The following is a 70,730-nucleotide window of genomic DNA, read 5'->3' as shown; positions in this document are numbered from 1 at the left end:
TTGATGGTCTCATGGCATCAGCCAGGATGAAGAGACACAGAAACATGAGCAAACTTTAAATAATTCCTGTAATTGAATACAGTAAATGAAATGAATTCATTTCAGTTGTTCCTGCTTATGCAGCAACAGTATTTTTTTTTCTTCTCCTTTGCTTTCCCTTTTCTTTCTTTATTTTTTGTTTTGTTGGCTTTTTTTTTGTTTTGTTTTGTTTTTTTTTGTTGCTGTTTGTTTGTTTTTTGGAGTTTTTTTGCTTTGTTGTTTTGTTTTGTTATTTTCTTGTTGTTTTTTTTTGGGGGGGGTTGTTTTTAGGGCATATTTTTAAGGGGTCTAGTAAAGGATTTTAATGAATCTCTGGGAAATATTCCTGACTTGGTTTGTAATTCTGAATCCTGAAAGCTGCTTGGCTGGGAAACTCCATAAACCCTTACATTTATTTGAAATCTCTGTCCTGGAGCCTTGCCTTGGTATGGATGATGCATTTAAGCTGAGGGGAGGCAGAACAAGAAGAGCTGACCTCGTGTTTTGCACAATGGATTTTGCAGGCAGAGATTTAATAAGGGGAATTCAATATTTTTTATTCAAGGTACTGTTATCCATATGCTACTTTTCAAAACCTGCATCTCCCTGCAAATATCTCACTGTGCTTGTAGGTTTGTCTTGAGGTTTGATTTTTGCCTGGAAAGGGAAAGCAGAGTTAAGGTTGTTTATGATGTTTAACTCTGACTGCAACATCTCATTTGTTGCCTGGACTTGTTCAGGGGGTTTTCAGCACCACCTCATTACTGAATCTTCTGCTTTGCCACATGTACTGCTCTTCCAAGGGTCTCTTTTAGGCAGGTAAAGGCATTTCTGGTGCATTTATCTGGGCACTGATGGGCTGGGAGAGCTGGGGGGGGCTCAGCCTGGAGGGGATAAGGCTCCAAGGACAACTGAGAGACTGTTCCAGTGTCCAAAGGGGCTCCAGGAGAGCTGGAGAGGGACTTGGGACAAGGGGTGGAGTGACAGGATAAGGGGGGAATGGCTTCCAGAGAGTAGATTTAGATGGGATATGGGGAAGGAATTGTTCCCTGTGAGGGGGCTGAGGCCCTGGCACAGGTTGCCCAGAGAAGCTGTGGCTGCCTCTGGATCCCTGGAAGTGTCCAAGGCCAGGTTGGATGGGGCTTGGAGTGACCTGGGACAGTGGAAGGGGTCTCTGCCCATGGCAGGGGCTGGATGGGATGAGTGTAAGGTTCCTTCAGCCCAAGCCATTCTGGGATTCTATGTGTATGTGAACCAAAACTCTGCTCCTTTTCACCCCAAAGCACATTAAAGCTCTCACAAGTGCAGCCATCTGTGGCTAAAACAAGCTGAAATAGAAAGTTGTGGATGTGATTAGAAACATTTCATCATACACTGCACCATCCTAGTCCTGACCTCCAGAACTGGAGAGGAGAGCCTTGGTCTGGTGCTGCCCATGATGGGCTGAGCAATGGGATTCAGCCAGCACCAGCATCCAGCATCTGGAATGGCCTGCTTAGTCCTCAGGGATGCCATTTGTTCCTCTGTGCTTCCCTCCATTGTTTGAAGGTGGATAATCTCCCTGGTACAGTGGGTATTTGTTGTTGGACTTAGCCAAAGCTGCAGCAAAGCTCGGGGTGAAGGCAGGAGCAGCTGCTGAGTTGTTCCTCTGATGGATTCACTCAGCCCCCCCTGCTTTGTGCCCACTCACCTCTTTATTTTCCTCCCTCTCCCTTCCCTGCCATTTCTTTGCTGTCTTTATTCCCTTTCCTTTCACCTTCCCTGGCACCTGCCACCCCAATTGAGGAGCCACAATGGGAAGTTCCCCTTGCCCAAACACTGGGGACATTTGGTACTAGGTAGGAGAGAAGCAGCCAACAAAATGCAAGTTAGTTTTTATTCCAGGCTTTGATAGCCAGCCTGGATGACTGTCAGCTGGGACTTTTTGCTCCTGCTTCCCTTCCTTTAGGTGAAGGGGACAAATGAGGCTCTGGAGACAGACTCTTGGCCTGTCTGGATGTTGTAAGGAGTTCCTTGGAGCAATCCTGTAAAAGCACATGGCTTGTGTGAATCCTGAGCCCCTCTCTGTGCAGGGCCTGAGCAACACAGGCAGCGAGGGAAGAGCAGCAGCAGGAGCCTTCTGGGATGGGGAGCTGCATATTCACACTGAGATTCACACCCCCTGCTCTCAGCTCTGCTCAGGTGAGCACAGTAAATACAAACACAGGGGCCTGTCTGAGAGGTTTGAGCTCCTCAGGCTTTTGCAGGTGAGTGAAAGCTCCCCTCCCTCCCTGGCTCTCCATGGGAGCAGCTCCCTGCCAGGGCTGCAGCCAGCCCCACACTAACTGGGGCTGTCATCAACAGGGGCTCAGGCAGGGCTGGGGCTGCAGCCCACGCTGCCCCTTCCCTTTTGTCCCCCTTCCCCTCCTACCCTTCTTTTTGCTTCTTTCCCCTCTGCTTCTTTTCCTTTTGGAAAGAAATACTTTGTTTTGAGGCTATGAATGCAATCCTGCTCCCCTGAGCAGGAGAGGTGTCTCCCAGACTCCAAGTGACTCTGGAGAGGCCATGGGCAGGGCTCTGCTGCTGGAGGGGACAGTGTGACACTGGAGCTGGGTACAGGGTGTAAGGGGAATGATCCTCAGCCTGGAGCATCTCCTCTCCTCAGCCAGCCCTCCAGGAAAGGCTGGAAACCTGGTGCAATTCCCAAATCCTCCAGTCTCTGTCTCAGCATCCCTTCACATAATCTTTGATTCCTCATTTGAATCTTTGATTCCTCACTTGAAGATGGTCTCTGGTGCTGTGCCCAAAACAGGGTGGGTTGCTTTTGATTGGCCACTCCTGTTGGTCCCCAGAGGCACCAAACCTGTGCATTGATCATTTGTGTCATTTTGGGAAGTTTTTGGCACCAGGCTGGGCTTTGCTGGTGCCTTGGAGTGGCCAGGACTGGTTATTCCTCTTTCAGACTCCCTTATCAACAGTGACCAAATGGAAATAAGTCCTCAGAGCATCCCCAGTTTTAGTAGCACTCCTGACATTCCCTGTTTCTCCTTATTCCAGGGCTGTAGTGATTGTTGAGGTGATGGGATTCTGTGTCCTGCCACAGAGCAGCCCCTTTCCAGACACCTCTGTCTCCAGGGTTTGTCTGGGACACAGGAAATATCCACTCCCTGATGGCCCTGAGGGGTTCAACTGGATAAAAACTCACTACAGATTCCAGATTTTGGGCTCCAACTCTCGTATCTCTACTGAGATACCCTCCACACCTTTTAGCTACCAAAGTCATTGGATTTATCCAGATTTTTGGAATGTACCACCCAGCCACATCAGTCAGCACTAGCTCAGCTCTCCAGATCACACAGCTCCAGCCCTGCCCAGAGAGAAGTTGTTCCCTGTTCCTAATGTCACCTGCCAGTTTATGCCCAGAGCTCCTGGGGACCAAGTGTGGCTCCCTGTGCATCCAGCCCAGCACAAAAGGTGGAAGAAGGAAGAGGAAAGAGGGATGACATATGGAGAGATGGCTCTGAGCTGTGAGGAAGCCAGCAATTCCTTATTGATCAGCTCCAAAGGTGTTTGGAAGCAGCTCTTGGCCGGGGGGCTCTGCTCCAGGGCAGGTGCTGAGTGAGCACTTATGCCAGGAAAATGGGATTTTCTTAGGAAGGAGGACAGGGGCAGATCCTGGCCCAGCTTTGCTGTCTCTCAGGAAAAGGGGAGGATTTCACTCAGCCTGCTGCTGACAGCAGTGTTACTGACAGTGAGAGGGGGTGAGGGAAGCCTGAGCAGCAGCTTGGAGCTGTAAGGCTGAGCTTATTCTGGGCACTTAACCCCTCACTGCATCAAATTTACCGAGGGCTGGGCTGGGGCAAACTGGGACAGTGCTGCCCACTATTGGAAACCACCTCCCAGTCCCACAGGAATGCACAGAAAGGCTTTTCCCAGCCCAGGGCTGTTCCTTCCAGCCAGCAAAATTCATGGCTGGGGGGGTCAGGGAGCCAAATGCCACCAATGGGCTGCATAAAGGGCTGGCTGATTTTATGGCCAATAATAACATTTGTAGTTATACAAGCCATGCTAAGATAGGGCTAATCAATTCTCATGCTGCAGGTCAGCAGCTGATTGCTGCAGGGGTCAGCAAGGAATTATTTCCTTGCCATTTACAGCTTTATTTAATTGGCCAGATGCATTAAGGACCTTTTAATTATCTTTTTTCTCTTCTATCCTCTGAAGCATATGGAATTAAACAGTTCCAGGGACAAGGCTCTGCACTGGTAGGGCACCACTGCCTTGTCTGGGAGGGCAAATCCTGATCCCTTTTAAGGCTGGGATTTTGCTGGAAGTTACCAGGGTGGGTTTTGTTCCAGGAGGGGATATTTCAGCAGTGCTTCCTGGTAACTCAGAGGAAAATTCATTTGGCTCTTCAAAGCCAGTCCTGTGAGCAGGATCTGCTCTGAGTTTGAGTCCAGAGCAGGATGGGAATTTTCCACTGCTGTACTCGTTACACAGGCAAAGCAATTTCTGTAATTGTTGATTTTAGCTTCACTTTCAAAACCACAACAAAACCACTGGGAAAAATCCAAATTGAAGAGCTTTGTTTTGAGTTGAGTGGAATTCTTTGCTTTAAATGAAACCTGCAGTTAGGAGCCAATGCAGCACTGGAGGGTTTCTGCCAGGGCTGGTTTTGGGGAAAAGCCTGGAGATGCTCTGTGCCCTGGCACAGACTGTCCTCTTTGCAGGGATTTGTCCAGAGGCATCATTCCCTTTCATCAGCAAAGAGAACAGATTCCCTCCAGTGAAAAATGCCTTTTCCTCTTCACAGAGGACCTGCAAAAGAATTTTTCATTTTAGCTGCTTTCCACTGAAAAACTGTTTTTTTCCAGGGAGGATTTTTAAAAATTAATTTTCTCATTTGATTAAAAAAAAAAAAAGGCAGCAAATCTGTGCTGTTTAAAATATTCTCTTTAAATTAGAAGCCCCAGTTGCTGTGTGGGACTTTCAGTTGCCCTGGTTTGGATTGGAGCATCATAATTTTTGGATCAAATTTATTCCCCTTTTTTCTTGTTTGTTTGGGATATTTTTTACTGTGTTTTACAAATTGTAGGAATTGCTAACCTTTTGTCTTACTTTTGAGAGGGAAAGACATAAATGCTCTCCCTGACTCCTGCAGGACAGCAATTCTATTTTAATTGTAGTCCCTGTTTTAACTGGACACATTTATTAGGAAGGAAAGCTCTGATAGGGAAGAGGCTGGCACTGCCATGTGTGTCCAATCCTGCATTATTTACTGCAGCATCCCTGATTTTTAGCCACTTCTCTCTTTCTGCCTTCTGCAGGCTCTCGGCATATCCAGAAGAATTGTCCCTCTCAAGATGACTTGATGGTGGGAAAGGCAACCTCAAGCCAGCTGATGTGGAGTAGCCATGAGGTGCCTAATGAGGTGATTAGAATGATTAGGATAATGAGGCACTGATGTGAGATCCTGTGTTATCCCACTGGGACTTCCACCAAGGCACAGGAGACTGGAGGATGCAGCCAGGTAGGAAAGAGGAGCCCAGGCCGTGGTGCTGGGGAAGGAAGGTCCAGGGTTTGGGATCCTCTCAAGGCAGTGCTACCGTGTGCAGGCCATTGCTTTTGTTCTGGCTGCAGGGAAGGCAACTCAGTTTATTCCTGCTCCTTCCAATCCTGCCCTGAGAGTGAGGACAGGGGTCTTGTGGGGAGTCAGACCCTTCCTGCAAGCTGGATTAGGTGAGGAGTCTCCATCTCAAATCTGCAAGGTGGAAAAATCCATACCTAGGGCTGCAGAGTCCACACTGAGGGCAAACCCCACGTTTATTGCACTGTGTGTATCTCTGCCCAGGGTTTGACTTTGCCCAGGAAGGAGAGGGCTGCAGGCAGCTCGAGGGAGATGAGCTTGGCAAGCAGGAGAGCATTCCAAGGGCACCGTCCTGGCTGAAGGCAAGGCCCCGCTGCGCTGCTCCGCTCGGGCGCTCGCAGGGACACGTGTCCTTCTGTCCTGGCTGCTGTCCCCACCTGATGTCCCAGCACATCAGCACTCTCAGGCCCTTGTCACCTCTTATCTCCGAGGGTGGGGGCTGTTCCTTCCCCCCGTGCTCACAGCAGGGGTTGGATGTGGACGCAGAATTCCCAGGGAGTGGTGACACTCGCAAGGTCGAGCTGTCACCCTGAGGCTGGCAGAGCTGCTGGGCTGTGTCTCCATCCACAGCAGTCACACCTCTCCTTTTTACCTCTTCAGAGACAGCAATACATTAATTGAAGATTATTAATTAGATTAATTGTAAAACTTCCATGAATCGCCGCCTTCTAGTCTATAATCATTTGCCTTCCATGGCCAATTAGATGGGGCCACTTAAGGTTTTATCCTTTTTCAATATCAAGAAATCATTATTTTCATTGCTCAAAAACACAGACTGGGCAGAGTTGGGTTCACCTGCTGCAACCTGGACTTACAAAAATGCCCCAGAAAAATGGTTAATGAATTCCTCCAGTTGTTCTCTGCTGAGCACAAGGGGCTTTAGGGCTGCATTCATTTGCTCTCAGGCCAAAATCTCCTGCAAAAAGCTTTGCTGAACCTGTGGGTGGAGGGACCTTGGCTGGGTTTCATCAGTACCCTCAACTCTGCCCTGATTTTGAATTGAATATTCAAGTCATAGCTGAGTTCAGTAGTGCTGGTTGAATGGAGGAAGGGAGAGAGAGAGGGAGATTCAAACTGTTCTCCCAAGTGGGGAAAAAAATATGAAACTTAAAAATGCAAGTCAGTTCTTCATTTTGATGCTGCATAACTGTCTGTGTGGCTGGGAGAAGCAAGAGGACTGTTATTGCAGACAAAATCTCTATTTCCTCTAATTGTTCCTGTAACTTGATTTACTTTGGAAATACTTGGTGGATGCTTTCCTTATTTACTGTCTCTCCTCACTGCTATCACTTTCCCTGCCTTGACTGATGAAGCACATTCATAATTTCTCTCCATTTGGTGTGGACTCAGGAGCAGTTTGTGCAGATAAGGAGCTTCTGGCAAAATGGTTAATATCAATCTAGAACTGAATGAGTGATTTATGGGGGAGAGGCCGTGTGAAAGCAAAGACACACCAGATGGATCTGGGATTTCAAGAGCATGGAGGAAAATCTGAGCATGGTGAAGTTCTTCTGTAGATAGGAAAAGGAAGATGTTGGGAGGTGGGAGAAGCCAGTGGGAACGTTTCTTTTCTTGGTCTTTAGACCCTCAAGGCTCTGGTGAAATACCTCCAGGAGAATTTCCAAGTGGCTTAAGGGCCTCACTTGGCCATCCAGGCTTAACTAAGGTGGCATGTGGGGTACAGCATTACCCCCAGCACCCCAACAGACTCACATGCACGTGTTTGATCCATATCTGTTGGGATGGCAGGGAATGCAGACTGATTTCCATGACATCCTGAGAGGATGCTGCACCTGGCTCTCCTCAGCCTCCCTTTTCCTGCCTTCCACACTTCTGTGGGTTTTCTGCACACCTCAGGATCTTTAAGACTGGATTTCTCCTCCCACCTCCTGCTTCTGGAGGCAGGCACAAAGCCTTGCTGTCTTTCCACTCAGGTGTGTTCCTTGCTCAGCTGGTTCTTCTCTTCTTTCCCATCTATTTTCTTAGGACTTCCCGTGGAGCTTGGACACCTGGGCTCAGCTACAGCTCAGAGCTCCTGTCTTCCCTGGCCCATGTGTGCAGAGGAAGAAAGGAGGCTGTAGCAGCTGCTTTAATTTCCTTAGGTCTCCCCTCAGCTGCTGCCTCACAGCTCCAAGGGCTCCCACCTCAATCCAAACTAACCAATTTTTGGCCACGACGCCAAATCCATTCCGGATCTTATTTCCCATGTGTTCTGTGCAATGTTTTGTCTCTGGACAATTTTTCCTTTTAATTTTGCAGTGAAAATTACCTAAGCTGGCTGAAAGAAGTGTTTCAGAGCTGACTTGTTGATTGCAAGCCAGAGCTGAGGCCTGCCTTATAGAGATGTTTTCTTTGGGAATAATCAGCCCGAAGCCGGTCTCGGAGGAGGGTCGCAGATGAGAGCTATCAGCAGAGGGGTTTATGGAACACAAGGCTTGCACTTCAATTTCAATGCAGATAAAATCTTCCATGTGAAGAGGATCCTTCCCTTGTCACTTCTGCAGAGAGAGATTTTATTAACACCAATTGCGTGGAAACAGGGGGCGGCCGCGGTGCCCCCACGGAGATAAAAAGACATTAATGCACTTAGGCTGTGACAGCAGAGAGCAGCTGGGTTTGGTTTATGTTCCTCTGGACCCCAGGGGCACTTCTGCATGAGCAGGGCGGGACTTTGGGGCCGAGTTCAGTGGCTGATCCCTCCAGCAGAAATATCAGGTGGAAAGGCTGGGAAGGAGCAGGAGCAGTCCGGGATGCAGAGGGTGAGTGGCAAGGTCTCGAGTGGCCCCAGCTCTGTGGCAGTGTGGGTAAGGTGTAAGACCTCAGGATTGCTGGAAATGGGATGTTGAGTCTCAGGAGGGGCAGGTGATTGTGGGAAAATCCTGCCTGGATGCTGTGGTGGTTGGATGCTGGCATCCCAAACCCTTGTGGGGTTGTTCCTACTGCTCCAGTCACGGTCATGGGTTGTGTATCCTGGTTTTCTCTTTCCAACAGAGTCATTTTCACTGTCTCATGTTACTGTTGGACCTGGAGCTGAGCTTTAGCCTGACCCACACAATGGATATGGGAAGCTTTGGGAAAGGATTGTCCTTGATGTGGGACACACATGAGAGTCCTGCACCCATCGTAGTTTCTCTTACAGGATCCCTGAGCAGGAGAAGGGCTGTGGCCCCATTTCCAAGCCCCATGCCCTGGTCCTCCACAGGGTGTGGTTTTGCTGAGGCTTCCCTTTGCCAGCTCAATCCCAAACTCCCCTCATTCCATGGGGCTGGGTTTTAAAGTCCCACTGCATGTGCTGCTCCTGCCTGGCACAGCCAACTCTGGGGATGGATGGATGGATCTCCCAGTCCTGGGCAGGAAATGGACAACACCCACTGGCTGCCTGATGGATCAGCACATCTCCTTCAATCAAACAGACTATTCTGATGAGCCTGCAGCCAGTTCCCTGCGTTTTGGAGCTCCTGGATCCTGCTGATGGGGGTGGGAGTTGCTGCTGGAAAAGCTTTCTCCTTCTTGGTCATCTAATTTGGAGCTTTCCAATAAATAGGCTGCTCGACATTTTTTGATATAAAGGTCAACATCGTCTGGTAGACTCGAGGACTTTAAGATAAGTGGAGGAAATGGCATAGGGAGGCTGATTTGATAATGATCCTAATCCTGTGTCTGATCTCTGATAATGATGGTAACCCCATCAATGTATGCTCATGTCACTGCAAATGGGGCTCAGATCATTTTTGGCAGAACTGATTCCTCTTAGCACAGAGTGGCTTTGCTGGAGGCTTTAACTTGTGCAAGAGCTGCCACACAGAATGCAGAAAAGGAAGCTTAAATTGTTTTTAGGAAAAAAATCAATCAGAGCAAGTGTTTTTGGCTAAATAAGGTCTCAGTCTCCTGAGTCAGCTTTCCCAAAGCTGTTGGTGTTTGCTGATGAATTATTGTGGTCATGAGCACGCAGCTGGCACACCAGCCAAAGTACAGCTATGGGTGGAGACTCATTTCAGAAAACACCTTAAAATTCCACAAATCCTTTTATTCAGGGCAGACCAGGACAAGGACTGCCCCCTTTTTGGTGCTACTGAGGAAGCTCTGTGCTTTGGGAAAGGTGAGAAGTGGTTTAGCACAGGGATTCCCTCCATCCTCCCAGGCTGTGGGGAACAGATATTGAAGCATCTTTCATGCTGTGTGTGTTGGAGATGTTTTGTGGCCATTGTGTGGTTTTTAGGAGTGCTGAAGGCAGAGCAGAAGGAAGTTTAGGAGGAAGTTCTGCCCCTGTAGACCCTGGCAGTGCTATGTCAGTGAGCTGTTGCACAGCACACACAGGGAATGATGTCCAGAGAGAAATACAGATCCACAGTGCACTTGGAATTCCTTTGAGGACTCTCACAGCAGAGCTCTGCAGCATCCAGGGATGTCTGGGGAGATCAGAGCTGCCAGGGCCTGGTTTCCACTGTGCCCTTTTGCTTTGCTCTTGTGAATGCTACTTAAAGTTTTCCCAAGTTAGGGATAAGTTAATTCCATGGTCCTCTTTTCCTGAAGGACCCCAATGCCTGGATTATGTTTTGCTCCCAGATTTCTGGTTTCTAATCTGATATATGGCACCAGTTCTCAGGGAACTTGCATTTCTCTTGTCCCCTTGAAATGCCTGGTTGTTTTTTGACTCCAGAGCTCTCTGTGTGACATTCTCCTAACAAGGCTCTCCTGGGGCTGCTTTCCCCTCAATACAATTTGTCTCTGGGGGTTGTGACATGCATCCCACGGTCCCACAGCCTTTTTCTCTTTGGCCTCTGATCTCTGGCAGGTCTGTGCTGAGAGCTGATTGCCATCTCTCCTCAGGTGGATCACTCACTGCTTTGTAACTGGCTCGAGCCAAGGGGCTAGAGATATTGGATTCCTTTGATAAGGCACCAGAGTGACACACTGATATCTGAGCCAAAGCACTGAGTAAATGCTTTTCCCATCTCCCTCCATGGTAGACTCCCAAATCCCAGCAGAAGCAACTTCTTTCTATTACTCAGCTGTTTGCTAGCAGGAATTATCTGCCCTAGCAGGAGATAGTTTGTGCTCTCTGTGTTTGTTAGGCTCCTGCTATCGCTCACTCCTGGTAGAGAGAGGCATAAAACTCCTTCCAGGTGACTTTTGCAGAAAAAAATCAATTGTTTATCAACATCCTGGCAATCAATGGATGCAGTGATAGGTGCAGCTGTCTCTATTGGAGCTGAATCTTGATTGCTGAGAGGCCAGACCTGCTCCTAAATCCACCCAGGCCTGGAGCTGGGCTGGAGCTGTGGGCCCAAAGCCTGGAGCCAGATCCTTGGAGAGTTTCCTGGTGCTGTGCTGAGCCCTTCCCCTGCTCAGGATGTTGGTGCTGATTGCTCTTGTGCTCATTCTCTGTGGGCTGTGCTGCTGGAGAGAGCTCTGGATGCTCTCTCAGAGCCAGGGGGGCTCTGCTCCCTGGGTGCTTCTGCACCAAAGTTTCACTGAAGAGGTGACCCACAGCACAAAGCGCTCACCCCAGAGGAATTCATCACTATTTTACCTGCCTGTCCATCTTCACTAAGCCTTTTGCTGAAGAATCCTGTCTTGTATTTTGTTCCCAGATTCTCTTGGCATCTGGCCTTAGTGGCCAGAAGGTGGGCCTGGGGGAAGATCTCTCACAGGGCTTAGGTGGTCCTGCTGTGACTGGTGATAAATTTGCTTTCAGCTGCTTTGGTGAAAAGGCCAGCTTGGAGCAACCTGGTCGAGTGGAAGGTGTTCCTGCCTTTGGGAATTGGATGTTTTTTTAAGGAACTTTCCAACCCAAGCCTTTCTATGATTTTGTATGAACATCTCTACACATCCATCTCCTTCCTTCTGAGCTACCCCTGCCCAGCTGGTCCCATTCCCTGGGACACCTGCAGCCTTTCCCTCTTGCTTGAAGCTGTTACTTGATGTCTCATTAAACAAGACAACTTAAAGATGTCCCTATCTGCAGAGCATTCCAGAGCCAGAGTCATTCCTGAGCCAGAGCTCCAGGAGCGTTTGGACAGCGCTCTCAGGGACAGGATGGGATTGTTGGGGTGTCACTGCAGGCCAGGGCTGAGGGCACAGTTGAGGGCTGGATAATGCTTGTGGGTCCCTTACAACTCAGGAGATTGATTCTATCATCCAGTTTTGAGGTGTCCATGTGGCCAAGGTACCCCTTGACAGAGAAATATGGATAGGAGTGGAAGAGTTAACATCAGCAGCTCCCAGGCACGCTGGAGAGTTACATCATGTTGCTGTGGAAACTAACTTTGTGAAAGCATAGTGATGTATGGGAAAGCTTTGGGTCAGCGGGTAATAAATTCTGTTTAAAAAGTGATTTTTTCCCCATCTGCTGATGTAAACATCATTAAGAGAAATGACGGCTGAGAGATGGATTTCTTTTTATATCAATTTTCAGACAAAGAAAATAATTTTTTTTTATAATAAAAAAGTTGCTGGAAATCAGAGAGTGCTATAAATAATGAAATAAAGAAAAAGCACCGGTGATGGAACAGAAATTTTCCCTGGTGATTGGTTTACAGCTCTCTGTGATTTAATGGGAACTTGCAGTTGCCTGTGGGAAGCTGCAGCAAAGCCCTGGATGGGCTCTGTAAAATGATACTTGACAAATTGTACCATGAATCCCAAACTTTGAGGGCTTTGGGAGCACCCTTGTCCTGGAAGTCCCCTCTCATCTGCATTTCCCTGCTGCCATTGAAGGGTAAGTTTCCAACCTGCCATGTTGTCATTCAGATTCTCATGAAGGTGTGGGGTTTTTGGGTTTGTTTTTCACCCTTTGGGATCCAGGAGGGTTTGAGGTGAGGCAGGAGAAGCGTCTCAGTTTACCCAAAGCCGTGTGACAGTCCCAGCAATGGCAAGGGTGCCACTGGGAATGCAGACAAGGGTGTCACTATGATGAATGGGGTAATTAATACGCAATTAATGTTCTTCAGAGCATGGCTCCAGCTTTTCTCCCAGCCAGGCACTCAGCACAGATCTGCTTTCTCTGGTGATCCAGGCTCAGAGCAGCTTGGAATGATGGAGATGATGTTTCCAGATCTCCCCTTGATGCCACCAGGATGCAGCTCTGCACTGGCACTAAAGCAGGGAGTCTGCTTCAGAGGGAAGGAAATTCCAGGGTGAGTTTTTCACTAATTGCTGGGATTTGAAAGGATTCTGTGGATTGTCCTTGAAATGTGTGCTCTGAAATGGCCTCCTTTGGCAGCTTCTCCATTCCCATCCCAAACTCCCTGAAAGCTGGCCCAGGTGCAAATACTCTACCTGGCACCACAAATTGACGTTTCCCTGGCCTGCAGCATTGTTCCCAGCTCATCCTTCTGCCTCTTTCCTCTCCTGGCTCAGCCTGGAGTTTTCCATGCCCACCTGCACTCCCTCTTATCCCCATTGTCCATCTCTCCTGGGTGGGCTCTCTCAGTTACATCAGAGTCCACCAAGATGCTGTACTGATGTCTAGACCTGAGCAAGAAGCGCATTTCCCATTTCAGGGAAAAATTATGGAGTTTAATTTAAATGTATTTTTTGTCCTGACATGTCCCTGTGAAACCATTAAAATTTGTTTACATATTTTGACTTGATTTTGGCATTTAAAGCAATTGGATTAGAAGAGAAACTTCTAAGTGAAAAGTGTTTTAGAATTAATATCAAAGTGTTCCATGCCCTCAAAATAATGAAACATGATGTTTTGATGTTGTCAAAACACTCGGGTAATTTTTTGTTTAGAAACAAGAACGTGTTGGCATTGACATGCCCAGGTGAGTTGTTCCTTTTGCAGAAAATCAACGTTCTGATGGAAAATCCCGAGGGAGCTCAGGTAAGAGCAGCCAAACCTTGCTCACTTGTGTAATAACATCCCTTTCACTCCTCAGCCTCAGGGCTTGTGCTCTAAGAGCAGTCCCAGGGGCTGGTAATTAATTGGCGTAGCTAATTCAGGGATGGAGAGGGAATATGACAGCAAAACAGGAATAATCTGCAATGTTTGTGAGGGAGGGAGTAGTCATGGGTTGCTGAAGAACCCAAGTACCTTAGAGGACATCATTGTTCTAATGAAGTGTAATAAAAATAAATGAATGTGGTAAAAATGCTGAACCGTTCAAGAGGAGGCAGAAGGTTCCACAGCTCGGACACGGTGGAGGTAATTTTGCATTTTGTCATAGACTGATGGAAACAGGAGAGAAATGAAACCTTTAAAGAGCAAAGGAGAGGAAAAGGGATGTGTGAGATTGCAAGGAACCTCACCCCTGACAGCACAGACACACGTGTGTCACCTGAGCTCGGAGATTTGGGATCAGGACTGGTTTGGTCTGTCTCTGTTTATGAAGGTGCATCTCTGGGGAGCTCCCATGGCTGATCCTTGGCATTCCTACCCCTCCATGGAGAGATTCTGCCTCAGGAAAATGCTCCTCTGGGTGCTGGGCTGAACTGGCTGCAGGCTGGGCACAGCCATGTGTGGAGGTGACTCAGGACAGTGTTGGAGGTCCAGCCATGTCACCATGACACACTCCTCCAATATTTGTGCCAGCTGTGCTCTTTTCTGACAGCAAACTTGTGGTTTCATTCCCAGATCATGGGGAAGAACCTCCAGCATCCCCTCAGTTGGGAGCAGAGCTTTCCTGAGGAGCCCTGGGCAGAAGGACTTGTGGGTGTGGGGGATGAGGAGCTCAGCGTGACCCAGCTCTGCTCACTGGGACAGAACCCCCTGTGCTGGGCTGATCCCAGGGTGGGCAGCAGGGAAGAGATTGGGACTGTGCCCCTCTGCCCTGCTCAGGTGAGACCCCACCTGCAGAGCTGCCCCAGCCCTGGAATCTGGAGCACCAGAAGGGTGTTGGAGTTGTTGGAATGAGTCCATGGGAGGTCACAGAGCTGCTCCAAAGGCTGGAGTCCCTCTGCTCTGGAGCCAGGCTGGGAGAGCTGGGGATGTTCACCTGGAGAAGGGAAGGATCCAGGGAGAGCTCAGAGCCCCTTCCAGTGCCTGAAGGGGCTCCAGGAGAGCTGGAGAGGGACTTGGGACAAGGGATGGAGGGGCAGGACAAGGGGTAATGGCTTCAAACAGAAAGAGGGGAGATTTATCTTAGATATACAGAAGAAATTCTTCTCTGTGAGGGTGCTGAGGCCCTGGGCACAGGGTGCCCAGAGAAGCTGTGGCTGCTCCTGGACCTCTGGAAGTGTCCAAGGCCAGGCTGGAGGGGGCTTGGAGCAACCTGGGATAGTGGAAGGTGTCCCTGTCCATGGCAGGAGTGGAATGAGATGGGCTTTGAGGTCCCTCCCAACCCAAACACTTTTGGGATCCTGTGATTCATTCTGTAATTCCGTGATCGATTTCATGAACCCCACCTGAGCTCCCTCTTCCAAAGTGAGAATTCTTCAGCTTTGGAGGGGTCAAGATTTCAAGTCAAGGCCCCCAATTCTTTTTCCTCTGTTTTGCCCACCCAGCAGAATTCCAGGCTGGGGAAATTGTTGGAGCTGTGGTTTTAACATGACAGCAGTGACGAGAGGGCGAATGATGTTTCTGTCAGTGCACTGAAGGCCATTGTGCACTATTGATTTTTGTATTTGTTTGGTTTTTGTGGGTGTTTTTTGTAGCAGAACACTCCATTCAAAGGAGTGTAAAACACTCCATTAAATATTAATGCTTTCCCCCACTTCTTTCCTCTGTGGACACATCTCCTTCTGTTTTCCCAGGTCCCCATCCTGCTGGACAGCTGGAGGATGTTCCCACCAAATGATCAGCAGGTCGAGGATGCTGCATAAAACACTCAGCAGTGCCCCTTTAACGTGGAAGCAACTTGACTTTTATTGCCAGTGCTGAAAGCATCTACAAATGTAGATTTAGCATCAGCCTCCAGGCTTAAGATACAGCTGTTATATTTTCCTTTCTTCCTTTAATTTTTTTTTTCTCCCTCTCCTTTGCACTAATGTAATGCTTATTTAGGAACTACAGCCATCTGTGGTTGCTAGGGATGGCACTGTTAAATTTGCTGTTGCTTTCTTTCCCCTGGTTTGATGAGGCTCTCAGTGCACAGAGAATTCCCCAGGACAGCAGAGACTTGCTTTGATTGCTTTTTTTTTTTTTGAAACATCCCAAAGACATTGTTCACAGGGCTCTGTCTGTGCTGGGAAAAGGTGGTCAGCTGGAGAGCTGAGATCCTGCCTTGTTGTGGGTTAATGAGGTGAGATTATGAAGAACCAGGCAGCAGAAGAAGTTGATGAAATTAGAGGGGATGGCAAATAAAAAAGGGAGGGAAGGAGGAAGGGCTGGGACCAGAGCTCTTCCTGTTGCTCACAGCAGCCTGTGGTTAATGGTGAGAGGATTCACGTGGGAATTGGGGCACTTGCAGCACTCAAGGGAATTTTTTAGTGTTTTTCCAGTGAAATGCTGTGCCTGACAGATGGACAGGGATCTGTCCTGAGTGCAGCTGGGCACAGCCCTGCACAGCAGGATCGATGTGAGGTGCTGCCAGCAGGGACTTGGCTCTTTGTGTCAGCAAAGGCAAAGTTGGATTCTGCCTGTTGTGTCCCCAAGTTGCCTTCAAATGCCTTGTGCTCACCCTTGTGAGCAAAGGTAAATCTTAAAAATTGCTATAAAGAGGAAGGAAAATATCTCTCCTTTGGGCAAAGCCCTGTAGACAGAGCTGCTCTAGATGTCCTACGAGTGATTTACCTTTTAATCTCCATCTCTTTGATTTTGTTTTGTGTTCTTTCTGTCACCTGCTCCTTTAGATTGTCCTCTGTGGGAACCACAGCTCCTCTTTGCACTCTGGAGCCCCTTCCCTGTGGATTGCCCTTTCCATGGGAAGGTTAATAACCAGTTTATCAGAAAATACTCTTGCCTCTTATGGAAAATCAGAGGGGAGGTGCTGCTTTTTGGTCTATAGGAGCTGGGATGGGTTGTGTTTGATCAGAAATCCTTTGGCTGCATCTCCCTGGGTAGCCAGGCACATTCCTTGCCCCTTTCCATACTTTTCCTGCAAGGCAGGTTGGCTCCAAGCTGTTTGAAATGGCTTTGCCATTTCAGGATGGGATGAGGTGTTCAAAGTGGTGATTTTTCCTTTTTTTTTCTTTTTTTTTTTTTTTTTTCCCAGTTCAAAGCCAGGGCAGGGACTGCTGCAGCCGTGAGGGGGGAGTTGGTGGAGTCCCAGGTGTCAGGAAAATCAGTTTATGTCTCCAGGCTGCCTGAAGGTCCCTGTGTGCCTGAGGTCCCAGACTCACAGGAAGCTCCTTAGCTGTCCCCAAGACTGTTGGTTCTCCACCCTTCAAACCCAGGCAGTCCAGAGCCTGGATCACATTCCAAACCAGCCCCTGGGATGTCCCAGGGCCTGCTGGGCACCCTGAGATGCAGGTGAGGATGGGAACCTGCTCTGCTGAAGGCACAGTGATGAGCCTGGCACCATGGTCCTGCAGCTGTCAGCATGATGAATGAGTGTTGTGTTTTATTTCCTGCTTTATCAAATACTAATTATGTAGATGATAATTCTCAGCATCACGGTTCCTTTTGGCTCATTTGTTTTTCACCCTCCAGAGCAAGAATAGGGGGTTTTTCCATCTCCCCCCCCCTTCTCATTCTTGAAATTCTGCTTTAATTGCTTCTCTTTGGCTTTTGCTTAAGGTTTGCTGCTCCGAACAGGTCAATGTATTGATCCTGCACTTTGATAAGGTCAGCAGAGATCAGCTGTGACATTTCCAGGAGATTTGCTCCTCCCCTAATGGGCTTAGTCATCAAAGAGTTTTCCAGGGGACAGGGCAGGGGAGAGATTGGATTTCAGCTCTTACATATGTTTATTTGGGCATGTTCTGAGTAGTGGGATCACTTGACAGACTAAAGGATGTGCTGTGCAGGTTATGAACTCTGCCTCTGGTACCCACCATCGTCACTAAATGTCACAGAAACTCTGTGTGACTGGGAGAGGTGGCACCACCAAAGGGCACAGAGCAAGGGGACCCCCACAAACCCTGGCTGTGGCAGCTCCAGCCAAGCCCTTCTATGACCATTCAGAGGAAGGTGAGGAGATAACAAAAAGAACAAGCAAGCAACATCTGCTGGGCCAGATGAGCCTGGGGGAGGAAAATAAATCAACAAATTCCTTCCTGAGCTCTTGGGGAGTGAGGCTGGACTGCAGCTTCATGGGGAGTGCAAGGCTGAGCAGCAGATTACCCAGAATTTCCTGTTCTTGTCATGGCTGAGGGGACAAGGAAGGGAGCAGGGGCATGGAGGGATTCCCTGGGCCATCCAGGCCCACTCCCCCTGCTCCTGTCTCCCAGGAGCTGGGTGACAGCCTGCCTGTAAGGGAGTTATCTACCCCAGCAGTGTCCAAGGAGGAGGATCCACACCCTCCAGTGTCCCTCCCTGCTGGGAAACCGCACTACATTTTGGGATTTATCTGACCTGAGCTTCCAGGCATTGAATCTCATCATCTTCTTGTCAAAACCCTGGGAAGTCTCCTGCCAGCCAGGATATTTCCATGTTGATGCCTAGACATTTTGGGATTATTTTAAAGCAACACTTTGGCAAACTGAGGAAGCTGAGCTGAGTTCAGACTTTTTGCAGCTCTCAGCTGTGTGTGTGGAATCCTTTTAAATGCTCTCCAAGGCCTCCCCTCCCTGTGTGGACGCCCCACATCTCCTGGAAAAGCTCTAAAAGCCCAGAGCTGTGCTGTGCTCTGCACAAGGGCTCTCACAGCCTCTAAAATGCTGGAGGGCGTTGTTTTTTGATATAAAGTCATGCAAATGTGGGTGAAATGGGAGAAATTGAGGGTAAGAGAAGAAGAAAATGCAAATGTCCAGTGAAAGCCGGGTTCCTGTCCCTGCTTGGATGAATATTCACTTACTCCAGGGACAGCATCTTTAGTCCTGCTGCAGTTGGTGCTTTCTGAGGTAATCTCTCACATTGGAAGAAGCTGTCATTTGCATTCCTGGTTTCCAGAGGTGTTATCTTGCACTGCCTTGCATCAGACTACATTTTTGCAGGGTGATGCACCTCAGCAGGGAAGAGGGGGCGAGCAGTTTGTGGCCAAGTGACTGTGTCTGGCTGAGCAAAACAAACACCCCCTGTGCTGTCACCCTCTCCAGCCACGTGGGGATGTTCATCCTCCTGAATCCCTGCCTGGCCACACAGATCAAGGGGCCCTCGATTGGGGTAGATCTTGTTGACACTTGATAGGAAAAGGTGAGAAAAGTGTATTTAGTGGGTCTGTAAGGGGCCATGAGTCCTGCCCTTGTAGGTGGGCTCATTTAACCCACACTGTGACCTGCCCTGTTCTCATGGTTACTTACTTGTGACCTCCCCTTCTGCTGTCTATAAACATTCCCAGAGAAGAGAATCACTCCAGCAAATGGTGGATAAAATGCTGAATGATGTGGACAGAGAGCAGAGGACTGGAATTGATCTAAACTGCCTGCATGTCCCTCCAGATTCTGGAGCAAAAGCCTTTTTCTGGGTATTTTCAGGTGGTGAAGTGAGGCCATAAAGATTTCAGGGTGTCCCAGGCAATGACAGGGTGATTCAATCAAGCTCTCTTATCAGATTCTCTCTGTCCTGCTTGTCTTCCCCTTTCCCTTGTCCATCTCTTCTCTGTGGAGAATGCTGGATTGGCATTGCTCAGATGGGCAGCTCAGCCTTTAGCAGAGTAAGCAGATGCAGAACTATGAGGTAACTAAAAGATTCAGCTGTTTAATGAAGCCTGTGGCCCCCAGATCCTTCCCTGTGCAGCCCTGCACAGCCCAGGACAGTTACCATATGTTTATTTCCTATCCTCTGCACTCAGGATTCTTCTCCCTGGAGGATTTCCAAGGTGTCAGCCTCTGAAATGCTCCTGGCTCTGCTCTTGGAAGCACAAGGGAGACAGACAAGTGCCAATCCAGGCCCACAGAGGGAGGCTGAGGGTAAGTCACTCATTACAGTCACTTCAACTGGGTTTTTCCCACCTGGGCCTGAATTACCTCAAGGAATAGAAGAGTTTTTGCTGTTCTGGCTGTGGTCCCATCCCTCTCCCTGCAAATCCTGAGTAACCCAGCAGAGGTGGAGCAGAATGGAGCAGATTCCTTGCAATCAGGGATGTCACCACAGCCTGCAGATGGTTTGGGTCCTGTGCCACACTCAGGTTAATATTTTCAAACACTGTTTTCAGGAAAGAGGCAATGCCTTCAGTCATACTTAAGTAAGTTCAAAGACTGGGGATGAATTCCTTAGGCCGTGGAGTGGATGGAGAAGGACAGTGGGGTCCTCAGAAGTGGATTTGAGATGTAGGGTTATTCCTGTTTCTGTCCTGGGGTGTTGTGAGAGTTAGGGCAGCCACAGGGCTCCCAGCACTCAGATGTTCAGTCACCTTGGTGTCACCCTCTGTGTGGGCTGTGAGGTCCCCTTGAGGACCTTCCCTGTGCCCCTGGATGCTGTGGCATGGCATGAGCTGATTGGAGGTGGGCTTGCAGAGAGCAAAGTGCAGGATGGGCTTTGGAAAGCCTTGGAAAGCAGTTCAGGTGGGCTTTGGAAAGCCTTGGAAAGCAATTCAGGATGGGCTTTGGAAACCTTTGGGACACTGGTGTGGGGCTGGGTGTCAGTAGGGCTGCTTGCATCCCCCTGCCAAAAAACATCTGCAGGCAGCTGGGATCTGCTTCTTTTCCCATTCTTTTCTCCCACCCTGCTGCTCCTGTTCAGCTCCTGCACTGCACAAACCCCCTCTGGGTTTGTGTCCTTCAAACCCTTCCCGTTAAACACTTAGTCATCACTTAGCTAAACTACTATATACAAATATAGCTCTTTTGATCTTCCTACGTAAATCAATACCTGCTGTCCTTTCATCTTCATAGGGCCTTTCTCTGAGCTCTCTCCAATTTACTCTCTTTAAAATGGAGTCATCTCTCCAGCCTGATTCTCCCCAATTTTCACGTTTCCTGAAGCCCCCACACCTGCAGGAAATCCTGGTGGCTCTCTGCCACCTCCACTGCCTGCAAGTGGTAAAAGTGCTTTGTACAGAGCATCTCTCGCCCCCTTGGATTGCTGTGGATCCTCCTCAGCTTGCTCTGGAAGTGAAGAAGCCCAAGGAACTGGGAAAAGCACAGTCTCAACTCTCTGTGCCATTCTGGGCTGAAGGAAAGTTGTCCCCCTTGGGTTATGGACAGGAATTCCTGCAGTCATTGGTGGCTGCAGAGATGAGACCAACGTTGTCTGTAACAATACAGAAAATGCCCAGGGAAGCTGTGGCTGCCCCACTTCCCCCTGGAAGTGTCCAAGGCCAGCTTGGACAGCACTTGGAGCCACCTGGGACAGTGGAAGGTGTCCCTGCCCATGGCAGGGGGTGGGACTGGATGGGCTTTAAGGTCCCTTCCAGCCCAAACCATCCTGGGATTCTGTGAACAATGGGATGTAGGCACAAAGAAGCCCAGGATGAAGGAAGGGAAATGAGCTGCAAGCAGCAGCTATTTATCCCTTCAGAGTAGGGGATGTGGGCATCCCTTCCCTGCCTGGAGCCAGCCCTGCCTGGCTGCCCCTGGGCTCTGGTGGAAGGCTTCAGCCAGGCTTCACAGGAATCCAGACCTGGGACACGGATCCAAGGCACACGTGGGGCACTGGCATTGTCATTCCTGTGGCAGGGATGGATTGGCTCCCTCAGCTGCCTGGCTGGAGCTGTGGGAGCAGCAGGAGTGTCCTGCTGAGGTGGGAAGGGAGGTGATCCTGGGCCGTGATTTAGTGCAGGTGTCACAGCCTGAGCCCGGCTCACACTTCATCCCAAGTGCTTGGGCTGTTGGTTATGTTACAGTTGGTAAATAAAACTGTCAGGGAAATGGGCTGGAGCATGTGATCGTGGCTTTAGGGCAAGAATTAAGTCTCTCTGTAGGATTTGAAGAGGTCATTGTGCAATTCCTTCCCCTCTCCTTACTTCCAGATAGGCTGGGACCATTCCACCTCTGGACTGGGAACGCTGGGAAAGTCATTAAAGTCATTACAGTAAAAAGCCTTCTCCCTCCCCCCTTCAAATGAAAGGTTTATAATAGCAATAAACCCTTGATTTTAGCATCTCGTTGTGGGTCAAATAAAAGCTGGTCAGGAGCAGGAGACAGAATCTCATGCCTCTGCTCGTCCCCTCTGGATAAATGTAGTATTGCTGCCATGGGCCATATAGCTTAATTAGCCACTTTTCTCTGCTGTTCCTCAGGAAAAATACTTTGCAAAGCCTAGGCAGGCTGTCCGTGTCATATTTCCCATGTTCCTAGAGGTGTTAATGAATTCATTAATCACTTAATGGCAAGGAGGGTCTTTAGGGACCAGCATTGCAATTTACTGCTCCCAGGAGGAAGAGGCTCTGTCACTGATCTAAAGTTTCAGCTCCACTAATTTGTGCCAGCAGAGCCACCGAGCTCCTTTCTGCAGTCCTTGGAGTCTATATGGATCTCCCAGTGGGGGATGGCAGTGACAGGGGTGGGAATTTGCTGGATGGGATCTTGTGCTGAATGATGTCCTGGCTCTGGAGCATCCAGAGAATGAGCAGGGCAAAGGAAACCTCTCCCCACCCTCGTGCTTGTGTTGTTTGCTTTTTTTTTTCTTTCTTTTCCACTGGGACAGGCTTCCTGAAAAACCACAGGAAAGGCTCCTCTGTGCAATAGGCTTGGAAGTGCATCCTGAGCCTCAGAGGCTTCTGCTGACTTACAGGAAATCCAAACTCTGGCAGCATGGCTGTGTAATGTGGCCTGGGACTGCAGGCTCTGCTGTGAAACGAGTCTGTGAATCTTTTCTAAGTGAAGAGCGTCAGGGGGATGTATTTTGACTGAAGCTGTCAGTTGAGATGTGAATTTGAGTGTTTGCATTTCTGTGCCGCAGAAAATGTTGATTATTTCAGTCTCTCGCCCTTGTTGCAGGAGAGCGGCGGATGCCAAAGTTCCCAACAAAAAGGCTCTTTTGGCTTCCTTCTGATCACACAGCAGAGCAGGGAGGGGAGGAGGTGAACAGAGCCCTCCTCTCTGCTAATTCCCTTCCACCAGCCTGTCATCACTTTGCAATTGCACCTTTTGGAAGGATTTTTTTCTCCCCGCTTTTCTGTTCTCCCGTTTAACTTCTGCTCTGATTTCTCTTTCCATCTTTCCTCTCAGTCTGTTGCCTTCCCAGACTGGGGGCCAAGGGGAGCAGTGGAAGTGTGTAAGACAAGGGGTAGCAGGGCCATGCATGGGGCTGTCCATGTGCAGGCATTTTCTCCCCATCCCTGATTCCTCCTGGGATTCATTCCCTGCAGTGGGGCTCTTTGTTCAATAGCTGTTGTGAGGGTGTGGGAGATGAAAGGCGGGACAGAAGCCACGTGTTGGCCTGGGAGAGGAGAAAGGAGGGAGAGAAAGCAGGAATACAAACCCACTTCATCAGAGCAAACACAAAGGGAGGCAATTTCAATAAATGCCAGATGGTCCAAGTGAACCAGAGCCATGGAGAGCCCTCCATGTCCAACTGTTTGCTTTGGCAGGGAGCCTTCAGCTTTCAAATGAGAGCCTCCCAGGCACCCTCTTCGTTTCCTTGGCTTTCCTCAACCCCTTTGCTCATCCTCTGGACCCCTCCTCCTCCTGCCTTTGATGTCTTTCCTGGCCTCCCATCTCCTGCTGCTGCCCATGGCTCAGGTTGCCCCTCAGATGCTGATGTGTGGAAGAGTGAAGGTGTTCCCTGTGTGCCTGGGGATCCAGCCTCATTCCAGCACCACCAGCTGTCCCTGTCCAACAGCAGGCCTCTGGAATGTGGGAGCTGGACACACGGCCAGGCAGAGAGCGTGCATCCTGCTGGGATAGTGGGAGGGCACCTGCACACGGTGGAGGGAAGACCTCTCCCTACACAATCCTTGGGGTGCCCGCGTTCTGGGGTTGAATGAAGGAACGCTGGTGATCTTGGGGGTCTTTTCCAACCGTAATGATTCCATGAGCATGAACTTCTTCCTTCTCTCTTCAGCAGCCTGGGCTGGCCTGTGTTTTGTTTTGTCCAGAATTCCTGCAGGATCCTTGCAAACAGAGCGGGGAGGGACTCGGGGTGGTTCAACTTGAACATCACCACCTGAGATGTTGCTCCAGACCCTGCAACATCCCAGGAGGGCCCTGGAACACCACAGGAGGAGAGATCCAGCCACCAAGGGGCTCTTTTGTTCTTGCTCTACATTCAAAACATTTGTTATTCCAAATTGCCTTCTGCACATTCTATGACAATTGTGAGTGGTGTTTGCTGTGTCATCTCCACAGCTCCTAACAAGAATGCCATCATTATTCCAGTCATCAGCAGAATGTCCCAAAAGGGGCTGCTTTTGTGCTCTCCAAACTCTCATGCTCCATCTTTCCTACAGGGGATATTGTTGGGTTGAACCTGAGGAGAGAAGGGGGAGTGGAGATACCAGGGAGAGGAATTGGTTGGAGGGATGCTGGTGCCAGGATCAGAGCACTGTGCTCAGGGATGCTGCTCGTGGAGTATCAGCAGAAATTAGAGGAAAAACACCATTTCCCCATGAGTTTGGGGTGTCTTAGCTCTGCTCCTGGCAGCACAGTCTGAGACCTCTCCCTTCAATCCATCTCCTTGGACCTGAGGAGCTGCTTTTGCCTGATGATGGGGATCCATGGATGAGGAGGAAAGGCTGGAATTCAGCAGGGAGTGCAGGGATGAGCAGCCCTAGTGGGAACCAGGTGTCAGAAATTCTGGATCCACTGGGTTTCTCCCACTCCATGCATGATGGTGCCCACCTCAGCAGCAGCTGGAAGCCTCAGCAGAAATTCTGGAGCCACCAGGTCTCCCTTGATAAACAAAAGACGGATAAGTAAGTTATGTCTTTCTGTAAAAATATTTTTAATGTGCCTTCCCCCCCAACATCTGGAAACACTGAAAATTTTGAAATTTGTTCAGATTTCCCTTATTTCATGGGTGGGATGTAGGAGGGGAATTGTACTCCCTCAAAAATCCTGCTTTACCTCAATGCCCTATGTTCAGCTTTCCTAAGGAAAATGTTGAACTTTGTATTTCAAATCCCACATCCATTTCTCTGGAAATTTCACCAAAATCTTGACAGACTTTATTAAGACAGAATTTTACTTAAGCTCAGTACTAGGTTTCATTCAAACCCAAATGATTGTTTTCCTCTTTTTAAGAAAGAGGAAATAAGAGAAAAGTATTTCTGTATTTTCTTTTTTCCTCCTGTTTTTGGAAACGTTGGGGAATCAGAACTCTCTAGCTCCCTAGGAGATTCCAGAGGGAAGGACTTACTGTCTTGGAATATAAAAGAATGTACACATACCAGAAAAAAAAATGTTTGAGTTTTTTTCCCAAAATATTGGGGTTTTGAAGCACAGTGCAAAAATTGTCCCATTCTCCCAAGGTCTGGCTTCTCAGTGTTTAAAACCAAGTTACAGCTTTGCAGAACAACCACGTTCTTGGTACTTTTAACTACAGATTCACATTGATCGTCCTTGTTTTTTATAGGAAGCTGGGGAAAATTTATTTATGGGCATATTTTCCTCCTTTCTAAATGCAAATTATTAATTCAAGTGAAGAAGTGTAATTGTTTCCTGATATTAGATATTTTTAGGTGTGCTCACATCTGAATGCTAGCAAGGAGGCCTTTTTCCATTACCCTTTGGAAAGAAAAACAAATTTCAATGGGATTGTATTTGTTGAATACTGATTAAAGGAACTGAACAGAATTTCAAGTTTCCATGGGAAATAAGGTATCAAATGTGACTTGGTGAGTGAAACTATTGCCTGAGTCTTAGAAGTTTATCATCAGATTAAATCATAGCCATGATAAAAGACAACTTGTAATGCAGATGATGGAATAATGTTCTTTATCAGGAAAAAGGAATTTCTTGTTTTCTCCCAAACTTGGAATACAGCAGGAGTAGTAACAGACACACAGAATGAATGGCCCAAATCAGCTACAAAAAAAAGTCATCTGTGTATATCCAATTACCCCAAAATGTGAGATTTAAATTATTAAGGGTTGTCCTTCAATTTTGAGCAGAAAAGAAAAAGTGATTTCTGTGGAAGTCCCATTGTCCCTGGAGCTGGTGCTACAGACACAAAATCAGGTTAATTTGGGTGATCCCACAGGCCAGATCCACAAATTCTTGGTCCAGCCCTTCAAGTTGTTCAGGTTTGTGACGTTGATTTTGGGATCTGTGGTTGCCACCCAGCAGACTTATCCTGCCCTGGGCCACCTTCCCTTGTGTGTGACCAAACCTGGGTTCTGGCACCTCCCAGCTGGATTTGGGCTCTCTGGGTGCCATTAACTCCCACAGCCCAATTCCACAGCCACCACAGCCATCAGTGATCTCCTGGTGGCTGAAACTCTCAGTCAGGGTGGTGACAATGATGGGAGTGGGGAAAAGAGGGAAGCTGTGAGTAATATCTGCAGTGGATCCATAGGAAGGGTTGGTTGGGGGGAATGCAGCAAACTGCAGTGCTCTGGTGATGCACTTCAGCCCCCAGAAAGCTCAAATTGATCATTGGTGCAAGGAGTCCAGCTCCTGAATTGAATAAATCCTACTATAGATTATCATATTTATCTTGGACTGGGGTGGGGTGAACTTGTGTCCCTGGCTGGACAACAGGCTGCTCCCAAGGCCACTAGCACTGCCCTCCTGAGAGAAAACACAGTGAAAGGCTCGTGGGTTGAGATAAGAACAAGGAGAGATCACTCACCAGCTGCCATCATGGGCAAACCAGACTCGAGCTGGGGACATTAATTGAATTTATTGCCCTTCAAATCAACCCCCAGTGCTCAAAAGGAGACAAGACTACTGGGGAATTTTGTCTGTGTGTAGAGACCCTCCACTGCTCTCCTGAATGGTCCCTGGCAGGAAAACCTGGGCAGACCCTCTGAAGGTGGTTGGACTTGGTGACTTCAGTGTCCTGTGCCCACCCAGGACAGAGACACTGCTAAGGAATGATGCTGAGCTCAACAAGACAGAGATGGGACAAGGAGAGGGATTGAGACTGGGCCTGGGAGCTGCTGCTGCTCTTGTTTATGCTGAGTCTCTCCGTGGGGGTTGTTCTCCAGTTTGTCTCAGCACGATGAGAGGCCTTTAAGTGAGAAGCTGTGGTTTACAGAGTCAACAGATTTAAGCAGGCTACGAATATTAATTATTAATTACTGTTGGAGAGTGCTATCCATTAGATTGGTGAAGTAGTTAACAGCTCTGCCTCGTGCTCCCTGCAGACACGCTCTCGCTGTCAGATTTCTCCCCCCGACCAAGACCCCAGAGCTAGAATTAGGCCAGAAACTATTTTCCAGTCGAGTGGCTTTTAATGGGCTCTCCAGACGTGTTCTCTGCATCCTGTGAGTGACTGGGATCCGTGGAGAGCACAGTCACTGGGATTGATTCATTCTTTAAGCTGTGTTAGGGGTTTAACTAAGTGGGGCTTGGTGCTGCTGGAGGTTGGGGCTGTTCTCCAGGAGCACCCACTAATTACCCACAGCCCAGGGAAAGGGTCTTCTCTGGAGAAGCCCATTTGCAGGACTCCTGAAGGGAGCTGTTTTTCTGATGAGAAGCACGGTGCTGGTCTTTTCTGGGTCATCTCTTGTAGAAAAAGTGTCTTTTCAGGGGCTCAGAATGTTCCTGGGACCCCTCAGCTGTGGCAGAATGAACCAAGTAGTGTGTGGTGATGACCATGAAGGTTTGGAGATGGTGCCACATCCCAGCTCTCTGCAGATGCTCAGATGATGTTTGAATGTCTCCTACAGCTTTTAAAGTCATTGAGGTACTGGTTTATTGCTTCCTTCCTGGGATGTGACACAGCAGCACATCCTCCCTTGGGGACACCTTCTTGTCATCTGAAGCTTCCTTCATGTGAAGGGAACTTGCCATGGGAGAGGAGTGCCACGAGGGAAGGACTTTGGGATGACATTGGGAAGTCTTCTGGTGGCTTTAAGTGTATGGCTGAGGCTGGGCTGGTGCTGTCTTAGAGGAAGAGTGGATAAGACACTCCAAAATTACAAATAAGCCCACAGAAAGCTTTGAGTCTTCTCTGGCAGCCTCACCACATTCTACAGAGCTGTGTGAGGAGCTTGGACCTGCTTCCCAATTCTCCCTCCCTTCCTTCCTTCCTTCCTTTCCCCATGATTCAGGCCACAGGGCTGGGGCTGAGCTCTGCATGTGGGAGCCAACCAAAGGATGAGCCATGAGCTTCCAACTCTTGAACTGCTTGGCTTCCTCCACCTCCAGGGACAGAAATTTGGGATAAAACACAATTCTTATGGGAATCACCCAGGCAGCAACAAAAAGGGCAGAGCAGAGGAGGCTCCCCCTGCCAGAGACAGGAATATTGTGATCCGTGAGGAGCTGATTTGTTTCCAAACACCTTGCACGCTTTGTTCGTGCTCTGTATTAAATAGCCGGCAGAATTTAATTCCTCTGGGAAAAAACCCCAAACAAAACAGGCTCCCCTCCCCCCGAGCGCAGCCGTGCTGTAATTGGGCTGTGACAAACGTCTCCCGAGCTGGCAAAGGGGGATGCTTGGAATTCTGACGTTCCCTCTGTCTCGGCAGACAGTTTGGCAGGGAGAGTCACAGCTGGGTGATTCCAGCTCCCCCAAGCCGGGGCTTTTTGAGGGAAAACGCTGACAGATCCGCAGGAACAGCGAGCAGGACTCTCATAATTTATTTTTAATGCCGCGCTGTCTTTAACCGTGCAATTTCCTCCAGGGTGTTTGCTTTGAGATTGCGGGATAATTACATCGCAGAAACCAGGCTAATTACAGTTAACAGCCTGAAAAAAGTGAGGGCCCCCATTTCCCACCCCCTCCCAGCTTTTCCCACCATCGCTCCCCACCACCGCCGGGAATGATACTCCGCTTTGAGCATCACCGGGAGGGATGCTCGCTTCCCGTGCCGGCCCCATGGATCGGGGCTGGGTGGGACCGTGCAGCCCCTGCCAGGACCGCGATGGAGAGCCCGAATAGCGGGGAGGTCAGCCGGGCTGCGGGAGGGACCAGGAGGAGGCGCAGGGGAAGGTTGGTCCGTGGTCAGTGTGTCAGTGCCCTCTGTTGGGACCAGCCCGCTCAGCAAAGTGCTCTGCTGGGAAGGATGCGAGTGGAAGAAATGCTGGATTTTCCAAGCCTCAGTAAACTGGACCTAAATGCAGCACTGTGCAGTGCAGGCAGTTGTCACCTGTGTGTTTTCTGCCTCCATCCATCCATCCATCCATCCATCCATCCATCCATCCATCCATCCATCCATCCATCCATCCATCCATCCATCCCCTAAATGCTGCACTGTGCAGTGCAGGCAGTTGTCACCTGTGTGTTTTCTGCCTCCATTCATCCAGCAGTGTGCAATGGGTGCAGCGATCTCCTCGTGTGTTTTCTCCCTCTTATCCATCCCCATTATCACCTTCAATGACTCGATGACAGGCCAGGCATGAAGGGAGTGTTGGCATTCCCTTGGGCTGGGATTGAGGTGAGCATCCTCTGGCCAGGCCTTCCACTGCCTTCCCTTTGAAAGATCCTTCCCCCTGCTGCCTTTTATTCTGCATTTAACACAGGCATTTGAGGCGGGGGGGGGGTGGACATGTAAGTGTGGTGAGCTGTGGCTTTTGCAGGGTAGTTAATGCCTTTATTTTAGCCCAAATGGTGGGTAAAAAAGTGCCTCCAAAAATCTAGCCCAAACCTGACAAATGTGTGGGCTTGGGTTCTGGGGAGACAAGAGCAGGGCCTGCTCTGAGAGGTGTACTTTTTTCTGTCTCTATCAGTGGGCTAATAAAAGCTCCTCATGTTTCCTCCAGGCCTTCCTGCCGTGATTTATGGGTTCAGGCTGGCCCCAGGAGCCCCCTGGGCTGTCAGAGACACAGAGGGGTGGGAGGGATGCTGATTTTAATGGAGGCAGCACAGTCAGAGCTCCCAAGGCAGTAGGGATGTGCTGTCCCCAGCAGCCCAAGGGTGCCTGGCTCTGCTCCAGGTCCTCAGGGTGGTCCTGCAGGGCCTGGCTCTCCTTGCTGAGCTAATCATCCCAGCCCATGCACTGTCAGAAATCACTCTGAGAGTTTAAAAGGCTCATCCTGCCTTGACCATCAGCTTGCTGGATCACACCATGGTGACCAGTTCCATAGGGAATGACAGCAAAGAGCTCTGGAGCAATGCAGGCCCCCCTTGCCACCCTCAGCTGCTCCCATGTTTGCTCCCCGGGTTTTCACACGATCTGGCCCCTAACTCTGGCGGTCTTAAAAAAGAATTCATTTTCTCTTCTGGGATTCCCCATCAGGGATTAATTTAATGGTTTCTTTTTCTTTCCCATTGTTTGTTTTTAATGATTAAGGTGATAGCTATAAATTGTTAACAAGTTCTGGTAGAAATGCGATCCCTGGGAACTTCTTTTGCGCTGAATAAAATAACGGGGAGATTGATTTAGCAAAGCCGGTTGGGTTGCTGTGTCTTCAAAGATTATCTTGGTTCTGCATGAAAGGCCAGATTTCTGAGCAGTATTTCGGCCTAACTAAAGTCAGGTGCTTAAGCACCTTCAAAATAAGAGAAGCCTCTGTCTGTGGGGAGCGATAATATTGTGTGTTAAACCAGCCAGTGTATTAGAACTTCCTTTTTTTGGCTGGGCGATTTTTTCAGGTGAATCCTTTCCTCTGGCAAAGAGCTGAGCTGGCACAGAGGGATTGTTTGATGGAAAAAGCCCTTTCTCTGCTGGGAACAGCCCATTTCCCTGGAGGCCCCTGGGGCTGGCGAGGGTTGATGCTGGTGACATCTCCATGGGGTGCTTGGTCTGAGGGCCGTGGCTTTGCACAGATCAGAACCTGCAGGGTTACCTTGGCTCTTTTGTCTTTGCTTTCCTTGTGCTGAGTGTTTGCTGAGCTCCAAAGCATTTACTCCTGGCAATTATTCTGATGAGACAGGGGGTTATTTGAAAACTGCGAACGGAGGTTTCTGGGGAGATGTCTTCAAAGGCTGATCTCCTTTCAATGGAGGTTGTAATTGTTTAATGATTTTCTATATGGTTTTCTGTGTGGGCTGCTGCAGGACAGGCAGGGCTGGTTTGTCAGCAGAGAACATCTGCTCGTGCTTCACCCTCTCTTCCCCTGGAAGGCTGGTCAGCTGCCTCCTGAGCAATACTGGAGATTTCTGATTTCTATTTCCCTTGGCTTTCCTGCTCTGCCTCAGACCCAAACCTCAAACTTGTCATGTTATTTTTTCCAATTAAATCAGCTGTCTTTCCCACACACCTTGGCTCTGGCATCCTTGGGCTGCATGATGCTGCTTTAACAACCAGAGCTGGGCTGGAGCAGGACCAGCAGGTCCTGCCCTCTTCTACTGCAGCTGATGAAACATCTTGTCCCTCTCCAAAGCTGAAAAACCATTCCTATTGCATTGTCTATCCCCTAATTCCTCGGACAGCCAGAAGCCTTATTCTACTTTCGCACCTAAATTTATTAATGAGTGAGTGGTGACCTTTTGCTGATGTTCTTTCACCTTGAGCGGCACTTTCTCTTCCTTCATGTTAAACCTCCTGGTACATGGAAAGAGAACAATTTTATCACCTCTTCCCCTTCATTTTCTTACACTAACAAGTCAGGTTTTCCCAGCAGCTGCCTCTTGCAAAAGGCCACCTTTACTCTGATGAGCCTTGGAGGCAGCTCCAGGCTGAGCTCACCAGCCCAGACCCCAGTTTTGGGACAAATGCCATGCAGTGTCACCAGACAGGGTACAGCAGCTCTTTGCCCACCCAAGGCAGGTGTTTAATGGGGCTTCTTGCTGCACCACTGTGTTTGAGGAATGGGATTTTAAAAGGCTTGATCCCAGTTGAAATTCCCATTGATTGCTGAGGTGTGTGTCCTGGACTTAATAAATCTTGTGGCTCAGTGCCAGGAGTGGTGAACTCCTCTTGACAGGATAAATCCCGTGCCAAGGGCGTTGATGTGTGTGATGGAGAGCAGAGGGCAGCAGGAGTTCAGAGGAGGTGGTGCAAGTGTGCTACCAGGGATGGGGCCCCTTCTCCTGTTCCGTTTGCTTTTCTCAAGGAATAAAGAGCACACCAAAATTGCTATTTTTTTTTTTTAAGAGATAACAAGGCAAAATTGTCCTCTTAGCTCCTCGGAACAATCCTGAGCAGGCAGAGGGATCTGGGACACAGCTGGCACTGTGGTTGGAGTCAGAGGGGTCTGAGTCCTTTCACAGAGGTGGGAAGGCAGGGAGTGAGTGATCCTGAGCAGCACAGGAGGATTCTGATTTAGGATCACTGCAAGGTGTCCCTGCTCATGCCAGGGGCCTTGGGCTAGATGGCCTTTAAAGGTCACTATAACCCAAACCATTCCACAATTCTGTGCTCCTTCCTTCCAGCCACGACACACGGTGCTGGGAACTGTGCTCGAGTCCTGGGGCTGGCTGGAGATCAACCAGAGATCCTGTCTGCTGGAAACACAATCCTCCTGCTTCCTAATCCGAGCCCCATAACATAAAGCAGATGTAAAGGGCTAGCAGGGATCAGGAAATCTTTTGTGTGTGAGGTGGAGGCAACGCTGCGTGCCCGAGGAACCTGTGAGAAGGGAAATCGGGATATCCCTGGGGCAGGAGAGACCTGGCTCGGCGGGGGAAGGGCCACTACGCCTGCTGTAAAGCCTGACCTGGCTTTCTGGAGCAGTCCTGGGTTACACGGTGTCTGCAGCCCGTCCTAGAGCATGTGCACGGTCGGCGGGATGCTGTGCCTGGCGTTCCCATCCCCAGCTCGGCGCCGTGGAGGTCCCTTCTGCCTGCATCCCTCCCGCGGCGCCGAGCTGCGAGTCGCTAAACAAAGCCAGGGAAAATCAGGCACAAGCTGTGCAATTTGCAGATGATCTGTGTACCTGCTAGCTCCGAACAGATGTTTTCCTTCGCGTGACCATTTGTGAGCTGCTTCGCTGTCACAGGCTGCGGTAGCAGCGGTGCTCGGGAGTGAGTGATATCTTACACCTGCACGGAGCGGCGTTCCTGCCATAAACCTGCTTTGCAATTCCAGAAATCTCCCATTACAGAGTTTTATACCCAGCGCAAACAACGGCGAAATAAGGCTGTTTAGTATTTTTGACAGAGGCTTTAGAAAGAAGCGCTGGAAGATAAGAACTGCGGGAGCTGGATGGGATCTGTGTAACTCGGTCTCCTCTCCGAGGAGCGGGTGCTGCAAAGGGAAGAGCAGCAGAAGGCAAGAACCTGCCTCGTGTTAGAGCTGCTCATCATCTCCTCTAGCTGGAGGTGGCCTGCAATATTAATATCCCTTTCAGCAGAGATGTTGGTATTTAGCTGGCGTAACTCCGGCTATTCTTGTTATCCACGCACATTCCTGCTTCCTCTCTGAAATGTCACGGATTCTTGGCCACCACAACTTCCCGTGGAAGTCAGCTCCAGGCTTTAACTCTGCCTTGAGCAAAGCCCGGGTTTCCTGCTGCAGGGCTGTGCCAGGGGAGTGTCAGCAGCACAGAATCGCTGCCTCAGTCATTGTAGGGGGCACTCTGAGCAGCACAGCTTAACTAGAGCAGGCTTGGCTTGAGCTTGGCTTTTCCGAGAGGGCTCTAAGGATAAAAGGACAGCAATTCCTCATCTCCTAGGCAGGTTGGCAGGTGTATAGGAATGTGATATCCCCCTCTGGGTTGCTCACAAGGGGAAGGAGAGCCTGTCTGGGAGAGGCTGTTGGTTTTTCCTGGCTCCATCCAAGCTCAGCCAGTGGATCTTCAGACAGGTGTTCGGAATAAATGTGCAGCAAAAAGCAAAAGGAGCCAGGAAGAGCCTAGTGCTGAAGAGAGGAATTCTGCAGGGTGTTTTTTCCTGGGATGTGCACTCTCCAGAACAAGCAAAGTCTTTAGAAAGCTCTGGCATAGAGGGATGGGTGCCCCTCTGTGATGGGAGGAGGATTCTGTTCCCAGGACCAGCGCTTGCCTGGCTGCAGTGGGACGCCCTGCTCAGCCCCTGTGGAGACAGACAGCACTAAACCCCGGGGCTGGCTCTGGGAAATCTGTTGCTCTGTGCTTTTTGCACCGAATTCCCAGGTGGGTTTACCTGCAGAGATCAGTGGGAGCCTGGATTCCCTGCGGGCACCGCGGGAACGTCTGTCGGGAACGGCTGCTTGCCATCTGCTGCGGGCTGGGAGTGGGGAGCAGGGCACCCTGGCAGGCTTGGGAGCTGCCTTCAGGCACAGCATCCTCCACGAGCAGCAGGATCAGGCCTCTTGCCTCACCAGAATAGGAAATTTTTTGCTCCAATTGAGAAAAACCTGTGTGCGTGGTCCAGGTTTGTTGCGCTGCCCAACAGTGGGAACTTGGTTTGGTGGGGCAGAGTGGATGTGGGGAGCGGGGGGCATCCTTGTCCTCCCAACTCAAGGTTCCTCTTCCTTCCCAGTGGGAAGAGCTCTGCTTCCACAATAAGCTACTGGAGGTTTAGGGTGGCACCAGCTCTTTGGGGAGAGTGGAGGTGAGAGATGTGGGGTTTGAGGTATCAGTGCTGACTGGGGATGTGTGGGGTGGCAGGAGCTGCAGTTACAGGTGTCTTGCTTGAGGTATCCAGGGATAATAGACTTCCAAAAGACAGGAAAAAACAGCAGAGAGACTGGAAAGGCAAAGAGTGTCCCATGCCACACATTAAAGGCAAACAGGCATTTTCCCATGTGGACCTTCGAAAAGCTGGGATAAAAGAAAAGCCAAAAATGTCATCTGAGATGTAGCTCTAAACGAGGGGATTTTCCCAGTCAGCTCAAATCTCCTGTCCCTCTCACTGGAAGGGGCCCAAGGCACCAAGCACTATTTAACTTGGAAATCTGGGAAAAGTGGGGCCTTGGCCCCGGGGCACTGGCTCTGCCAGGGTGACCCCCCTTTTGCTTGGTGTGCAGAGGGAAATATTTCTTTCTTTCCTTGCCTGGTTGTCAAATTCATGCCCAGCCCACTGACAAATCCATCTCTTCAGAGATCAATTACAGTGTCTGGCTGCCAAGCCTGGAAAACCAATTAACTCCCCAAAATTTTTTTTCCTGTTTTAAAGAAGAAAAAAAGGGAAGGGGGAGAGGGAGAGAGACAGAGAGAAACACATTGAAGCGGGGGCATAAATCACCTGGAAAACATTCCAAACATTAAAATAAACAAGGACGAATTCCAGCTTCATTTGTCTCTTTTGGAGATTCTGTCACTGATTTATTTTGCTGCTCTGTCTGAGCCTCAGTTTGTCTTTGCTCATGTTTGGAGTCAGATGCTGTGTCTGAAGCAGAGCCCTGGGGCTGGATGCTCCTGTGCTGATTCCTGCATGGAGCATCCTCCCTTCTGCAGGGCTGTGATCCCCTAACCTGTGGTTTTAGTGGGTTAAACTCTCTCCATCCTGCAGGACATTTGGGAATGGATTAAAATGGATGCACAGCTCTGCCCGAGCTGGTGGTTTGGGAGAGCAGTGTGACCCACCAGGCTTCCCAAGAGGAAATAACTCTGCTTCCCAATCCCAAACTTCTGGCTTTCCACAGCCTCCCAGAACTGGCTGTTCAGATTGAAGCTGTCTAAACTCACCTCCTTGATTTTTCAGGGGATTTATTTCTTTTGACCAACTCTTCTATGTCCTCAGGCCTCCAAGAGGCTCAGAGGAGAATCCTGTTCCCAAGGCAGTGGAATGGTGTCCATGTGGGAACACACTGGAGTGCCTGGAGCTGAGCAGGGCCCAGGTGTGTCTCAGGCTGGTGGTCTCACAGGGATATTTAAAGAAGGATCAGGAAAGGGAAAGAAGTAAAGATGATTTATTTATGATATTTCTGGTTTTGGGAATTGGCCAGCCAAGGGTCTGGCAAGCCTTCAGTGGTACAGCTGCCTTCCAAATCCAGGGGGTATGGATGGTAGAGGAGTGAGGAGAAGCACTTTTGCCTGAGTAAGAGGATTTTCTGTGTCTAAAATGCCCTTTATTTGGTATTTTTGGGTGGGGATGCAGGCACCTGTCTGTGGTGGTTGGTACCAGTGACGGGTACTGAGCCCCTGTACAGGAGCTGCAGGGGTGATGCAGCATCCCTGAGGGTTCAGTGCCCACCTGGAGTGGCAGCGAGCTGGGGGAACACCCTGGGACATCCCAGGTGTCATTCCTGGTCACCAGGGTTGGAGAACCTCTGTCCCCCTCAGGCAACAGGGGTTTGAACCTGGAACATCTGTGCTGCTGCCTGTCCCCCTCCTGCCAGAAGCTTTAGCTTTCATTCCAGAGTGGAATGAACAATCCTGGGGGTTGGTGTGCAGAGGAATTGCCACCCTTCCTTCAGCTCTACTGGAAACTCTTCAAGAGGCTGTGAACAAACAACCTTCCCTTGGGATAAATCATCTCCAGGTCCCAGTTGAATGGCTGCTCCTTTGAGGTGTCCTTGTCACCCTGTGTGGGTGTGCCTGATCTTCCCTGGGATCCCACAGCCTCCCCAGCCCCTGTGGCTGCTGCAGGCAGTCAGGAGGGCCACGTTACTGCTCCTGATTACTGAGCACTTTGTGAGAAGCTTGGGAAAGCTCTGTGTTCTGCAAACAGCTCAGATCCCACTGCAGCCCATGTGCTGGGGACTGACTCTTCAGCTGCGGGCTGCTGTGGGATCTGTGCTTCCCAGCCTGGCTCTGGAAACAAAATCCTGTCTGCATTGTCAGGAAAACCTGGTGAGAGCACAGAGTTGTCCAACAGCCTCCAGGCAGCCTGGAGCAAAAGCTCTGACAAGTGCAAATCAGAATCCACATGGAGTTTTGTTTTTTCTCTCCAGCCCAACGCTGTTGCAGAATAGAAGGATGGCATCAGAAAAATCTCAAAAAAAAAAAAAAAAATCCCATAAAAACCTCCTGCTGTGTCATCCTGCCCAGACTTTCCAGTGACACAGCCTGGGAGTGGATTCATAGAATCCCAGAATGGTTTGGGTTGAAAGGGACCTTAAAGTCCATCCCATCTCATTCCACCCACCCCTGCCATGGGCAGGGACAACTTCCACTGTCCCAGGGTGCTCCAAGCCCTGTCCAGCCTGGCCTTGGACACTGCCAGGGATCCAGGGGCAGCCACAGCTTCTCTGGGCACCCTGTGCCAGGGCCTGCCCACAGGGAAGGATTTCTTCCCAATATCCAATTTAAACCTAATTCTTCTGGAGATTGGCCTGTCAGACCAGTGTGTAAGACAAAATCTCCACTCCTTTCATTTCCAAAGCTGACAATGAGCTGCAGTGATGGGAACTGGGAGAAATCCATGCCCAACAGGACAGAGCATGCTCTGGCCACTTCTTTTGCCAGAGATATTTCCCCAATAAACCATTGTTTTAGACACAACCCATTATTCAATTTATCAATCCCTAGTTACCCCTCAAATTCCTATATCCCAAATCCATGGGATAGATTGAATAGCTTAATTTGAAATGTGAAAGCAGGTTGGAAATCATTGCTGTGCAAATTGGGTGGAGGGTGGGCTTGTTTTCTCTTCCATGGCTCAACTTGGCTTAAATGAATGAATAAAATCCATTCTGGTAGTTCCCAGTGAGGAATATATTATATATATTATATATATAAAAATATATAATATACTGTAATATTATATATATATATATATATATATATATATATATATATATTCCTCCTTCCCAGTGAGGAATATATTTGGAAAAAGGGGAAAAAATCCCTCCCAACATTTCATTCATCCCAGAGTGAAGCATTTTGATTGGGGAAACCCAGCTAATTTTTTTTTCCTCCTCAAAACAGGTCAACTTTGAGATATAAAACATCACATTGGAACTGAAATTCAAACAGAAATGTTTAGAAAATGTGGGATTATATATCCATATATTTGGGAGTTTAACGAGATTGTGGATGGAAAGAAAGCACCCAGGCTATTTATAATTCAATTAGGCTTAGATTTAGGAGTAGTTCTGGCTCTGTGTAAACTGCATCTCTTTTTCATTTGGAACGATCTCCTTCCTCCATCACAGCCCCCTTTCCTGGGAATATATGGCTGCAGCTGGGAATATATGGCTCTAATAGAGCTGCAGTGACTGGAGCTCTACTGTGCCAGCTAACTGCTGTATTTTTCTTTCCCAAGGCTCTCCGGGCGTGTTCACAAGGGAATATTGACATTTGGGACCAAGGGATGGAAAACTGGGCTGTGAGCTGCTGGAGCTGTTATCAAGGATATTTATCCCAGCAACTTTCCCCTGCAGGACTTCTCAAGGTTGTGCCTCTTTTTCTCCATTCCCCCTGTAAGTGTCCCACACCACATTTCCCATTAATTACTAAAGTAAATCTAAACAAAATGCTCTCCTTCCTGGGATTTTTTGATTCCTTTCAGTGTTCCTTCACCTCCCTCTTTGCACTGCTGTAAAGAAGTGAGTGAGTTCCTACTCTCACTCTGGGGTTTGGTTTCCAAACTGTTTATTGAGTAATAAAAAGAGACAATTACAAGTCTTTGCCCAGGGATAATGTGCTGATAATTTTATGACTGGACAAACGGTTGGAACAGCCCACAAATGGTGGTGAGCAGGAAATCTGGGATCTGCTGCTGACAGAGCCACCCCCGAGGAGATGAAGCCTCACTGCTGGCAATCAAAGCTGCTGCAACAACTGTGAGCCAGTAAAACTGCTGTGGGGAAGGGTGGTGGGATGGGCATTGTTTCCTGCAGAGGAAAAGTGGCAAAGAACTTTTGGGAGGTGTTTGGGAGTTCATCCTGCTGGCAACGAGTGTGAGGGACCACCAGCACTGCTCATGTTCAGGTCCACAGGGCCAACAGCTGGGGCCTGGGGATTCCAGGGAAAGCAAAGATTAAAGGGTGTTAATGCTTTCAAGCAAACAGGGATCATCCCAGAGATAACAAAGGGATTGAGTTTCTCCAGGCACTTGAGCACTGACCCAGCTCTGAAGCTGCTGCTGCAGGGTGGCCCTCGGCTTGCTCCCACCTGTAGGATGACATTCCTCATCCCTGTCACCCCAAACCCTGCGGAGTTATAATTTAATAATTTCATTATTTCTGGTTTTAAGCCTTTATCTGTAACTGGTTTAGTTCCTACCCAGTGGATTTTCCAGTTCCTCTGTGATTCCATGGGTACAACAGGAAATAATTCCAGATTTAAACCATGCCCCTGACCACTGAACATGGCAAACTGCTGCCATGGAAATGCTTCCAATTGTCACAAATCCAGGAGTCAGCTGCTCACCTGTCAGACACCATTTCAGGGTGGTGTTCCCACTGGCCCTCTCCAGGAGGAATTCCTGCTCCTTCTGAGGAGCAGAGCATCATCTCAGCACTATCTTCTCTCCACTGGAGCTCAGGGGGTTGGCCCTGGAGAGGCCTCACTCTGCCCATCTCCCATGAGGAGGGATGAGCTGCTCCTCTCCCAAACCCACAGCAGATCCTCAGAGTGGGCAGGAAGCCATGGACCTGGGAGTAGCTGTTTGCAGCTGCCAGGACCTCCCATTTGTGTGGTAGTGATGCAGATAGAATCTCATAAACCGGTTTCCACCCTGCTTTACTGCAGATTTAATGATCAGAGGAAGAACTCGACTGTTTATTAAAACATTAGACAGTAAAGTTTAACAGTAGACAATAAAAGGTTTTGTTTTTCCATCCTTCTGATTGTTAAAGCAGTACCACGTTGGGCTGGAGAGGGAGCTGCTGCCAGTGCCTGCATCCAGAGTGGGCTGTGATGTGACTGGGCAGGAGGAAGAAGTTGGCACTGCCCCTTCCATGCGTGGCAAATCCAATGTCTGAGGAAGGGCAGGGCCTCTTCCCTGGGCAGGCAGTGTCCCCAGGCTGGCTGGAGTGTGACAGGGGCTGGGGCAGCACAGCTCTGCCATTATCCATCAGCAGGATTTACTCTGGGTCTTGCCAGAGGTGCTGCTTCCTCACCCCCTCCCTCCCTGGCAGAGGCAGCCCTGCTCAGAGACCCTGGTGGGAGCCAAGGTCTCCAGCCTGGAGATGGGGATGGAGAATGGACAGTCCCTGCCCCCTCTTCTGTCCCTGCAGCTGGGTGTGAAAACGCCTTCAGGCATCCCTGGGTGTCACTGGCTCCTTGTTGTGAGCTGTGGAAATGGCTCCAGAGGCCTGAAGGGAGGGGTTTGCAATTTCTGTGGAGTTTTCTCCTGGTATCCCCTTTTCATGCTGGTTCCTGTGCTGAGCTGGCTGGTCTGGCTTCTCCTGGGGGCAGAGGAGAACACCAGGACTTGCTAGGATTGCTCATCCTGCCTAAGGAATGTGCAGTCAGCCTCCAGAGGGCCTGACACCTCTGCTCATTTTCCAGCGGGGCTCCAGATGAATTCTCTTGGACATAGACAGGAAAATCTTACCTCAAACCCTAAAACACTCAGTGTGTCCTTCATCTTCCAGCTCCTTTGGCTCCCTGCAAGAGAGCCCTGGGGGCTGAGCAGCCCTGCTGAGGGAATGTGAGATTCCTCATGGAGTTCCTGGAGTCCTGGGCAGCCCCAAAGCAAGGTGCCCTCCAGCTCAGCCTCAGTGCTGGCACAGGATCCCATCCAGGGAGAGTCTGTGGATCTCATTGGAGGGTCAGGGATGTAGGGCAGCTGTAGGAGAAGCTTCTCCCTCCTTCTTGTGCTGTGGTGGGGTGTGAAATCCAAGTCTTGCTTCCCTTGGGAGCTTTAGCCAATGGACCAGACCCCAAGGCAAGGCAGGACTCTGTGTGTTTGCTGGGCTTGGAGGGGAAAGAGGGATGGGAAACAGCTGAGAACACATCAAGGTGAGAAGGAGAGGGTTGATACCAGGATTTGTACCAGCTCAGAACACTTTGGGCACTGAGCTCTTCTCTGAGCCTCCAAAAAGTCTTTCAGAGTTGCAGGAGTGGAGGTGAAGCTGTGAACCAACCAGACTCCAGTGGAGTCTGAGAAGCAGCAATCCCTCTGAACAGGAGGCAGGAATTACAGACAAAGCCCTCCAGGGATGTGTGCCAGGGCTTTTGCTGCCTTCTGCACAAAAAATGGGGGAAGGGGAGCAGGCAGGAAAGTGAAATTTGTTATGACATGGCGCTGCTCAGGACAGGGCCTGCAAAAGGTGACTGCAAAGAGGCTTTGCAGCATAATGAGATGATGTAGAACCATGGAATATCCTGAGCTGGAAGGGACCCACAGGGACCATGGAGTCCAACTGATTAATTGTTGGCAACAGCACATGGGGAAAACCAACAGGAGCTGCAGCTGTGAGGTCCCAATGAGCTGTCAGCCCTCTGGGAGGAGACTGGAGAGGCATCCAGGACCCTCCTGAGGATGCCAGCAGGAATTTCCACAAAGGCATGGGCAGCATGAGGAGTTACAGGGGGGAATTGGAGCAGCAAGCAGAGCCTGTCACCATCCCCCTGGATCCATCCTGGAGCATCCCTGGGTGCTGTGAGGAGTCCTGGTGATTCCTTATCTAGGCTGACCTAGAGCAGAGGCTGGACAGAGTTAAAGAATAAAGCAGGGATTTATTAGAAGGCATCAATGGATCCACCTTGGGCAGCACAAGAGCCCAGCCAGGGCTGCACCCAAGATGAACCAAAATGGTCACAAGATGCATAATCAGTCATGGGGTCTCTAACTTTTATTAAGTTCTGGCCCATTTGCATATTGGAGTTCATTGTCCAATTACAACTTATAGTTATGCAGTCCCATCCTTCTTCAGTCCATGTTGTTTATGCTCTTGGGTCTGAAATTTGGGTGGTTGTCTTTGGTTCCCAGGTAGAGAAGGAATTGTTTTGTCTCCCTACTGTGTGCAAGAGCTCCCCATCCCCTAATATGAAGCTCAGAACTACACACTAAAGAGGTACAGAATCTGAAAAAGTTAAAAGCTAAAACCTGAGGCATCACTGGTGTCCCTGTCTCAGGCCCAGGAATGGTGTGAGAGGAAAGCACAGATACCTGTGGTAGTAGCAGGACCTCAGGGGACAGGAGACCTTGATCTGAGAGGCTGAAGGAACAAAAATCAGGAATAAAGTGCCCTGGAGGAGGCAGATGTGGAGCTGGATGGGCCCCTGCTAGGGCCAGGGCTGATGCTGGATAGAGACCCCAAACTTGGCTCCTACATTTGGCACTTTGGACTTGTGGCAGCACCCAAAATGTAGAGCAATGAGGGGACATCAGGGCACTCCTGATCAGAGCCACTGTAGGACAGCAAGCCCCACGCTGCTCCCTGTCCTTGTCCTGGCCATTCCCAGCCAGCCCCTCCTGCTGGGGCATAGCAGCAATGTGCCACTGGACACCACACTGTCACCTGGGCTGCACCAGAGCACAAACTTCAGCCCTAGGAGAGGGACTCAAATGGACTCAGCCTCCTCCCTCAGCCCTGGAAAACCTTCAGGATTAAATTCTGACCCCAGTGAAAACAGCTGAGCATTTTCTGGTTGAGTCCAGCTGGCTGGAATTTAATTCCCAGGTTTAAAGCCTCTTTAAAATCAGCTGTGATATATAACCAGTCTTCTCAGCCTCTAAATACCTCAACAAGATTGGCAGCACTCCAGCAGGGCCATGGGCAGGATAACCTACAAATCCATAGGTCAGGAGAGAAACTGGGGAGCCAGGCTGGGGCAGGGCAGAGCCACAGAGCTGGAATTGCCTCTGCTGGTGGCTGTGGCATGCAGGAAAAGCTGGGAAGCAGGTGAAACCCTTCTCTTTTGAACCCTGGAATTGCTGTTGTGATATTCCTGTTTGTGCTCAGCCTTTTGGAGGATGTTTTGCACATATATTTATGTACATACACACACACACACACCTCCCCGTGGGTGCACACACCACAGTGCATCTCAGTCTGCAACCTTCCATAAACTGCAAAAAAAAAAAACCAAAAAACAAAAAACCAAAAACAAAAAAGGTCAAAATTAAGTCCCTTATCATTGCTAAATCATCAGAAACTAATATTGGAGCTGCTGGACGATTTTCCCCCTGAACTATCCCCACTCCACGATCCTAATGCGATGATTCTTCCTGTAGCTCTTTACATTCTATTATTTATAAGAAACAATGTTCAGCCCTCCCCTGACAGCGTTTGCAGGGCTGCGGAAAGCAGTGCGGCAGAAAGGTGGGAGAACAATTTTGGTGATGTTTCCATAGCTACCTAGCTGCTAAATGTGGTTTATTCCATTTTAAAGTCACCCAACACACACACACACACACACACACACACACACAGAGAAAGGAAAGCACACAGCCCTCCCCTCACACATGCAGGCACTGGGAATGCAGCCCCTAATCCCTGCCCTGCCTATTCCAGCCTAATCTGCCTGGGATTTGTATATTTAAAGGGCTGCTTGCTGCCTAAATAAATGGCTGGATACGGCAGGAGGATAAACATATTGTTTCTCGCTCGCTCTCCTCTCCGACGTGTGTGTTCCAGGCGCTCCCTGTAATATTATCACGGATATTTTTCCCCAGCCAGCCGCGGTACGCCGGGGAAGTCGGAGGTAGGAGGGTGTCCTCTCGTGGTCTGTGCCATCTCTGCAGCCTCGGAGCTGGGGGAAAAAAAAGAAAATGGAAAGGGGTACCTTGGCAGAGGGTGGGTATTTTAGGGGAAAAGCTCTTTGGCCGGAGTTTGTGGTCAAAAACATCTTGGTACCTCCCTGATGCTGTGGGAGAAATCCCCCCTGGGCTTGCTGTGCACATCCCTAAGGGAGCAGCTGGGGGCCACTGGCCACACTCAGTTTTCCAAGCCCATCCCTGGAAATAGGAGGAGAATGAGGCAGGGGGAAGGGGAATGGTCCCAGCTTTCCCCGGCAGAGGAAGGCTGCAGGGAGCCGTGTCCCAGCCCTGCCACCAAAGGAAACCTGGATCTGGGATCTGCTCCCTCTGGAGAGACTCATCCTGCTGCTCCCTGGGGCTGAGCCATCCACACAGCATTTTCCAGTCCCTCCCAGGCCTGGGATTCCCAGAGCTGCACTGGCATCCCCTGGGTCTCTGCAAAATGAGACGGGGGAGAGCTGGGAGCAGGACAAAGGAAGAGATGCAGGCAGGGACAACAGGCAGAGAGCCCGTCAGAAAATAGGAGAAGACATGCCCAGCAGGAATTCCTGACTCAAGGTTTACCTGAATGTAAATTAGATGTAAATGAGGGGTGTGTTCTTTACTCAGAGAGGGGTTCAGCACTGGCACAGGTTGCCCAGAGAAGCTGTGGCTGCCCCATCCCTAGAATTGTCCAAGACCAGCTTGGATGGGGCTTGGAGAAACCACGTGGAAGGTGTCCCTGTCCATGGCAGGGGGTGGAACTGGATGAGCTTCAAGATCCTTCCAGCCCAAACCATTCAATAATTCTGTGAATATGAATGAGGAGGATAAGTAACATGCAAGTATCTGAGGAGGGCAGCCTGCTGTCCATCCATCCTGCCTGGAATTCCAGCCCCTGTTCCCTGTGTTCCCTGTGACACAGCCACAGTGGTGGTCTTTGTCCACAGCACACACTGGGGGGGAGCAGCCACAGCTTGTCCTGGGAATGGCACAGGATTCATCCCTCTGCTGCATCCCCAGGACCCCTGCAAGCCCTTCCCAGGGACGTTCTGCTGTAAACCTGTCCCAGAGAAAAATCTCTCCTGAAGTGGAGGATTTTTGTCACAATTTTTTTTCTTCTTCTTCTTCTTCTGCCTGGCAGAAAAAGGAGAGTGAGAAGCACTGCTGAAATCGAGTTTTATTCGTGTTTGTCACCAGGTACAAAGCAAATAAATCATCACTGGAAAGCAAAGGCACCTCTGACCATCCCTCACCTGCTCGTGTGTCCTTTTGTTTTGCAGGTTCCCTTTGCTCCACGAAGTTGCCTGGGGCCTGCCAAGGTGCCAGGCACAGATCCACCCCTCTGGAGTGCCCCAGCTGAACAGGAGGAGTGGTGTGGAGGCAGCAGATTCCTTTGGGATCGCTGGGATTTGGCTCAGCCCCGCGTGGCTGTGCCAGCCCAGCTGCACAGAGGCTGCATCTGCAGGGACCTCACATCTGGGATAACCTGGCTCAGGAATCAGGCAGGTTTGATTGTCCTGGCTCTATTCCTTCCCAGGCACAGCCCTGACTCTTCCTGGCTTTGTGGGGAAGATGCTTCACCTTTCTTTGGGAGCCCTTTCCACAGAGCCCAGCACAGATCCAGCCCATTTTGCCACAAATCCCTTTTTCTTCCCAAGCTTGCTCCAGCTGTGAACAGCTGCAGTGCTGGCTCTCATCCCTCCAGCTGCCCTCCCCAAAGTCACATCCCTTCACAGATCCCATTTCCCACCTGATTGCCACATTTATCACACCTTTTTCTGCCAGAACACAGGGGCTGGCCCAGGCTGGGGATTGGACAGGTCCCAGCCCAGAAATCCTCTGTGCTCTCCTGGGTACCAGCAAAGGGGTTGGGATTGTGCCCCTCTGCCCTGCTCAGGTGAGACCTCACCTGCAGAGCTGCCCCAGCCCTGGGGCCCAGCACAGGAAGGGCCTGGAGCTGCTGAGAGAGTCCAGAGGAGGCACCAGGGTGAGCAGAGGGATGGAGCAGCTCTGCTGGGAGGAAAGGCTGGCACAGCTGGGGCTGTTCAGCCTGGAGAAGCTTTGGGGTGATCTAATGGTTGCCTTCCAGTCCTTGGCAAGAAGGATGGAGAGAGAATATTTCCAAAGGTCTGGAGTGCCAGGACAAGGGGGAATGGCTTCCCATTGACAGAGGGTAGGTTTAGATGGGATATTGGGAAGAAAGTCCTGGCTATGAGGGAGGTGAGGCCCTGGCACAGAGAAGCTGTGGCAGCCCCATCCCTAAAAGTGTCCAGGGCCAGGTTGGATGGTCTTGGAGCAGCCTGGGACAGTGGAAGGTGTCCCTGCCCATGGCAGGGGGTGGAATGGGATGAGTTTTAAGGTCCCTCCCAACACAAACAATTCCATGATTCTCTGGAAATGAACTGAACTCTTGCCAAGGAAAACCTCAGCAGCCCCTGGCTGGGTTATTTTCCAGCACAAGGTGAGATCCAGCAATGGGCCAAGAGATGCCATCACTGATGTCCAGTTTGTGGCCAAGGGGTGGACACACTCCTTGGGGGCTTGCCTTGCAATTCCAGGACATTTCTCTTCATTGCTTTCTGTCAGAGCAGGAGGGGCTGGCAATCAGTGGATTCCCCGTGGCCACAGAGCTCTCCTGGGCCATCATTATGGGTGATTATCAGCAATCACCATGTCACTGTTCCCAAGACAGCCTTTGCTGGCTCTGCACCAGCCTCCTTTCCCCTCCAGCCCCCAACGAGCAGGTGCTGGAGGTCAGGGGGTTTTTGTGCCTCTGTGCTGACAGGGAATATCTGAAGTCTCCAGTATCAGCCAGGGGTTGCACTGCAGGCTCCTCTCTAGCCAAAACCAGCAGCACAGAAACATTTCCTGCTGCCTTTCCTGCCCCTGCCAGCACTGGCACCAGGCAGGACGTGTGGGATCTGGCAGGACCCTGCTTGGGCTTTCCTGGAGTGGGAAAGGGACAGGTCTCCATCCCTGTGCCCTGGGAAATGTGAAAAGCTGTGCCTCCATTCAGCAAAGCCACAGCTGCCTGAAACATTCCTCCAGCCCTGCTCTCTGGACTAAGAAAGGCTGAAGCTTTTTTTTTTTTTTCCTTCCTCTTTTTCTTTTTTTTTTTTTTTTAATCAGTTCAATGTTTTACAGCTCAAATTCAAATAGGAGCTTAAGAGCTTAAACAATGAAACACAAGGATGTGCTGGCAGGGCTGGGCTGTCTCCTCTCCTGTTTGCAGCTCTGCTTGGCATCAGCCTGGGCAGAAAAACACCTGCATCTGCCCACCATGAGCTGAGCAGCCTTTCCAGGCATTTCACTGCCTTGGGGAAGGTAGGACAAGTGGGAAGAGCTTCAGGAAAGCTGGTGAGGGACTTCTTACAAGGGCCTGGAGTGGCAGGACAAGGGGGAACATCTCTGCACTGCCAGAGAGCAGGGTCAGGGGGGATGTTGGGAAGAAATCCTTCTCTGTGAGGGTGGTGAGGCCCTGGCACAGGGTGCCCAGGGCAGCCCTGGCAGTGTCCAAGGCCAGGTTGGATGGGGCTTGGAGCAACCTGGGATAGTGGAAGGTGTCCCTGCCCATGACAGGGGGTGGGACTGGATGAACTTTGAGGCCCATTACAATTTAGGACATTCTGTGATGATTTTGTGATTCCAGTGGGGTTGTGCAATCCTAAATCCACTGATCCAACTTCTCCAGCAGCCCTTCCCATGCCTTCTCCCTCTGCCCTGATACCATCTGTGCCTTTGTTGGGGTCACCAAGGCTCCATTTTGGGAAGTTGCTCTTGCAGGGCTAGTTCAGATTTGGGGGGGGATAATGGGCAGGGTGAAGTGCACGAGGAGCCACCCAGGCACTGCCATCCCCAGCCTGGCTCCAGCTGGATGCACCTGCCTGAAAATAACTTGGGCAAGAGAGTTTTGTTGCTATTCAGTGCTGCTGATCAGGGCTGTCTGCTCATTCACTTGGATGCTCCTGAATCCCAATGAACCCTTGGCATCCATCCCCTCCAGCTTGGTCCCTCTCAGCTGGTCTCCTCCTCTCAGATAGCTGCTGTTGATTGCTGCCCCAAGATGTGCAGGATGTCTCTGTTTCGGCCCATGCGTCCAAAGAACAAGTCAGAGCTCTTCAGTTTTCAGTCTTGAAGGTTGTTTATTAATTCTTATCTATAAAATTTTCTTTCTGCTCAGCCGAGGTCAGCTCAGCAGGGCAGCCACAGGCACTCTGACTGCCCTCAGGGCGGTGTTGTCTTTTTATACTACAAACTACGAGTAACGTATCTACAATTACTTTCCAATACCTATCACCTATGTTAGACAGTGCACTCCTATTCTAAACCAATCTCATCACAGCAGAAGACAGAGACCAAGAAGAAGAAGAAGGAAGGCTGGACACGCCCAAGTTCCTCCATCTTGTCCACATGACCTCCATATCAAAAATCCTAAAATCTACATTTTCGCCCTGTGATAATTTTATTATTATACTATTTAAACTTCTGTGCCTTTCAGGTCCTCATACAAAGCTGGTAATTGGCTCCAAGGGTCATAATCAAATCTGCAGGTGCTCTGGGCTGCATGCCAGGGTCTCCAAGCCTCCTGGCAGGGTCCTCGGCAGCTCTGGACACCCGGAGGGATGCACTGAGTTCCAACATCCTCTACCCTTGGCCACCTCTCCCTCTCCCTCTCCCTCTCCCTCTCCATGCCCAGCTCCTACCACAGAGCAAGAGCTTCCCCCCCTTCTACTCCTCAGAGTTACTGAGGAAGCAGCAGTGGTGCAAGAAGCCAAAGGAAGGCCAAAGGACAGCTCAGGAGTCAGGAAAGGGGCTTTTCCTGCCTCTCACACCCTATGGAAACAACTGCCCCCTTACCATGTTACCAGGGCAGAGGACTGACCATGTCTGAAGTCAGGATGGAAATACAAGCAGAAGAAGGGATGCTGGTCCACGGGAAAGGGGGAGACTCCTCCCAGGCTCCCAGAGCAGATCCCCAGCTGGTGTAAATAAAGAAGCACCAGACTGGTTTACACAAGCTGCAGCTGCTGAGAAATGCTTTTTCCTGATGGGATTTGGTTTTCTTTTCCTCTCTCCCTCCAGCTCTGAATGCCATCACATGTCCTGCCCCACCTTTCCCTTGCAGCCCATGTGGGGAGCAGCAGGGTGGCTGAGGAGAATCAGACCTGGGGTCAGAATCAGCACGCTGCCCTCCCCAGGATAAAGCTGCTCTCTTGCCAGCACCCCCAGTCCCTCCTGCAGAGCACTCCCCAGGCATCCCTCAAAGGCTGCTGGATGTGCCAGTGGGGCTGGAAGGAGCCCATCCTCCCAAGGGTGGCCCTGCAGCTGCTCCCCTGCTGTCCCCACCGATGCCTTTGGTGTGACAGTGACGTGGGGACAGGGCACAGGCTGGGCTGGAGGCTGCACCCCAAAACTCCCTCTGAGGTGAGCTGCTGTTCAAAGCTGTCTCCCTCAAAGTCAGCCATCTGTGCTGTTTTCTCTGGGAGTGATAAACACTTAAGGGTCACCTGCTTTCTTTAATCTCCTCTGGCTCGTATTCATCTGAGCTGCACATCATATTAATTATGTTCCTTTTATTCCTGCCCATGCCAGCACAGAGGGATCATTACTGCTGCTGCTTCCTCTTTTTATTGTCTGGATGCTCACAGTCACGAGCCCTGGAATCCTGGACCACGAGAGGACACTTTGCTGATCACCTTCCTTCATTAAGAAAACTTAATTTTAGTGCTGATGGGAAATTGGATTAAAGAAAATAAACCACCCAAAAACAGCCATAAGGTTTCTTGTTGGATTAAATATTAAAATTAATAATCCAGTGCTCCATTCAGCTCTGTATTTATGTTAATATTTAATTCAATAACAGCCCGTGGTTTAGAACATTTTCTCATTTGTTTAAAGCACCAGATGAAATTGCAATTTCTGCCTAAATTGGAGCAATATGGAGCTAACTGGGTTATGCTAATGAGGAGGAATGGCAGCTCCCAAAATCCTCTACCTGGTGGTGGAGGGGGGCTCAGCAGGGGGAAGGGGAGTGGATGGAGAGGCAGCAGGGGGGGAATGCAAATCCTGCTGGCTGCAGGGAAGCCTGGCAGCAGGAAAAGAGACTGCAGGGCCAGGGTGCACATCCCAGAGACTGGGAGGGCTCCACATGCAGGAATCACTCAGGTTCCAAGTGGGTGCTGCCCCTGTTGTGGTGCCTCTGCAGCACCAGGGAGCTTGAGGATATTTGCCCCTGGAAAAACCACTGGGAAGGGCAGTGAAGATCCAGATCCTGGGCTGGGGGATGCTCTGGATGGCAGGGACACATCTGGAGGCCTTGCAGGTGCATCTCTGCTCCTGTTTGGGATGTTTTCTCCCACAAATGCTGCTAGCAAAAACGTTGCCGCATGAAGTCTGGGACTGGGATGTGATCCAGGATCAGGTGATGGTCAGAAAAGGGTTTAGGTTGCACCAGGGTGGATATCAGCAAAATTTCTTCAGTGAAAGGGTTGCCCAGAGTGGGTGACACCATCCTGGAGGGATTTAAAAGCCATGTGGATGTGGCATTTGGGCACATGGGTCAGTGGTGGGGAGCAGCTGGACTCGATGGTCTGAGAGGGCTTTTTGATCCTAAATGATTGCATGATTCTGTGAGGATGTGGGGTCTGCTGTGAGCTGGTCCCAGGCTGAGCTTTCCACTGATGGTATGGAGCACCAAGCAGGATGCACCAAAGAGCAGCCTTTCCTTTTCCCAGTGATTTCTCCTGGCTGGAGCAGAGCTCGATTGCTGGTGCAGTGCTGGGGTTCAACCTCAGCATCCCATGAGGAGAACTGAGCCCAAGGGAGAATCCATCACCCAGGAGATTGAACAATTCCCTGCAGAAAAGAATCTGGGAAGGACTTTAAAAGCTCTGCCCTGTTTCTCTCCTTTTCCAAGGGATGGGAAATGGACATTTCCCAAGGGTGGGCAGAGCCCCTTGCCCAGGCTGGTGCTGGGGTTTCACCTACTGGGAGATGTTTGATATGACAAAAGCTCTTTTCTTCCCCAGGAGAGCTCTCATCTTGAAAAACAGAATAATTATGGAGAAAGAATGTGGAACATGGAGCAATGATCAGTAAAACTTGAAAGCTTTGGAGGTGGAGCTCCCAGTGAGTTTCCTGAAGTTTGGATGCATACCCAAACTTCCTTGAACCTTTTGAGGCCTAATTAAATTCGAGGGGACTTATAAAAAAAACATGCATGGAAGAGAAAACTTTTTGCTATGAAAAAGCCTGCTTAATAAAACAGATTATGTGCAAAATAGAAATCTGGGCCTTGTGAAGGAAGAGTAAAACGACACTAATGAGCAGAGTCTGAGTGTTAATGAATGGGATTAGCATTCCATTACCTGCAACTCTTATAAATAGACCCACCAATTTTAGGTTCCCTGTTCTTCAAAGAACCTGATGTGATTTCTGGGGGTGTTTTCATGTAGTTAATTCCATTTTGTACAAGGAGAAACTGAGGCAGAAGCCAATCACTTGAGCCACCCCTCAGGGCTGTGGTTGGGGTGGAGATGGGAACATTGAGGTTTTATTTTTATAGGGTTTGATTTGGACTTTGGGCAGTCAGCACCCAGCAGGCACCATCCTGAGCTCTGTGTGTGGAGCTCTCCTCTTTCCTCCTGGAAACAGCACTGAGCAGGTGGCAGCTCCTGCAGGTTCTTCCCTGCTGGATCCTGAGTGTTTTATTTCTCTCTGGACCTTGTGTGGACTTTGGCTCCTGGGAAATACCCCAGGATGGGGATGACCCTCATTCCCAGCTGGACTTTGTCCACATCTGAGCATGTCCCTTCTGTGCAGCTCTTGGATGTGGCAGCAAATGGTCCCACCAGCCTTGGCTGGGAACCAGAGTTCTGTTTCCCAATCTCTGTTTTAAAGGGCAGTGAACCATCCCCCTCTTCCATCCCCACATGGTCCTGTCCACTGAAAGCCAGGAGTGAATTTTCATTCTTGTTTCCTTGCCCTTTGGAGCTCTTCTGGTGTCGCCCTGTTCTTCTAAAGTCCTTCTAAGCCTTCTGAGGTTTATATTCTTGTAATGGAGTTTCTCACGCACTTTTCATGTAAAAGATGATTGTTTTGCATTCCTTTCTGGAGGAGGAAAGATTGATGGACTGTTGGTTTGACCAGTGTGGTTGGAGAGGTGGCAATTTCATCCTCCAATCCACGGTCACTTTTGGAATTCTATAAATATTGAGGTCCAGAAACAAACACACCTTTTTTTGCCTTGGATACCTCAGCATGTGAGTGCCATTCATTTTGTGTCCCATTGTGACATTCTGGGGGTGCTGCCATCCATGATGGAGAAGAATTCCAGTTAGAGCTGGCCAGGACTGGGAAGGATGGGCTGGTTTGATGGGAACATCAGGATATCAGTGTGCATGGCTGTCCTTGTCACCTCCAGGGGCTGGAGAAGGAGATGACCACCCTTAATTTCAGCTCTACAGAGATTGATTTTGGGGAGAAAGGCGTAAAAGAGACCAAACCTGCTGTGGGAGGGCTCTGCTGGTTCACCCAGGATCTCTCCTTCCTTCCTTGTTTGCAGCCAAACTCCTGTGCAGGAGACTCTTAATAACATCCTGGAGAAGGAAGCTGGGATGAGGCCCTCACCATGACTGGAAGGATGTCAGGAAGGAAGAACTGATGTGTTCAAACTTATGGGCTGGGATTCCTCCCACCTCACCAATCACAGCAAAACCAGGTGCATGCTCAGGTTTTAGCTCTCTCTCTGCTCCATGTCTGCATGGTTCCTTCCAGAAGGACATTTTTCCTGTCCCAAAAGGTGTCCATGACAGATGGGATCAGGAGCCCTTGGGAGATTTTGCCATCCTGGTGACAATAGAGAAAGCACAGGCAACTTTGAGACTAAATACCTGAATTTTAGCTGGGGCTGTTAACAGAAACAAGCCCTCTTCCCTCCTGGAAAAAACACAAATAACTGTAATTTCCTCAAATTTCTGACAGTGAGTCTTCATTTTTTCAACAGCCCTGGCTGGCAGGAGGAGCTGCTGCTCTGGGAGGAGGTGGGTGGTGTTGGTAAAGTGGAGTGAGGCAACAGCAGGGCACTGCTGTGTCTGCCTGACAGCAGGATTGCATCTTGATGGCCCTCCCTGGCTCCAGGGGCACGGTCCAGACCTCTGGAATTGCTCTGTCCTGCACTGCAGAGCAGGCTGAGGAAGGAGCTTTCCTTACATTTTCCATGGAACAGCTTCAGTCTTACCAAAAACCACTGGGATTTTGCCTGCTGCACCCTCAAATAATGTAGCCAAACAGATTCAGGAGCCAAGGATGGGTGGGCTGAGAACATGAAGGGCAGATTCCCCTGGAACAGAATATAGGGAAGCCTTTCCCTGACCATCTGCCTGATCCATGACTGCAGCTTTGCACCACTACCTGTCCTATTTTTGCCTTCTTTTTATTCAGAGGAGAGTGCAAACATGTTGTACATCAGCTCTTGAGGCCCCTGCATTACCAGCACAGCCTGGAGCTGGGCTGGGTGTGGAAGCAGCCACAGTTTTGGGCTGGCCCCAGGCTCTGCTCCCACCACAGTGGGATGAAAGCAGCCTTTACTGGGAGGTGCCTCTTCTCCAGGATGGGGATCTCAGCAAGCGCTTGCTGAGGCTCTCAGTTGGCTGTCTTGTTATTTTCCCCTTCTATTTGGGAACAGATGAGCAGGGAAAAGGCACAGATGACAATATTTTGCCATTTTTTTCTGCTGGAAGCGAGGATGAGCAGCTTTGTTTGAGCAGCAGTGTCTCTGCAGGCTCCTGGCAGGTTGTCCATGGACCATGGTCTGTGATGGTGGTCCTGGGGACTGGGAGGGCTCTGGCTCTACAGGGGAGGGAAAGCTCATCCTCCCCTTGCTTCCAAACATTTGGAAAGTCTCCTCTGTAAAGGAACAAGGGATCCCTTGGTAGGACAAGGGGGAGTGTCTTTAAGCTGAAAAAGGGCAGGATTAGATGGGATTTTGGGAAAAAATTATTCCCTGTGAGGGTGGTGAGACCCTGGCACAGGGTGCCCAGAGAAGCTGTGGCTGCCCCTGCATCCTTGGCAGTGTCCAAGGCCAGGCTGGAAGGGGCTTGGAGCAACCTGGGACAGTGGAAGTGTCCCTGCCCATGGCAGGGGGTGGAACTGGGTGGGCTTTAAGGTCCCATCCAACCCAAACCATTCTATGATTCCATGATTCTAATCCAAGCCCTCATCCTGCTCCCAGGCATTGCCCTCAGGACACCCTGCTGAGCTGAGGTCCCTCTAGGGAGATGCAGGTCAGGAATCTGGGGCTCAGTAGCTCTCCCAGCTCATCTCATCTCATTTGTAAATGTGTCTGGATTCAGACTGCCAAGCTGCCAGTCAGATCTGTCACCTTTGGACGCCTCCTTTTGTGCCAGCAGGGAGAGGCCACCATCCTTGGGCGAGTACCAACCTGGGCAGCTCTGCTGGCACAGCATGGGAACCTGATCCCTATCCCAAACCCCCACAGAGCCCTAAAAACCCCCACAGAGCCTCCAACCCCCCTTTTGACTCAGAGCAAGCAGCAAAGGGAGCTGCAGCACAACTGCAAATGCCCAACCCACCAGGATTTCACTGCCTGTTCAGCCCTTGCACAGGGCTTTTTTTTATTATTTTTTTTTCTACCCTAGGGGTTTGAGCAGCACAGCAAGTCCAGTAATGAACTGTTACTCAGGAAAATAAGACTTTCATTAGGTTAGGATTCTGCCGGGTGTCTGCGTTCCTCGATAATGAACCGTGAGATTGCGCCAAGCCCTGGCTGGAGCAGGGCTGAGCTTATCTCCTGCCATCATTTACCCACTTATCACCAGCATGGGGCACTGGGACCAGGGCTCCTTCTCCCTGAGAAGCTTTCTTGGGGTCAAACTGTGGTTTTAAGTGTTCAGCCCGACCCTGCCTTCTCTCTGCTGATGGCCTACACACACCATCAGATGCTGATGTTTCCTCTGGTTTTTTAGGTGTTCATTATTCATCACTCACAGGTCCTGCAATTGCAGTGCGTGTCTCCTCTGGTGTGAAAACATTCATAACAGCTTTGGCTAAGCACAGAAAGATCATTTATTTCACAAATCCACAGAAAATTCTGCCTGGCTGGGATTAAAGCTCAGCCTTTCTTTGTAGGTGAGGCTTTCAGGGCATGTTTTACCAGGAGGAAGGATTGAAGGATTGGTTTTTCCATGGATCTGCCCTTTCCCAAGATCACTGCTCACCCCCCAGCCACAGCCTGAGCCACTGGTGGCTGGTGGAGAGCAACAAGCAGCAAAACTGAGCCTGAGCAAGGCACAAGCACAGGGATTTGGAGTTATTCCTGCCCTGTCTGAGGGTCTGGAGCAGCATTCTGATTTTTTTCTGGATCTCCCTTTCCCATGTGAGGTTGAAGCAGGCAGGATCTGTGCCCTCAGCCCCGTGGCTCTGCCTCCCCATCCCTGCAGCAGCCCCTGGCTGCTCCTGGCACTGCTCACCTCCACCAAGGACAAGGAGCAGTAAATCCCAGCAGCCTCTTAAAAAACATTTTAATTAAAAAAAAAAACGACATAACAGGAGCTTTAAAGGACATGAAAGGCAACAGCTGTGGAGCTGCTCCCTGCTCCCCCTCCCCTGCCTCCCCCTCCTCTCTGCAGTGCTTTTCAGAGTGATTTTCATGTAAAGCTTCTTGGGTTTCCTGGTTTCTGGCCTCCATCTGTGGTTCTGAGCACAGGCCAGCCAGCAGGGAGGGCACAGGCAGCCCCTGGGCTGGCAGGAGCTGGGACACGAGGGGACATTCTGCCTCACCCAGCCCAGAGCAGGCTGGAGCTGCAAACCCACCTTGAGATGGGGATTGGGAGCGTCAGGGAGGGTCTAAAGGTCCATTGCTGTCAGGCCTGGCTTAGGCAAGCCTGGGGCTCCAGCCCAGAGCAAGACCAGAGCTGGTGGAGGAGATAGTCCAGCTGGAGATGTGACACATGGCCTGCAGGGCAGGGTGTCCTTTGGAGATGGCAGCCATCATCAAAACTGAGCCCAAAATGGTCCAAAACTGAGCTCAGCTGGCCCACCCAACCTGGGGCCAGGTGCTGATGTGTCTGAGCCTGGATTTGCTGTTGGCTGGATGGGAGTCCCACCTGGCAGTGCTGGCACAGCACAGGGGCTGCCTGGATGTGCTGCCCTGGCACAGGAACGCCCTGGCACAGGGGACACCATGGCTGCCCCATCTAGGCCGAGCTGCTGAGGCCTGAAATCTGCTGCCACTGGCATTTTACCCTGTTTAGGTGGGATATTGGGAAGGAATTGCTCCCTGTGAGGGTGGGGAGCCCAGAGCAGCTGTGGCTGCCCCTGGATCCCTGGCAGTGCCCAAGGCCAGGCTGGATGGGGCTTGGAGCAGCCTGGGATAGGGGAAGGTGTCCCTGCCATGGCAAGGGTGGGACTGGATGGGCTTTAAGGTCCCTCCCAACCAAAACCATTCCATGATTCCATGATTTTACTTAAAATCTATTTCCTGGGACCGACACTGAGAGTTTTAATCCAGAGTTGGGGATCTCCAGCCACCTCCTCTTCCCAGGGGATCAACACATCTGGAAGATACCCCCAAGACCATGGAGCTAAGCTGGACCAGCTGTTCAGAGGGGTTTCCCAACCCTGTAGCTAACACTAACACATGATTTAGGTAAAATACAATGTGGCTTTAGCGATTACAGGGAATATTTGGATTTTTTTAGGAAATCTGATGAGAAGGAGGAGCCCCTACACCATGTTGTGGAAGAAAAGATTTTGCCATGTCCTTTCTTTGATGTATTCACCCCCTCTCACCCATCATGTCCAACATCTCAGGCCTAAAATCATCAATCAAACCAACAGAGTGAAGGCAGGAGCAGGGCCAAAGCCTTCCCACTGGGATTCTCCATGCTTTGCATTTTGCAAATGTAAAGCCCTCGCCGGTTCAGGGCTTCCAATTAGAGCTGGGCAAATGAAAACCTTCTCAGCTCACTGCCCAATCCTCCACCAGAAATTCAAATGAGGAATGGTTTGGATCAGTGCAAAGTACAGACCCTTTCATTTTTATTTTTTTTTCTCCTCCCAAAATAAACCTTTCTCCTTCCCACCCTGATTAATTTTAGATCCCATGAAATGTTTTATTCAATTGCAGAATGAAATGTCATTTCAGAACATTAGCTGGAATAATATTCCTTTTTTAAAAGTGCCAGAGCAAAGAAGTTCAACTTTTAAGACCTTTCTTTTCCTCCCTGCATGGGTGTAGGAACAAATTTCTTTTTTGATGACAAAAAAGACGAGATTTTTGAATTTTTTTGATTTTAAGGCCCTGGAGAAGGGATATGACCAAACCCCAATGGAGCTGATTTTGCTGGAAGCACAGGTTGGCCAAAATCATCTTCATTCCCAAGAGCTCTCTCCTACTTTCTCTGACTCTGCTGGCTGCTCTTTAATCAAGCATTTAAAACCCAGCTCCGAGACTTCCCATCAATTTCCAAATCTCTCAGACTTTGTGAAAAAAATCAAACAGATCAGGAAAAGGAGCACAGGGGAGGCCACTGGCTGGGATGAGCCTGACTGGAGGGGTGGGGTGGGGTGGGGTGGGATGGGATGTTCCTGGTGTGGGGGGAAGAGGGAGGTTTGGGGAATGGGCAATAAATTGATTTTCATGTGTTCTGGGGCCACGCTGCCGTTTCCAGCATCACAGGCGGATCTGGAGGCAGAGTTCTGAGGGGATTAGAAAAGATTTATTTTCCTTTTTTCTGGAGTGAGATGAAAGGGGGGGAGGGAGAGGGAGAGGCAAGCAAGGAGTGCTAAGGAAAGGAACTCATTATTTTTTATCTTTTCCAATGACCTTGTTTATTTTTGTCCTGCTTGAAAGCAGCTTCTTTCCTTGAGAAAATTTGGAGGTATCTGGAGACTGGGGCTAGTGAGAAAGGGAAAAAAGGAAAAAGGGAGCTGGGTGAACTGAAGAAATATGGAAAATAAACAGAGTAAATGTAAACTGAGCTGGAGAAATACCCACATGGGCTTAATGGCTGTGATGAAATTCCATGTCTAGGGGAAATGTTCCCCCTGTCCAACCTGGCCTCAGACACTTCCAGGGCTGGAGCAGCCACAGCTTCTCAGGGCAACCTATGCCAGGGCCTCCCCACCCTCACAGGGAAGGATTTCTTCCATATATTTAACTTAATTTTTCCCTGTTTCTATTTGAACCCATTGCTTCTTGTCCTATCCCTACAGATCCTGATAGAGTCCCTCTCTGTCCTCCCTGCAGCCAGCTCAGGTCCTGCAAGGTGCTGGGAGGTCTCCACTTCTCCAGGCTGGCCAGAGCTTGTGGGGAACAGAGGCACCATCACTGTGACTCCCCTGGTCCTTGCCCAAGCTGTATTTCCTGAAGGAACTCCCTCAGACCCATTGCAAGAGGGATTTCATTTGGTTTTTCCCTTTTATTTCAGTGGGCTTTGATTCTGGCTGGGAAGCAGCTCATGGACGTGTACCAATCCCTCCTCATCCTCCTGCACACTGGACATCCCCATTGCTCAGGGTTTGAAATGCAGCACCCCATCCATTTAACCCTGCTGAGTTGTTTTGGTTTTATTTTTTTCCCTATATTTTTCCTTAAGCACCCTGTTCTCCCATTATCCCCTGCACTGGGATCATCCCCTGGAAGGACATGGCTGCACCCCAGAGGGAGCACCAGGAGAACTTGTGAGGTTCCAAACCCAAGGACCAGCTCTGCCCCAGCTGATGCTGCCTTTGAGGGGTGAGCAGAGCTCCCCAAACCCTCAGGAGATGCTCCCTGATGTCCCCTCATGGTCCCCATGGCCTCCAAAGCAGCAACGTGTCCATGTGCAGCTGATCCTGGAGCTTCACCCACAGCCCCTTCCTCTGCATTACACCAGGGCCATTCAACCTCCAGCTCCTGGTGCTGGAAAAATCCACCCTGAAAAACTCCCAAAGTGCAAGGTCAGCTTGGCAAAAAGCCCCTGGACCAATTTTAGGTAAAACCAAGCTCTGCTTTAAACCCTCATCTCGGGTTGGGCTCCACTGGTTACTCAGAAATACTCCTGAAAATTCTGCAAGTGCTCAATTTGCATAGCTGTAAAGGATCATAAATAATTCGAGGTGCTGGGATTTAATTAGTTGACCTATACCAGGGAGGAATTCTGGCCTCATTTATGGAAATCAGAGTAGTCTGGAGGGAGCCCAGGGCGTGAAGTGGCCGTGGAGCTGCTGTGGGAGCAGCCATGGTGAAGGAAGGGATGGGCCCACCCCAAACCCTTACCTGCAGCTCCTCATCCATCCCAGCACTAATCAAGGATAATTGAACTTCAATACAGACGTTGGGAGCTGCTTTTTCTCCATGAGAAGTCCCAGAGGAGCCTGTTCAGCAGCAGGGTGGTGCTGCCCAGGAAAGCTGTGGCCTGTGGGATGTGCTGAAGGCTCTGTTCTGCAAGCTGCAGGACCCTGTTCCCTCCAAATACTGGGCTTGCAAAGAGGATCCTGGCTCTTGATCCAGTGCAAAAGGCAGCCAGGCATGCCTGGGAAGCTCCAGCTGAACTCCAGAGGCTTTAGGATGGCTTTGATAAGTGCTGTGTTCAGTGGGAAGGCTCCTTCTCTAGATTTAACCCTCAGACTTCAAAAGCAATAAGAAAAAAAATCCCATTTTTTTTGTATTTTAACCCACTGCTCTGAGCTGCATCTGAAACTGACTGAAGAGAAAAGGAGTGAGTAAAGGTTGGGCTGTGGGGAGCAAAGGCAGGCAAGAGAAAAATGAGATGAAAAGGTCTTTGTAGTAACTGTGCTTCCACTGGAGACTTCCCAGCTGCTGGCTGGGGTCTTGTGTGATCCCACAGATCCTCCTGGGCTGCCTCTGCTGACGGAGGCGTGTGGATAATCCCAACCCCTGCCCCAAACCACGGCAGCACAGAGAGGCTTTTAAACAAATTTAGCCCTCACACAGGAGAAAACACCTTTTTGTTTCTAGGGGCAAACAATGCCAAAGGGTTCTGGTGGATCCAGCCATCACTGTGGGGATTTTGCCCTTGCTGAGGCAGGCAGGGCTGTGCCCAGGGCAGTGCCTGGCACTCCAGAGGGATCCCAGCACAGTATCCCACATTCCAAGCCGTGTCTGAGGCAGCAGGGCTATTATAAATAATTTATTCTCTGGGCAGAGGAGGGAGGAAGAGAGAGCGAGCTTTTAATTAAAATGATATCTTACAGATCAAATAAATATGAATAAGATGCCAAAAACAACTGTATAAATCCCAAACATTCTCCTGTGTTTTAATTATTTGTGTTGATAAAACAAGAGCAGAGGCATTTGGCTCTGCTCGGAGGCTGCGGAGGCGAAAGGTTACACTGGCATTTTTTATGTTCTGTGCAAGGAACAAATGTTTCCTAAGCCCAGATCTGACAAACTATAATTCATATCAGGAATTAAATTGGAATTTAGAGAACAATTGTTAATATTTCAAAGTAATTGTTTAAGAAATTATCATTTTGGTATCTGCCGCAAAAATAATTACCCACCACTAATTTTTCTTTTTCAAAGGCTGCTATTTGCTGGGATAATGTTGGAAAGATGAGGAGTTTGTGCTGGGAGCTATTTATGTAGTTCAAATGAGAAGATAAATAGGAAGGGACTTTCATGTTCCCAGGCAAATGAGTCTGACTAATGTACAGCTTCGAGCTCAAAAGTGGGCCTTGGATTTATCTGGAAATTGGGGGGAATTTTCTGTGGATGGGATGTGCAAGAAACAGCAGGTGAGAAAATGATCAGAAGCTGTGCATATTAATTAGGAAATGGTCCTCAAATAAACCCTGAGGGCATGGAGAGGTTGGTGAGAGGTACCAGCATCTTACCTCTGCCTTTGCAGGGTTCTGGGGAGGAACAGGAGCTGCATTCCTACTTCTGCCCTTCACAGGGCATCTGAACATTGGAAAGGGGCTAAAACTTGAATATTTAGAGGGTCACAGGGAAAGAAGTGGGGTAGAAGGGATCTCAAACAGCTGCATCCCACAGCTGCAGGATGGGGTTATTCACATCCTGTCACATCCTGCTCCTTCCCTCTGTTGTGCTGGTGGAAAATGCATCCTCCTTCCTCTAAAAAGGGCTTTCTTCATGGGATGGAGAGAAGGTGGAGCAGTGGCAGCACGAGGAAAGGTCCAGCAGCTCCAAGGAGTTGCTGTGGACTTCTCTGTTCAGACAGCATCTGGCAAAGGGAAGTGATTTCCATGAAAACAGTTTCAAGTGCAAAAGGAGAAATTATTTTCTGGGGTTTGTTAAATATTTTTCACAAAATTATTACTCCATCTTTGGTGGGAAAATTCCCAGCTGCATTTTGAAATATCTCCCTTCCTGCCACAGGATTTTTTTAATGGGTAACTTTTTCTCCAAGCGATGCCGATGTCGATGGTGACTTTTAAAGTACACAAGGAGAAGCTGCATTTTTTACCAAGTCTTCTGGGAAAGGCTTTTTTTACCAAGTCTTCTTGGGAAAGGCTTTTTGTCACCTCAGCTCCCATTTTTTCTATTCTTAGTTTCGTAGAATGGGTTGGGTTGGGTGGGACCTTAAAGCCCCACCTGCTGCCATGGGCAGGGACACCTTCCACTGTCCCAGGGTGCTCCAAGCCCCATCCAACCTGGCCTTGGACACTCCCAGGGATCCAGGGGCAGCCACAGCTGCTCTGGGCACCCTGTGCCAGGCCTAACCACCCTTTGAGTACAGACTTTCTTCCCAATATCCCACATAACTCAGGCCCACTCTGCTTCTTCTGCATCTGTGGAGAGACATTAAAAAAAAAAAAATCTCCCTTTCCTGCTGTTTATCATCCCTTAATATCAGAACTAACAACCCAGGCTTCCTTTGCTCTTTCCAGCCTGCCTCATAAATCATCCTTACACCACTGGGAGCATTTCAGAGCTCTTCCCTGGCCATGGGAATGGGCTGCAAATTTCCATGTGGATCAGATCTGAATTAGTTGCCTTAACCCAGAGGCTAAAGAAGGAGTGATTCCTCTCTCCTGCAATGCATTGATTTCACAAAAGCTAAATGCTGTTGGTTTGGGTTTTTTTTCCTCTGACACAACACAATAAATTGGATTTAATGTTTTCCCTCCCATAAGGTTTGTTATGGGAAAAACAAGGGATGGAAGTGGAGAGGGAGAATCCAATCCCTTCCCAGGTAAAGCTTGCCCCATCCCATATTGGGGTACAGGGAATGGGGTGGTTTCCTCTCAGAGTCCTCTGCCCATCCCACAGATGTTCCCAGCAGGGTTCTGAGGCAGGATTTGGCCCCTCACAGGCTCCCAGCCTGTTTCCCCCTGGAGCACAGCCTGTGGTGGGAATCCTCTTCAGCACTTGAAGCACTCATGCTCTCTAAGGACACTTGCAAGGATGCCAGGACACATGGCAGGTGCCCAAGGAACTTTTCCCACTGGTTTTCCAGCATGAAACATGCCCAGCTCCACCTGAGAGCTCTCCTTGGCATAACCACCCAAAGCTCTCAACTTCTTGGGTTTTTTTGTCTTTATAGGCTTTATAATAATGCCAATAACTATATATAATAACTAAATTAATACTAATAATGAACTGATTTGATTGGTGTCATGTTAGACACAGAAAATACCCCCAGGGAACAGGGGCAGGACAAGATGAAATGGCCTCAATTGTTCAGGTGGGATTTTGGGTAAATGTCTTCACTGAAAGGGTTGTCCAGTCCTGGCACAGCTGCCCAGGGCAGTGGTGGCATCACCATTCCCAGAAATGTTTAAAAGCCATGTGGATGTGGCTCTAGGGGACTCGGCAGTGCTGGGGTGATGGTTGCACCTGAAGGTTTTCCAACCTCAATTCTTCCATCATTCGAAAACCAGGTAGAAAGTGAGGGATTGTGGTGTGATGGAGGAATAGACACAGGGACCAAGCTTTCCCTGCTGGAAAAGCTGTGTGTTTGCTCTGAGGATACCCCAAAGGAGAGCTGGGTGTTTGTCTGTGCTGCAGAGGGTCCCAGGAGGATCTCTGGGCAGCCAGGGGGGTGTGGAGATATTTTTGTATCCAGGGGAGCTGCTCTGAGGAAGGAGCTCTAATTAGAGGAAAATATTTGATCTCTGTAGGCCTTTGGTGAAATATCTCAGAAAAGCAGCAGATGTTGCTGAAATTATTTTGTTCAACTCTTTCCCTCCCCTTTTTCTCCTTCTTTCTTTTTTTTTTCTTTTTCTGAGGCACATTGAATTAAAATTCAGTAAACAGATCATGGCACTTTGTTGAGGGGTGCCAAAAACTTGCTCAAAATCAAATCTGATGCCTCATGCAAAGCAAAGCACAACCCTTTTCCTTTCTTTTGGGAGTCAGAAGTTATCCTGGAGCTGCCAAAGACTCCCCAAAAGATGTGGTGTCACAGCAAGGACAGACTCCTGTTCCTGGTGTCATCCTGGCTGGCTCAGCATCCAGGTGATCTGCACTGCATGGTCCTGCCTGGAACCACTCCTTTCCCAGGAATTCCCCTTCTCTGATGAGACAGAAGGGACAAATCTGGCTCCTTAGCCCTAAAAGAAGCTGTGCATAAATATAGGGCTGCCTAAAGATCCCCCAGAAGGTCTCATGGGGACTTCTCCAGGGTGGGTTAAAGAAAGCAACTTTTAGAAGACGTCATCAAACCAGGTTTGATCTTCAGTTTAAGGAGGTTTGGGACACCAAAAGCCCCATTTTAGAGTATTTTCTAGTCCTCACACTGGCAGCATTAAACCAGTTCTGAAGTGGTGTCCAGTGACAGAGAGCACCTGCCATGAGCTCCACTGGACAGGTGCAAAAATGGGAAAAATTATTCTCCTGGTGAAGGGGAGGAAATGCAGTGGGTGTAGAACCATAAAATCCCAGAATTTCCTGAGCTGGAAGGGATCCACTAGGATTGAATCCAACTCCTGGCCCTGCACAGCGTGCCCAACAATCTCACACCCTAAATACCATCCTGTAAGCACAGGCAGGTCCATTGAAATCAGGAATAATCACCTTGAATTGTCATTGTCCAAGAATCCACAGAGAACCAGCTACTCAGGAAACATCAGCCAGAAACCTTTTTTGGATTAGAGAGTCAAAACAAGGGCCTTGATGGGTTTACTTGTCTGGTGTTCTTGGGTTTCTGTGCTGAAATGGCTCCTGAGGTATCAGAAAATATCTTTTTTCCCAGCCCCACAACCGAAGAAGTTGAGATTCCTCAGCTCTGCTTTTCAAGGTTGTTTATTTTCTCTTATCTATTCCATCTTTCTCTGACCTGCTGAGATCTGTCCAGCAGGTTGGGTTATGGCACAGTGTCTGCCCTTGGGGTGGTGTTAGCTTTTTATACTAAAAACTACATGTACTTTATTTACAATAATTTCCCAATACCTATCACCTATGTTAGACAGTCTGTCTCTAAACCAATCCAGAGCTGCCACCATCACAGCAGAAGATGGAGGACAAGAAGAAGGAGGAGAAGGAGGAGAAGAAGAAGGAGAAGGAGAAGAAGAAGAAGAAGAAGGAGAAGAAGAAGAAGAAGAAGAAGAAGAAGAAGAAGAAGAAGAAGAAGAAGAAGAAGAGGAGGAAGAAGAAGGAGGAGGAGGAGGAGGAGGAGGAGGAGGAGGAGGAGAAGGACAGGACACACCCAGATTCCTCCATCTTGCCTGTTGAACCCCCATTCTAAATCCCCAAAATTCTACTTTTTCACCCTGTGACAAATTAACTATCATTCTACTCAAACTCTCGTGGCTTGTAGATCTTCGCTCAAGGTTGGTAATTGTTTCCATGGGCTAAAATCGAAGGCACAGGTGTTTTTGACTCCATGTCAAGGTCTCTGAGCCCCCTGCCAGGGTCTTGAGTCATCCAGGGCAGTCAGAGGAATGCCCTGGGTTCTGATATGGTGTCACCCCAAAAGCATCTGCAGCACACCCCACTGAGCCCCACAGGACAGGCCACTTCATGGCACTGAGGGAGCCAATGCATCGATCCGTTCAGCAAACGGTGAGCAGGGTTTTGCTTTCATCAGGGAGGTGAATATTAATTGATTTGACAGGCTGCAGCTTGGTAGAACACGAGCAGGGGCATCGGGGCATCGCTGTATTAATTAGCAATGGTGGAGCTGCTTTTAGCTGCTTCCGAAGTTTAATCAATATGCTCCATTGGAGTCCCCAAAGGCTTATGGAAACAGCCTTTGAAATCCTTTAAATTGTTGCCTCTGTGAGGCTTCAGGCTCTTGGTGTGTTCTTGTTCTGCAGTTTTTCCTCCCTCCTGAAACCCAGGGTGACCCGCGAGGACGGGTGTGGGTGGGGCTCCTGATTTGGATCTCCCATTTGCATTGGCCAGGAATAGAAACAAATGAAAGAGATGTTCTGTTTTAGTCCAATAATAATAATAATGGCAGACACTAATGAGCTGCCCTCTGCTCCCAGTTCCTATCTGCAGTAAATTACCTCCGTGGGCTCCGTCTGATGTGAATGGGCACGGCACCATTGAAACCGGGTTTGGCTGAGCCCTCTCACACTGCTCAGGCTTTGATTTAATACAAAGCAAGGCTTGAGCTTGTTAAGACATTTTACTGAGAGGGAGGGAGGGAGGGAGGGAGGAGGAGGCAGAGCTCCAAATAAAGCTGGGAGGGAAATTGTGGAGAGAAGGGGATGGAGGAAATGCAATATGGGAATGGGGAGGGGAGATAGGGAAGGCAGGGATGGTGCTGTGCTCTGAGAATGGTGTCTTCCAGGAGGAAAGACAACTGGAGGGGACAACTGGAGCTTGGGGAGCAGGGGGAGGCAGGCAGGAAAGCAGGGATGGGCTGAGAGAGAGCAGGAAGGCTGGCCCACCGCTGATAAGGCTGCTGGGGACACCAAAAAGGAAAGCCATCCAGGGAAGGGCATGAGGGCTCATCCTGGAGGGTTTGGGAAATTTCTCTGACCTTCAGGATCTAAGACATCCTGGGGAGGACATGGTGTCACTGTCACCAGTGGCTTTACAGGGAGGTTGGACAAGGTGTGAGGAAGGGAGGGCTGTGCTGCCTTGCAGAAATGCCCTGGTGTCCTGGTGTCCTGGTGTCCTGGTGTCCTGCCTTCCTGAGGCCTTTGCCATGGGTTGTGATGAGCCCAGTGCTCATCCCAGAGCCCAGCTGAAGCTGGGACAATGCCTCTCCCAGGGGACACCTGAGGCCTGAAATCTTCCTTGTGTCACAGAACCACAGAATCACAGACTTGTGGAATCCCAGACTGGTTTGGGCTGGAAGAGACCTTAAAGCTCATCCCATTGCACCCCCTGCCATGGGCAGGGACACCTTCCACTGTCCCAGGGTGCTCCAAGCCCCATCCAACCTGGCCTTGGACACTTCCAAGATGAAGAGGCCAAAACTTCTCTGGGCAATGATGTCTCTGTTCTTGGCCACCTCTCCAGCAGACCCCGGTGCCTGCTGAGACCTGAAATGCATTTTCCTTGAGTTTCTGACTTATAATTTGTTGCAGTTTTGGCTTCTCATCCCTTTTCCAGACAAAACCTGCCCATCTGTGCCCACAGCAGCTTCCCCAGCACGTTTCCCCCATTCCTTCAGCAATTCCAGCTGTGTGACATCCCGAGGTCACTGCTACAGATGTCACCCCAGCAAGGGGACACGGGGGGGACCAAACACTGCTCTCAGGGCCCCAGCATAATTATTCCAATTGCAGAGCCAGCCCTGAGCTGTGCCTGCTGCTGCTGCCACACAGATTCCTGGCATGGGCACATCCTGCTGTTAATAAAGGAAGATCCCCAATCTCTCTGTGGGCAACGCTCCTTGCTACGGGCAAGGCACTAAATCACAGCTGAAGTTTCTAGGCCAGATTATTTTCACTTCTATTTTTCTGAGGAATGAGCTTCCTAAAAAGTGTGAGGCGAATTTCCAGCCCTGCCTGCCTTTGTTTATGCTCAGGGGGTCATGGGCAGAGAAGGAGCCAGCAGGAGAAGGCTTAGACCATCCTAAAGTGATGCTGCACAGGTGATCAGATGAATTAAGGAAAGATAGGGCTGAAAGGGACCCTGGACTTGTGTGTCCCAGCCCTCCCCAAGGCAGAGTTAACCCTTTCCTTATCGCTACCAGTTCAGTGCCCCCCAGGAATGGGAAAACTTCCTGCAGCAACATCTGTGGAGGCACCAGACACTCCCCAGCTCTTTTATAGGAACCCAGACTGGTCTGGGCTGGAAGAGACCTTAAAACCCATCCAGTCTCACCCCCTGTCACAGGCAGGGACACGTTCCACCATCCCAGGTTGCTCCAAGCCCCATCCAACCTGGTCTTGAACATTTCCAGGGATGGTGACTCCACCACTGGCCTATGACAAACCTGTTCCAGTGTTTGACAGCCATTTCAATGAAGAAACTTTCTGTAATTTCCAATCTAAACCTCTTGAGGCCATTTCCTCTCATCCTGTCCCTGTTCCCTGGGAGCAGAGCCCGACCCCCCCAGCTGTCCCCTCCTGTCAGGAGCTGTGCAGAGCCAGAAGGGCCCCTCTGAGCCTCCTTTGCTCCAGGCTGAGCCCTTTCCAGCTCCCTCAGCCTCTCCTGCTGCTCCAGCCCCTTCCCCAGCTCTGTTGAAGACGAAGGGGGAGGACTCTGATGACATCCAGACCAGTGAGCCTGTCCCATTCAGATCCCATGTTCATCCCTTCCCTCTATGCCTTCAGCCAGAAAATCAAGGATCTTGGGCACATCTCAGCCCTCCCAGCCTTGGCCACCATCCAGCTCTGCCTGTGATGGATGGCAGTGTCCTACCAGGTGCCCCTTTCCATGGATGTGCTGGCTTCAGACACCCTTGAGTTCAGCCCCACGGCAAAACTGCCCTTTTCCCTGTGGGATGGTGGTTTGGGATTCAGTTGTGCCTCCTGGCTGGGCTCATGAACATCTCTGTGGGTGCTGCCCAAGGTCAGGACTCCCTCTGGGGAATGGACAGAGCAGGAACCAAGGTTAAAAGCTTCTGCTGAGGGGAGGGAGTGTGTGAGCTCTGCACGCTCAGAGATCAATTGGTCTGGGACCCTCCACTGGGGCCCCCCCAGAGGACAATGCAAGGACAGAGGTGTCAGCGTGGAGAAGGACACAGAGGAGGAGGGGGGGTGGAAATGCAGCTCCTGCAGCCAAGGGAGGCTCTGCTGGCTCACTGGGATTTCCCTTGAGGACTCTTGAAGGGTTGGATGGTTCCCTGGCTCCCAGCCCCCAAAGCAAGGGGTGGGATGAGTGGGACAGGGGATGGAGAGCCCAAGGCTGTGCTGCAGGAGAACGTGAAGAGCTGGCTTGGAAATGAGCCCTGTGCAGGCACATTTCTGTCTCCATCACTCCTGCCTCTTACAGGAGACCTGGGAGTGTGAATCTGATCAATACTTGGGATTTGTCCAGAAAAAAAGAGCAACAAAATACAGGTGCCTTGCCAGAGGAGCTGGGGTTTATCCCGGGGAAGCCACGAGTGGTGCCAGAGAGAAGCCTGGGGAATTTCTGTGGATATTTATGAACACTCACCTGCCTTTGGGGGCTGCCTGCCCCACACCCTGCTCATCCCAGCATACAGTGATGCTCTTCCCATGGGATTGGTGCACACAGAGACCCGCCTTGACTGTGGAATGGGTGATTCCTCTGCAGGAGACAGCATTTGCTGAAGGGCAATCACCCACACCTCGTGTCATCGTTGGTCTGAAAACTCCAAAGGAAACCAAGCACTGCCACAATCACCTCCCCACCTCCCTGCTCCACTTCATTACAAGGAAAATGTGCTAATTAAGGGAGGAGGAGATGAAGTGCATTGATGAATTGGCACTTAGACAGGGGGTCAGAAATAATAAACTCTTCTCAAGAGCCACCCTGCAAGGGAGGCTTTCTTCTCTGGGGGTTTTCTCAGCTGGAACCAGTGGCTTTCCTTCCCTGGTGCTGAGGGTCCCTCACACAGCAGTGTTTGCCATAGGGACGGAGTTTTCTTGGTGGTGACACCCCCAGGATGGGGCTTTCTCTGGGGGGAAACTTTTCCTTTCACATGTAAGGAGGGGTTTTTAGTGTGCATGGGGTATTTAAATGGAATTGCACATCTCCCACTTTTAATCCTGTTTTTCAGTCCCGTTTCTTTCCTTGTCAGAGTCGTGGCTTTTTTCTGAGCATTGCAAAAGCCCTTCAGGTTCTGGCTTCATTTTTCAGGTCAGGTCCCAGTGTGTGAAAGGAGCAGTGACTATTGAGGGGCAGGAGAAGGGATGTTCCCATTCCCTAACCCCAAATCCCTTTTCTTTAGGGATATCCCAGTGCCCTGGGCCACCCCAGGAGTTATCCTGGGCAGCAGGGAGCAGCTTCAGTGAACTCCCTCTAAGCCAAAGCTGCTTCAAAACCAGCAGAACAATGCCTATAACCCACACCTCCCCATTTTAAATGTATTTCCTTCCCACTTTCAAGCCTTTTTTTGCTTCCTGCATGGCCTTGAGCCAAGACTCTGGGCCTGCCATGCCCACAATTGCTACAGAGTCAGTAAATCCCAGCCCTCCTGTAATGAAAATGTCACTAATGATAAATATTTAAAGGGATATGATGCTTATTTTTATATTTACTACCCTGACCTTTATGTATTCAGATTTTATTTTATGTTTTATGGGGATTCCCTGGGCCTTTTCCCAGCCACACACACACACAAACCCCACAAGGGCTCCTGGAGTGTTGTTGCATTATAAACACACACGGTCCCTACAATTACTGAACTTTAATGCTCGCTGTAATTACTGCCTGCACTTTGCATTAATGGGTGATGGAGTGAAGAAGGGCTCAGACACCAAGAGACCCACATCCTGAGGGAATTCCCAGGGGGAATCATTGCCTCCCATCCTGTGATTAATTGTTGTGCCCCGTGTGGGGAGGCTGAGGCTTCCCCCGAGCTCTTGGCACCCAGGGTTGATGGAAAAGCCACCAAGGGAACACTCAGCTGTGCACAGCCTGCTGTGTCAGCAGGGAAGAGTCTTCAGTCTGATCCTTGCAATTCCACAAGGGGAAAATCAAGGAGAACAGCAGGCACAAGGAGGAGAATGTGAGCATTTACCCACGGGTCTCCTCCTCGTGCTGCCTCTCCCAGGAGGGTGCTGGGAGCACTGGGAGCTGCTCCTGCTGCAGAGGGACCTGTCCTGGGCTCCTCCTCAGCCCCAGGAGCAGGGACAGGATTTAGGGATGTCCAAAGACCCGTGTGGACACGGCTGCCAAGGAGCTGGGCATCTCCTGCAGCAGCAAATCTGGCAAGCCTGTGCATCTGGCAGCCTTGGCTGAGCCCCACATCCCATTTTCCCTTCAAGGAGCGGGGAAAAAATGAAAGAAGGAGTTAATTGGCCTGATTGGACTTTGCTGAAAAAGTTTCAAAGGAGAGGAAAAGAAAGTGCTGAGGCAGCTCCTTTCTGTGTCTTTGAACTTTAGGCTTTGAAAAGAGATGGGGAAAATCTTAAGGAATTAACGAGGACTACAGGGAAATTATTGAGGAGGAACTTTCAGTGCTCACAGCTTGGAAAGAAATAAAAAAAAAACCCCTTTATATAGAAATATATATACAGATTCAGAGATATTTGCATGCACGTGGATGTGAGAGTGTGACCCCTTCACCCAGTTGTTCATCTTTGTCTCTCTGATTTGATTTTAATGATTTTTATGAATTATTTGATTTGCTTCCACGGTGCCTGGGAAGGGTGGGAGCTTCCCTTCTCCCACATCAGGAGCTGTGGAAAGGCAGAGGCAGCCCAGCAAAGGGCTTGGGTTTGCCACCACTCTGGAATCTCGGCCTGGACCAGAATTCTCTTTCCAGGAAATATAAACCTCTTTTTTTTTTTGTTTTTTTTTGGTCAAAAAAAGCCTCAAGATAAATATTCTTGGATGAAAACCTATAAAAAGCTCAGACTGACAAACTATTTTTTTAGGCACTTCTTTTTCTCCCAACAAGAATATATCTGTCAAGAGAAACAGATGTTCTCAATGAAAAACCCCCTTTAATTACAACTCTGTCAAAAAACCTGCAGACAGATTTTTCTTTTTCCCCCCAAGCCCATTAAAATGTGTGCAGATGACCAAGGTTTGAAAGCCACAGCTCCTCTTGTAATATAATATTTAAATAAAACATTTCCCCATTAAGTTAAGAACCAGCAAAGCCACAAGGCAAAACTCATGGACAAATCCAAGCTTAAGGTTTGCTTTTACAAAATGAGGTGTTGAGCTTAAACCTGAGCTTTGCACTGAAGAGCTGGGGTGGTTTTGGGGCCCTGAACAACCTGGGTTTCTTATGTGATCAGGTAAGCTGAATCCCCCTCTCCAGAGTTTAGGACTTCTGCCAATCAGGCCAAATATTTGCATTAAAAATTCAGAGTTGAAGATCTGGCCATTATCCAGGAGTTTCTTCAAGCCTCTGGTTATTTCGTCACTAAATCTCACTGTGTGCCCAGTAAATATTTTCTTTAGCAAATACATGAAAGCCTGGCTGGAAGCTTTCCCTCTCCCCCCCTTGCAGAGGATGGCAATGTGACATAAATGTTAAAAGAGGTTTCTCCAGCACAGCATTCCCCGAGGCTGACGTGCCACGACTTATCCAGGGGAATAAAGTTCTGCTGGAGAGACGGGCAGGAATGCAAGGTTGATATTTCTTTATTTATTGGTTACAGTAATTGGCTAGAACATGGCTGAGTAGTTGGAGGAAAATAATCAATAGTTCTTGTCCACTAATGAATGATTTTTCAGCAGTCGCTGGT

The 70,730-nt window shown here is 49.7% G+C and overlaps 1 long non-coding RNA gene across 1 annotated transcript; it reads left to right on the top strand.

The window, feature by feature from the left end:
- The first annotated feature begins 16,170 nt into the window (after positions 1-16,170).
- LOC139594826 (uncharacterized) lies at positions 16,171-48,784 on the top strand. Its single transcript, XR_011680757.1, has 4 exons — positions 16,171-17,000; positions 19,423-19,540; positions 37,635-37,791; positions 44,288-48,784. It is a non-coding gene; the product is annotated as an uncharacterized lncRNA (long non-coding RNA).
- The last annotated feature ends 21,946 nt before the right edge of the window (positions 48,785-70,730 follow it).

This window comes from Agelaius tricolor, unplaced genomic scaffold (assembly GCF_023055355.1).
Source record: "Agelaius tricolor isolate 1412-34295 unplaced genomic scaffold, bAgeTri1.0.p SCAF_12, whole genome shotgun sequence".
In the NCBI taxonomy this organism is placed as follows: domain Eukaryota; kingdom Metazoa; phylum Chordata; class Aves; order Passeriformes; family Icteridae; genus Agelaius; species Agelaius tricolor.
Note: the sequence above shows the minus strand (reverse complement) of the source record. Positions and strands in the feature narration are given on the sequence as shown.